Here is a 72,089-nt window from a genome sequence, read left to right as displayed (position 1 = left end):
CCCTTCTGGAAGGTGCATGCGTAACTGAAGATGGATAAAGGTTTTGTGAAATAAATACTGAGTTCCGGTGTCGTCTCTGGAGGCCTGAGGAATAAAAAGAACCATGGTGAAAATGAAAACGTAACAGATGCCAGTTGCCGTTAAACGCCAAAGAAGAAGAAGCAATCTCTGGTATCGTAGCTGTGTCCAAATTCAGGAACCGCATCCTCCTGTACCTGCATTTGTAGGCCGATTACATTACAGCGACGCAACAAAGGCTGTCCAAATTCATAGACTCCTACAAATGTGGCTGACAAATGCGTCCTTCATTTCTCCAGATTGGAAGGATGGGTCGGGTGTATCCTTCGGGCCCAGCCTATCCTAGAATTCATAGCCTGGCCCAGCCAATTTCAGTTTCCATCAATGGTGGCAGCTACTTAGTTTTAATAATACTTTTATTACTCTTTCTGGGTCACAAAATAAAGTTTTCAGATATTTTCAGGCAAGACTGTAGCTGTGTATACTTCAAATATGTGATCAATTTATCTTGACATCACATATTTGCAAAAGTGCTCCAACATTTTCAGAGACGTCTGTTACCCACCAGCTCAGGCTCACTAGAGCCTTGTGGTCTTTCACTACTCAGGTTAAAGTCACTTAGATACAATGAGCTGCATCATAATTTACATTGTAATCTTAACTTCAAACACTAATTTATGCTGCTGAATATCATCATATTTTGCTTTTTTAGATTCCAGAGAGTCTGAGGCAAGTTCTAAAATGTTGTACTTTGACATTTTACATAGGATTTCATTTATATGTAAAAGGCTAAATTGTAAACAGTTTTAACAGATTGAACTACTTAAACCTCAATGCAAAATGTGAAGCCATCACTTATGGATATAGTTGTTTTTTCTCATCACAATTCTTATCCAGTTTATCACAAGCCAGTATTCTTTGTGTTATTGTTCTTTTCAATAGATGCAGCCATCCAAAAACTTATAATCATGATAACAGGGCTGATCAGAGAAGCCAGGGACCTCCGTGAGAAGTTCAGTGCCTTCCGTTAATCCTGCAGTACCGACCCTGTTCATGCTGGGGTATTGCCTCTGGATTAGCCATTTAACAACATAGATGAGATGAACTGCAATGACCGGAGGCAAATAAAGCAATGGTAAGTTCTTAAAGGTTGTGGGACTTTAGTAGCCCTGAACTTTAGAAATTGTCAAATTTGGTTAAACTGCTTAAAAATGGCCTTCTCCTGTATGTTCTGCTTGAATAGACAACAGCAGGCTATCGTTGGCAGATCCAACACATAGGAATAGAAATGCATTTCACTGCAAATAGTTTAGTTTATTCATTTTATCTTTATAGGCTTTGAGCTTTTTAGCTGCCTCACTTTGATTCTCAAAGTGAGGCATCAGTTTGCTGATTTCTGCCTTGTGACTTTCATATTAATCAGCCTAGTAGTTCAGATGCTCCCTGCTGAAGACAATAGACAAGAGGTTATTCATATTTTAGCTCTAATTTGGCTTTTTTTTCTTCTTCTTCTTCTTTTTGTGTTTGTTTGTGTCCTAGATGGCCTGACTCATTGGGTGGAGGTAAACGCTGTTTCTGAGTTTGCCTTCGCCCAAGCAGTGCAGAAATGTCTCAGCTACCCTTCAGAAAACATGGGTGGTGCTGGATGCCCGATATCCAGCTCGATCCCCGAGTAAACTAAAAAAAATAAGTGACCTGTAACCAATACATGTAACAAAGAAACTGTTTAAAAATATAATAAATTACTTTGTAATTGATACAGAGATGCCATTTTTATTACACAATGCCAGATGCTTCATTTTACAGGGATATTATTATGGACATGACAAATTGTAAGACAATGTCCAGCATATTATTGGTTTCCTATTTGTGGATCATACACAATTGTCTTTTTTGCAGGTTTAAGTATTGCTGGTAATTTGCAGCGGTTTTTTATTAATACAAATACCTGTTAAGTACTGATTTTTAATCATGACTTTATTGTTTCTGTGACACACTGTAATGTGTAGTCACATTATGTGATTTAATTTTTGTATATTGTATAAGTTTTAGGTGTAGTTTTCTTAAGGAAGGGCCTTAATCTTGTGATTTTTATTGGAGGTCCAACATGTGGTGTGATCCCTAGTTACGCCACAAGAGGGCACTTCCGCCCTAGTGAGATGGTTTAGTGTGACGCTACTGCTTGTCTTCAGATCTGGCAGAAGCGAGAGAGGAAACACACTACCTGTCGTCCATCTCATGATTTATCTGTTCTTTTCAGGTTAGTAAGTAATAAGACCACACATGTGGTCCACATAATTTACCCGACAAATAAGGGTAAAACCCAACCAGCAGTTTGTTTTGCTGAAGATCTGTATTCGTCTGTTTTGCTCATTGAAATGTGTTACGATCGAGAGTAGGAGCTAGCTTAGCCCGCGGGAGGCTGGAGTATACGTCGGCTTTGTAGTTTTCTAAACTTAAGGCACCCTCTTGTAACAAAAGTACACCACGGCTCCTGTATATTTGAGTTAATGTGTTCACAGAGACAGTTTGATGTGTTGTCACTGTTATTGTCTAAAGTTAGTGTAATAACGTGTAATAATTCTGATCGCTCTGCAATGTTGATGTGGAGATTTCCACTATACAGATATGCCATTAGTATATGGTATAGTATTGGAATGTTTGCTTTATCAAACTATGTGTGAAAAAAGAGTGTGATTTATAGCTCTTGGTAACAAATAACAAAGATGACTGTTTAGATTTTTGTTTATACTATTTTAGTTTATTCTGATTTTGGGCTTTGGGAATGTGAGACAGAGATGTTAAGAAGTTTTTGCAACCTGTTTTGAACACATGAATGTGTATAAATAAAGATCTGGCAGAAGCGAGAGAGGAAACACACTACCTGTCGTCCATCTCATGATTTATCTGTTCTTTTCAGAACCAGACATAATCTGTCAACCGCCCTCTTGCTTGGGGTGTGTTACAGATTCTTGGGGGCTCGTCCGGGATTGGCTCTCCACATTGCCATGAGCTAATCCCACAACCTACAACACCTCGTACTGGTAAAGCTGACAGCGTTGTGCCGGCTGCCCCGAAGTGAGCTGTCAGTGTGAGACAAGCTGAGACCAAGTGAGGAAGAGGGCTGGACCCAAAAGCAACCTACTACGAGAGACTGGGGAAGACGTCGTCATGGCAGACCAGGAGAGGAAAAGCCTGGTATGGGAGATCAGGAAAAGCCTACTGTCGCTGTCATCCAACGAACTTTTCCAGATTGCTTCTACAGTCGGCCCTGTTCCAGGCAAAGATGCTGCAGAGCTTTCCAGTGGAGACGCCGAGGGATGTTTCGAGTACATCCACGCCTTTATGTACAGTAAGAACTTGCTAGATGCTGAGGATAGGGGCATGGGAGAACTACTAGCCTTAAAAGATGTTGTCGATGAGGTTGTTCAGTCTCAAAGTAATGTAATCTTACCTACTGGGTCAGTCCAACCAGCTAACACTGATGTACTATTTCCTGATGTAACAAATGTAACCACTCCTGTAGCAGCAAACGCCAAGCTAATCACTGAGACAACTAATGAACTCAGCTGTGACATTTCACCAGAGAATGTCCAAAAGATGTTGTTAGACTATGAGGAGTTGAGCCGAAAGCTTGGTAGGCTGATGTACATTCCCACACCACAAGCCACAACACAACCTACACTCTCAGTCCCACCTCACTCTGAGGCACAGATGGACCCGAACAAGTAGTGTCATTGAAGGATCTGTCCTACATTCATCGCCGTGAATTCAAAGTTCAAGGAGGCCAAATTGGAGATCACTCATCTGATATTAGCTTTAACAGTGTTTGCAGACAGATAGAGGAGGGGATAAAGGACAATTTCACTGAGTCTGAGATCGTGAGAGGTGTGCTAAGAATAGTAAAGCCAGGGGATTTCAAGGACATGCTGGTCAATAAAGAAGACATGACTGTGGCTGAGCTCAAGGGATTCCTCCAGTCGCACTTAGGCGAGAGGAATAGCACAGAACTATTCCAAGAACTAATGTGTGCCAAACAAAATGAGCATATAACCCCTCAGCAGTTCCTCTACCGTGTTATTGGACTGAAGCAAAGAATAATGTTTGGGTCAAAACAGCCAGGGACTGATATCAGGTATAGCCCAGACACAGTACAAGATGTCTTCCTACACACAGTGTATCAGGGAATAGGACACAAGTACAATGACATTCGCAGGGAGCTGAAACCTTTACTTTCCGACAACACAGTTACAGATGAGACAATCTTAAAGCATGTCATGAGGTTCACAAGTGATGAGAGTGAACGACAAAGGCGTTTGGGGTTAACACAACGCTCAAGACAAGCTGCTGCACATAGTCTGCAGGTTGAGGGAGAACAGGTTAAACAGGCAAATACAAAGAAAGAGACGACAGAACATAGAGCTAAATCAGATGAAGTACAGAAGCTCGCAGAGAAAATAGATGTGCTCACCAAATTAGTAGACACGCTAGCAGAGAAAGTGGAGAGAAGCCAGTCATACAGCTGTCTACCCCCCAAGCCACAAGCAACCAGAAGAGGAACCCGTTATGGTTGTCCAAAGTGTGTGCAGGAGGGGTTACAAGATTGTAAACACTGCTTCACTTGTGGCGAACAGGGACACAGAGCTGTGGGTTGCCTAAAAAACCCTAAGCAGCAGGGAAACGTGAACCGGTTGCTGTGGGGGGACAAACAGTAACCGGAGTTCCTCCCAAGTCCCAATTCACAGACAGAGGACCTGAAACAGACACCACCCACAATGTGACGGGGAACAGTAGGTTCAAAACAACTATTGAAACAGCTGCTGTTAACAAAAAGCATAGCCGTGAGAGAACTGCTGCTGACCCCCTAAAAGACATGATGTACATCACCTCACAGAGGAGCAGCAGGGAGTTGTAAGGAAAATGCTGTTTGAGGAGTCAGCTGCTTTCGCAAAGGATGCTAATGATATAGGCTGTATTACAAGTCTAGAGCTGTCACTAAATCTTAAAGATGACATCCCTGTGCAAAAAGCCTACAGCTCAGTTCCAAAGCCATTATTCAATGAAGTAAAGGAGTACATCCAGGACCTTTTAGCAAAGGGCTGGATAATCAAATCAAAATCTCCTTATGCTGCCCCTGTTGTATGTGTCCGCAAAAAGGATGGCACATTACGCCTGTGCATCGACTATCGGTTACTGAACCAGAAAACCATTTCTGATAGGCACCCGCTGCCCCGTATCCAAGATCTGATCGATACGCTGGGGGGGCATTGCTGGTTCAGTATTCTTGACCAAGGAAAGGCGTACCACCAGGGATTTATGGCAGAGGGCTCAAGGCATCTCACAGCCTTTGTAACTCCCTGGGGGTTGTATGAGTGGGTCAGAATACCCTTCGGCCTCTCCAATGCGCCTGCAGCCTTTCAGAGGAGTATGGAGGAGATGCTGGATGCATTTAGGGATGAATGTTGCATTCCCTACCTAGATGACATCCTCTGCTATGCCAAAACCTTTGAGGATCATGTTGAGGGCGTCCGCAAAGTTTTGAAAGCACTTCAGCATCACGGTGTGAAGCTACGGCCTGAAAAGTGCGAACTCTTTCGCAGACAAGTAAGATATTTGGGTCGCCTTGTATCAGCAGAGGGTGTGCAAATTGATCCAAAGGATCTAGAGGCTGTGCAGTCACTCAGGGCCAAAACACCGCAGACTGTCGGCGATGTGAAGCGGCTCCTGGCGTTCCTCAGCTATTACCGTAGCTATATTCAGGACTTCTCACGTATCGCAAAGCCTGTGTATGAGCTTCTCCAAGCCAAGTCTGACATGTCGCGAGCACCATCTCACCAGAGGAAACCCAAAGGCAGTCAGCTGTCTTCCAATACTCCTGTGGTGTGGACTGGGGAACACCAGGGGGCACTGGAGCGACTCATTGACATGCTCACCCACCCTCCAGTCCTGGCCTACCCAGACTTCCACTTGCCTTTCTTGCTACACACAGATGCCTCAGAGCAAGGCCTTGGTGCTCTACTCTATCAGCAGCAAGATGGTAAGCTAAGGGTTATTGGGTATGGCTCCAGAACGCTGTCTCCTGCCGAGAAAAACTATTGCCTGCATAGTGGGAAATTAGAATTTCTGGCGCTTAAATGGGCGGTGTGTGAAAAGTTTAGAGACTATCTCTATTATGCCCCACACTTCACCATCTATACTGACAACAACCCTCTGACTTACATAATGAGCACTGCTAAGCTTAATGCTGTTGGGCATCGCTGGGTTGGGGAGTTGTCAGATTTCCGGTTTGAGATAAAATACAGACCAGGACAGGTAAATATAGATGCTGACACGTTGTCCCGCATGCCCCTTGACATTGAGAAGTACGTGACAGCATGTACTGAGGGGCTCTCTCATGAAGTTGTGCAAACCACATGGGGTGGGGCCAAAGCAGCCCAGGAACAGGATGTAGCTTGGGTCGCCATCCTGGCTCTTACTGCCAACACGAACCAAGACCCCCCAACTTCACTTCCAACCATAAGCAGTGAGGAGTTGGTGAAGGCTCAAAGGGAAGACCCAGCTGTGGGAGAAATCATTCGGCTAAAAGAGACAAACGCCGTAATGACCAACGAGATACGACAAACAGTAGGTAAAGCTGCAAGGAGATTGCTTCATGAATGGAGCAAACTGTGCCTTGACAATGGACTTTTGTATCGACGTACTACCGAAAGACAGCAACTTGTCCTCCCAGCAGTTTACAAGGCCAAAGTACTAAAATACCTCCATGACGACATGGGACACATTGGTACTGACCGAGTACTGGCCCTAGCTAGAGAGAGAGTCTACTGGCCATTTATGAAACAGGAAGTTGAAAACTACGTCACAAAGAAATGTCCCTGCATAAAACAAAAAAAAAACCGGTTGGACATGTCCGTGCCCCAATGGGTACAATCACTTCAAACTCACCTTTGGATCTTGTATGCATAGATTACCTGCACCTAGAGCCCAGCCGAGGTGGGTATGAATATATCCTGGTCGTAGTAGATCATTTTACAAGGTTTGCTCAAGCATACCCAACCAAAAATAAGTCAGGCAAGACAGCAGCTGAGCGCATCTTTGGTGATTTCATCCAGCGTTTTGGATATCCCGGCAGGCTGCATCACGATCAGGGTCGTGAGTTTGAAAACGAGCTCTTTAGGACTTTAAGAGAGAAAGCTGGGATTGGACACTCAAGGACCACACCGTATCACCCCCCAATGTAATCCCGCCGAGAGATTTAATCGGACTCTCTTGCAGATGGTTAGGACACTCGGTGACAAAGAAAAGCAATGCTGGAAAGATCACCTTCAGCAAACCGTGCACGCTTACAATTGTACGCGGCATGAGTCAACAGGGTATTCCCCTTACTTTCTTTTGTATGGGCATCACCCCCGTCTCCCAATAGACTTGTTGTTTGGCCTGGTTGGGGAGAAAAAAACTGTGTCTCACAAACATTATGCCGAGAAGTGGGCAGAAAAGATGACTGAGGCGTACAAGATAGCCAGTGACAATAGTAAACTGTCCAGCGCACGGGGAAAATCCTACTATGACAAAAAACTCAGGGGTGTCGTCTTGCATCCTGGGGACAGGGTCCTCGTTAGAAATCTTGGTGAAAGAGGTGGGCCTGGAAAACTCAAGTCATACTGGGAAAAGAGTATCTACGTAGTCAAAGCACAAGTAGCCGACAACCCCGTGTATGTCGTCTACCGAGAAGCAGGAGATAAGGATAAGACCAGAGTGCTTCACCGTAACTTGTTACTACTTGTGAATGACTTGCCAGTTGAGGCTCCACAGCAGATTCCCGAACCTACACCAAAGAGACAAACAAAATCAAACAACCTGCCAGGGGACAGAGGCAGGAGAAGGCAACAGACTGAAACAAGTGACTCAGACTCTGAAGAGAGCAATGGAAAATTCTGGTTGAGGCTTCCTGTAAAAGAAAGAGAGCCCATCAAAGGAAAGACTTACCATAGGATACCTACTGCAGAACAGCCTGACCCAGCCTCCGCTGAAGGAAACAGTCATGCGAAGGTATCTGTCAGGGAGGGAAACTATATTGGCCGGCCAGTCAGCCAAGATCAAGTCAGTCTAGGAGACAACCTTCCAGAGGTGCTTTCACTACATGACCCAGTCCCATCAGAAAGTGCAGATGATGAACTGTCAATTCCAAATGAGGATGAACTGTCTGCACGCACCCCTCCATTATGTTCCACTAGCGACATGAGAAGGTCGACTAGGGAGAGGAAACCAAGGCAAATGCTGACATACCAAACACTGGGTGAACCATCGTACCAGCCTCATCCTACAGTTGCAACGCTCTCCTCACCCTACATGCCACCATGGACAGTTCCTTATCATATTCCAACACCCACAGGCTTTGCACCTCACCTTCCATATGCTTACACACCTTACATATACACACCTTTACTATATTGAATAAGTGTATGTGTCAATGTTTTTGAGAAAAATTGAGGTTTGAATGCCAGGAGCCATTCTTATTTTGTCAGGGAGCGTGTGACACACTGTAATGTGTAGTCACATTATGTGATTTAATTTTTGTATATTGTATAAGTTTTAGGTGTAGTTTTCTTAAGGAAGGGCCTTAATCTTGTGATTTTTGTTGGAGGTCCAACATGTGGTGTGATCCCTAGTTACGCCACAAGAGGGCACTTCCGCCCTAGTGAGATGGTTTAGTGTGACGCTACTGCTTGTCTTCAGATCTGGCAGAAGCGAGAGAGGAAACACACTACCTGTCGTCCATCTCATGATTTATCTGTTCTTTTCAGGTTAGTAAGTAATAAGACCACACATGTGGTCCACATAATTTACCCGACAAATAAGGGTAAAACCCAACCAGCAGTTTGTTTTGCTGAAGATCTGTATTCGTCTGTTTTGCTCATTGAAATGTGTTACGATCGAGAGTAGGAGCTAGCTTAGCCCGCGGGAGGCTGGAGTATACGTCGGCTTTGTAGTTTTCTAAACTTAAGGCACCCTCTTGTAACAAAAGTACACCACGGCTCCTGTATATTTGAGTTAATGTGTTCACAGAGACAGTTTGATGTGTTGTCACTGTTATTGTCTAAAGTTAGTGTAATAACGTGTAATAATTCTGATCGCTCTGCAATGTTGATGTGGAGATTTCCACTATACAGATATGCCATTAGTATATGGTATAGTATTGGAATGTTTGCTTTATCAAACTATGTGTGAAAAAAGAGTGTGATTTATAGCTCTTGGTAACAAATAACAAAGATGACTGTTTAGATTTTTGTTTATACTATTTTAGTTTATTCTGATTTTGGGCTTTGGGAATGTGAGACAGAGATGTTAAGAAGTTTTTGCAACCTGTTTTGAACACATGAATGTGTATAAATAAAGATCTGGCAGAAGCGAGAGAGGAAACACACTACCTGTCGTCCATCTCATGATTTATCTGTTCTTTTCAGAACCAGACATAATCTGTCAACCGCCCTCTTGCTTGGGGTGTGTTACATTTCAATAGTAACCAAGGGTGCAAAAGTGATGGAAAATCAACATCAGAGTTCAACAGTGATTCAGTATCAGAATCTGACATTGTTTCAACATTAACAGTGTTTGAAAATGTAACGTTGCATCAATGTCAGTGTTCAACATTGATTCAATATCAAAACCTGACGTTGTTTCAATATTAAAAAAGTGTGCAAAAGTGACGTTGGGTCAACGTCAGATTTCAACGTTGATTCAATAGAAGCACCTGATATTGAAACAATGTTTAGTCAATGTCTCCTTGCTATCTGGGAGTAATAGCGATTGCTATATCACCTGTTCACGGCCCGAGGGAATTTTTGTGAATGAGTGGGTGATGGGGGAAGTCGACTTTTGCTGACCGCTCAAGCTTAGAATGTTTTTTTCTATGGATTTTAAGGATTTGATAACAAATAAAGGAGTTTTTAACCTAGAACTTTGACTTACGTTTTGAACAGCGGGCGTGTCAACATTATTCCCCTATTCAGCTGCTCGGCGACTCAAAGGCTTGAGTCGCCAATATTTGTCAGCAAAAAGTGCGACGGCAATGGAGCCTCCCGTTTTCAGCGAAGAATAAACGCCGACGCGAGCCCACGTCACAGGAAACTTCCCTGGGAGGAGAAATGGAGGTGCGAGAGCACACTGGAAAAGAACCTCAATCATCTCTTAATCCCCAGAATGATGTTAATGATGACGCGTTGCCATCCGACAGTGTGTCAAATCAAGGCAGTAGGTCAAGTTCAAGAGTATCATCTACTTCATCTGCACGTCTCAGGGCAGAAGCTGAAATGGCCGCCTGTTGTGCATTATGGAAAAACAAAATGAATTAACTTGTATGTTGGTCCATCAGCAAAGTCTTTCTTCACTGCCCAAAAGGGAGATTCAAACCTTTGATGATGATCCTTTACATTTTCAGGCTTTTATGCGCTTGTTTGAACAGGTCATAGAAGCAAAGACTGGCGATGCTGGCGACTGCCTGCATTATCTTGCACAGTACACCAAGGGGCAGCCCAATGAACTTGTTAAAAGCTGTCAACATATGTCTGAGAGACATATGTTGACAGCAAAGACTCTGCTGTATGAGCAGTTTGGGAATGGACATGTGATTGTATCTGCTTATTTGAACAAAGTTCACTCATGGCCACTGATTAGATCGGAAGATGGAAAAGCTCTTCAGGCGTATTGTTTGTTTCTGCATGGATGCTGCAATGCAATGGAAGAGATTAATGATCTCTCTGAATTAAATACACCTGCCAATATGCTTGCTGTGATTAGAAGACTGCCATATAAGTTAAAAGACAAATGGCGAACAGTAGCATGTGACATCCAGGAGAGGCAACATCGCAGAGCTACATTTATTGACATTGTTTCCTTCCTTGAGCGTCAAGTTAAAATTGCTACAGATCCAGTCTTTGGAAATCTGTATGACGTTCCAGCAACACATCTAGCAGCCAAGGGCAGCAATGGAGGGAAGAGCTAAAGGAAGTAGCTCCGCCACAACAGTCTCATACATACAGATCTCATATGTAGAGGATATGCAAAGAGAGTGCCAGTCGCAGAATTAGAGCGCAGTGATGGGAAGCTTTGGTATATCCCTCACCATGGAGTTTACCATCCTACCAAGGGGAAAATGCGGGTCGTCTTTGACTGTGCAGCATCATTCCAGGGTGTCTGTCTTAATGCGCAGCTCCTGAGTGGTCCTGACTTAACAAATGGTTTGGTTGGCGTACTGACGAGGTTCAGAAAAGAGCCTATTGTTTTGAGGCTATATTTCACCAGATGCATGAGCCAGAGGAAGATGCTGACCTTTTGAGGTTTCTTTGGTGGCCCGGTTGTGACTTCAATCAGAGCATGCAGGAGTACAGGATGGGTGTTCATTTGTTTGGGGCAACGTCCTCTCCAAGCTGCGCTAACTACGCCCTCCGAAAATGCGCAGAGGACAACAAAGCATACTTCAGCCAGCAGGTGATTGACACCATTCTGTATAGTTTTTATGTTTATAACTGCCTTGCTTCATTATGCTCTGAAGAAGAAGCCATCAATCTTTACTCAGACCTCAGAGACATTTGCGCCAAAGGTGGTTTTAACAAAGTGGATCAGCAATAGCTGCAGCGTTCTGGCAGTTATACCTGAGGAGGAAAGAGCAAATGAAGTTAAGGACCTAGACCTGGATTGTGACCTTTTACCTGTTGAGCGGGCATTGGGAGTGAGGTGGTGCCTGCAGTCAGATCCATTAAAGTTCTGCATATCCATCCCAAACAGACCATTGACTCGGACAGGGATCCTATCCACAGTAAGCTCCTTCTATGACCCTCTGGGGTTCCATTTATTCTGTTATTTTCACAGCCAAGAGAATCCTTCAAGATCTGTGCCAGAGGGGTATAGGATGGAAAAAATTCCCTCGGGATGTGAACAGGTGATATAGCAATCACTATTACTCCCAGATACCAAGCCCCCCCCCCCCCCCCCCCCCCCCCCCACCGTCCTTACACACACAACACAGACATTACATGGGGATACAGGTCGGAGATCGGTAGCGTTACAGAAAAAACACTGAAATGTACACTACAATGGGAAGGTACAAGAGGAAAAAAAAGAGACCTCTTCCCATGCTGGGCTCCCGTGGGAGGACAGCATGAGAACAGGAAACAAAAAAACTCCTCTGCACTAAAAAAGCACATAAATGTCCACAGCACAACATTATGGAACACGTGACAAGCCACAGGGTTGGGTAGGGGGTGAGGAGTAATGCGAAGCAAACACAGCAGCCGCCCTGCCCAACGCTACCATTCCAGCACGGGCTCAGACCCGCCGTGTTCCCCAGCAGGAAACAAGCATCGAAGGCGTTTGGTAAGGGAGGGGGGGGGGATGAGTGTGTGCATATCAGTGTATATGTATGTGTGTGCGTGTCCAGAGTTCAGCTGAGACAGTGTCTTCGCCCTGCCAGGCTAAGTAAACAGTCTTCCAGCCAACCCAGGTGGCCTTGCATGGAATGGGAGGAACAGTCTAAACACAGTCGTTATCAGGGAGTTTTTGTTCGGCTCCGGCCTTGAGCCCACAGCTGGCGCTGAAGGGATAGCCGTGTTATGATGGTGGTTTTTCTTTTATGTGAACAGCTCATAAGAATTTCAAAGCTGTTCTCTAACACTCCGAAACCGACACTGGTCTCTCAATCTCCCGTTGGAGAGCCGCGAGCTTCTCCATGATGTTATCAAACTTGCGCTCCGTGGTCTTGTCATTCTTGTGCTCAGAGAGCAGATTCTGAGACCTCATGACTGCAGTGAGCTGCTCCAAGATGTGATCCAACTTGCGCTCAGAGGTCTTATTCTGAGTATTCACGGCAGCCGTAAGCTTCTCCAAGATCTTAACCATGCTGCACTCAGTGAGCCCATTCTGAGAAGTCGCGCCTCGTCCAATCGTTTCAATCCCAGCGGGCAGCCTTGGGGGGGTTTGAACAGCCGGTTCCACTTTCTTAATTCTCCGATAAGCCAGGGCCAAGCCAGCTCCGATCAGCAAGAACCCTGTTATCATGGTTCCGAATAGGTAGATATCTTCAGCATCTTCGGTCGACAGTCCCGGCAGGCACACGACCCTCCAGTTATGCCACCTATCCATCGTTTATCCGGCAGGGAAAGCACATCCACGGCACTCTGGCTCTCCCGAGCCAGGGCTTCTCATTGAGAAGAGCGTGTCAATGGCATTCAAAGACCAGAGATCAAATCCATAATTCTCTTTTAGGTTTTAGAAACAGACTGTGAGAGTGTTCCAGGGAAAGTAAAAAATAAAAACACGAGACAAGACAAGGACATAAGAAGCTAAACAGGGAAGATAAGGGAGAGAAGTGCAACCGCCTTTGCCGAGAGCCAAACAAGAAGTTCACCTTGTAATTGGAAGGTTGCCGGTTTGAGTCCCGGCTTGGACAGTCTCGGTTGTTGTGTCCTTGGGCAAGACACTTCACCCGTTGCCTACTGGTGGTGGTCAGAGGGACCGGTGGCGCCAGTGTCCGGCAGCCTCGCCTATGTCAGTGCGCCCCAGGGTGGCTGTGGCTACAATGTAGCTTGCCATCACCAGTGTGTGAATGTGTGGATAACTGGTTGTGTAAAGTGCTTTTGGGTCCTCAGGGACTAGTAAAGCGCTATACAAATACAGGCTAATTTACCATTAGAGTTGTAAGCTCTTCACCTGAACTCAGCTAACTCTGAAGTCGGCCTCCCCTTACAGTCCTTTTACTAACAACAGTAGTTACACAAACATCTTATTAATCATATGACAGTTAAGACACTCACATGTGAACATGTGAGCCTGTGATTTGTGTGTGTGACACTTTCTGCTACACCACATATCACTGTGACCTTTCACTGATGTTCCAAGTCACCCTCTGTATGGCGTAACCTTTTAAAGAACCAGTGTGTAGAAAACAGAGGTGAGCATTCTTACTAAAGATCTAATCTTCTTGCACAATGACAACCATGTTGATCCACAATTCTCTAACAGTGAGTGACAGGAGAATGGTGGCTAAGCTGTCATCCCTGTTGGACAGCCTCTCCCACCCCATGCAGGAGACTCTGACAGCACTGAGCAGCTCCTTCAGTGGCAGGCTGTGGCACCCACGATGTGGGATGGAGAGATTTTGCCGGTCTTTCCTTCCTACTGTTGTCAGACTCCACAACAAAGACTTCGCAGCTGACCAAACACACAAATCCACACATATGCAATAATACGAAGTACAATTCTCTTTTTCTGACTAAACTGTATTTTATTCTGTTTTATTGTGTACAGTATCTTATTCTTATTATCATATATTCCAGTATTTTTTCTTAATTTTCGCTGCTGTAACAAAACAAATTTCCCACATGTGGAATAACAGTTATCTTATCTTATATAAAAAAAAATAAAATTATAGCACACCAGAAAGATAGTCAGGAATTCTGTGTTAGCAAAGATGAAAGAAAAGGGTGACACAAAACAAAGGTGCGTGAGAAAGAATCACATACTCTGATGAGGGGACTGATTTATTTAAAATAAATGTACCACTGATGGTCTACTTGTCCTGTTTGTGTTTTGGGGTCTTTGTGTCCAGTTGTGGAGTGCTTCCTCTCAGGCTCATTGCTGAGTGCTTTCCCACATCTCCAGCCCCACACCTACTATGAGAGGAGGTTAAGCAGACGTGCTGTTCTCACAAGGCACTGCTCCACCTGCGCACGCAGTGTATTTACACCTCAGTGCCTTCAACCAACCTCAAACAAACTCTGGGCTTTATTTACTGACCTCTGGTGGCAGTAAGGTGACATTGTTTTTTTGAAATTATATTTTGCCGTTTTCCATTAGGCATCGTAAACCAAGATTTTGTGTTCTTCTCTGTTAAGCACACTGATTTGCCATGTAATGAAATGTGGTATGTATAATATTACTGTCTCAATGTTAAAATGCTGGGTTAAAGAGTGAAAACAACGACAGAGACACTACTCTTAAATTCTCTTAAACCTTTCTTATCAAGAGTTCAGCTTTCTCATTTTGAACCTCACACCTTCTGACTGAATTAGGTGGTTTGTTCAGCTTCAAACTTGAGCCAGTGAATCTGGAAAATGTGAGACACACTCAGGTTGATGGACCCTTTTCTTCTAAAGAAACTGAAGCCAAAGATCTAAATGAGCAAAAATAAAAATAAAAAAAACTATCAACACCTGTCAGGTACCTCCTGATGACCTGTCAAGTAAATTAATACATTTTTCAATAATATTTTCACATAAAAGATAAAATAATAACACAATTTTAAAATGGTGCTCTTCACCAGCTTGTACAAACAAAAACAGAAGCATTAACTGAAAGGCTGCGAGACAATTCATGAATGAAGACATATCATTTACAACAAAATGTGTCACATGGCAATTAGTTTAGTTTCTGAACTAGTAGGATGAATGACCATGGCTTGTTCTCCACAGTGATGTGTTAAAATAATCAGTAGATCAGGTCCATCAATCAGAAACGGAGCCCGGAGACGTCTGAGATGACGTTTTTGAAGCGCTTTGTCGACGTTTCTCATAATATTTCTACAAAAAAAAAAAAAAAAAAAAAACCTCAGAAACCAAACATTGTTAGGCCAAGAGTGTGATTTCGTGTACTGAATGGTGTGTGCGCATGTGTACCTGCAGGTTGTCGTAGTGTTTCTTGCTGCAGCAGTGGAGTTCCTTGGCGGTCTTCTCATTCAGGTAGAAAACAGAGCAGATGTTACAGAAAAATCCTGATTTTGGGATCACAAACTCCTGACCTGCAGAGAAACAGAAACAGGAAAATTAGACAAGTATTAACACAGCATTTGTGTGTTTGTGTTTATGTGTGTGTCTCACCGAGGGGGCTATTGGGGTTCAACTGAGGCAGTCTGAAGTCTGATACAACACATGGAGACTGAGAGCGAGATCGCTTTGCCTCAGGTCCGACAAGCTCCCTCCTGCGTTTACCCACAACTGAAAATGGAAAGAGCGACACGTTAATCATCAACAAATCTGCTGCTGAGGGAGCCACTGGGTTTATAAAATATTAAATTATAACTTAAGTAATTAAACAAATGATTTTTGATTTATTTAAAAAGGTGAAATGTTTATCAGCCACTTTATTAGGTACACTTGTTTGTCTGCTCATTAATGTACATCTCTAATCGGCCAATCACATGGCAGCAACTGAGTGATCTTTTGAGTTCAGAGGAGAATGTAATAACTCAAATAAACACTTATTACAACCAAGGTATGCAGAGGAGTATCTCTGAACACACAGCACATCCAACATTGAAGAGATGAGCTACAGCAGCAAAAGACGACACTGGGTTCGACTTCTCTAAGCTAAGAACGCAAAACTGAGGGTACAATTCACACAGGCTCAGCAATGCTGTAAAATAAAAAAAGTCTCAATTTCTGCTGTGACTACTGTAACAGTAGCAGGCTATACAATTTTTCTTTTTTTATTCAGTTTACTGTGTTTTCGCTGTTAGAGTGATGTATTTTGTTGATTTAAAGCAGCTCTTTATACCTTTAATGCCAACCGTGCTCCATCCATCCTTCTCCTCTCCCTCTGTCTCTTTATCAGGACACTTGGGCTCCGGCTGCTGTCCAGCAGGGGCAGGTGCAGCATCAGGCTGGGTCTCTGCTTCCTCCTCGGTCCTCTGGGTCTCCGCCTGGCCGTCACCTGGCGGCACAGATGAGTCTCGGTCCTGTGATGAAGTGGGATTAACAGAAGCTGGAGGCAGTGGTTCTGTTGTTTCCTCCTCTTCTGTCTCATCTTTTGTCATCTCTGGTTTCCCTCTAGCAGATTTTCTCACTGTGGGAGGAAACAACAGATTAATTAAGCTTCTCTGTCTCAGAGCTCTGACACGACATTATCCCAGATGCCAGCCATTGGAGAATATATGTACCAGTGTTATGTATTTAAAATGCAAAATATGAGTAACTGTATTCAATTATAGTTACCGCTTAAATAGGTGATAATTTATTGAAATTAATGGATTAAACGGCAGTCTTTTTCAGTTTCATATGTTAGGCCCTCTCTGCTTTTGGTACATTGCTGGAAACCCAAACAAAACACGCAATAAGAGGGTCTAATGTAAGCGTTCTGTGTCAGTTACACAACCTGGAGCCAGCACAAGAGAAGCAGCAGTGCACGGGCAGGAATACATTTCTTATTTGGAAATTCCAACACCACTTCATATTTAAAGAACAAAGGGATGGGCAAAATCTGAAAGTGCAATGCAAACTCTGCCAACAAACAAGCTGCTCTCGGTGTCTAAAGCACATGTGTCAAACTCAAGGCCCGCGGGCCACATCTGACCCAGCGTACATTTATATCCAGCCCGCGAGATCATTTTATATAGATTTATTATCATCGTTATGCAAATGAGGCGCTAATAACACACAAACTACAGATCCCAAAATGCAGTGCTGCAGGCTCCTTGCCCAACGCTAGGCTAGCTGGGAACATTCCCGCATCAATCAAGTCAAACTTCTGTAATTGTGAAGCTAGCCCCTCACAATGACGAAGAGAAAAATTGATTCTGAAAACAGAGCCTTTAAGCACTGGTCGGAGGCTGAATATATGTTTACAAACATTGCTGGTAAACCCGTGTGGTCTTATTAGTGGAGCTAATGTGGCTGTAATTAAGTAATTTAATTTAAGACGGCACGACGAGACAAAACGTCGGGATAAGCTGAAAAATCTAAATGCAGAGCAGAAAATACAGAAAGTAGAAGTCTAAAGAAGAATGTGACATTTCAGCAGACGTTTGTCACCAGAGCAAAATCACAAAGTGAAGCTGTTGTGAAAGCAAGTTTTATTGTAGAGATAGCCAAATCAGCCCGGCCATTTACCGAGGGAGAGTTTCTGAATAGCTGCATGATGATGGTGTGCGACGCCCAGAGAAAACGCAGATTTTGGCAAATGTGAGCCTGAGCAGAAACGTATGTCAAAGTGTAACCGACATGAAACTGCCCTGGGACAAACTTGTTGGACTTACAACAGATGGAGCGCCGGTGTTGTGCGGTGAAAAAAGTGGACTAGTCAGCAGGATGCGAGTAAAGATGCAGGAGGAGAACTGTACCGGTGAGTTAACAGCATATCCCTGCATCATGCACCAGGAAACGCTGTGTGGTAAAGTCCTAAAAATGGAGCATGTAATGATCCGTAAATTTTATCCAAATTAAAGGTTTAAATCACCGTCAATTTCAGTCTTTTATGTGGGAAATAGATTCAGAGTTTGCCGACATTCCTTATCATACAGAGGTCCGTTGGCTGAGCTGGGGAAAAGTTCTCAATCGAGTTTTTGAGCTCAGCAAGGAAATCTGTCAATTCATGGATATGACATGTATGATGCGCTGAAGGCATTTCAAGTGAAGCTGTCACAAATGCACCAGTGCAACCTGCCTCACTTTCCCTGTTGCCAAGTAATGTTGAACCAAGTCAGCGGACTTTGCTGATAAACTGAGCGCACTGAGCACGCATGGCGCTTTGGTGACTTTGAAGCACAAAATGAGAATTTCGAGCTGCTTCACACCCCACTTACAGTTGACGTGGAAATTGGACCTGTGCAGATTCAGATGGAGCTGCATTCACATGGGAGAGTACTCAAGGCAAAGGACGAGACTCGAAGGCCCTCGTGTTATTAGTTCCATTCCTGAAGCAATGCCCCAGCCCTGTTTACATGCGGCTATAACCTTGTATATGTTTTCATTTATTTTTTCTGGGGGTTTTGGCAGCATGTTCATATTTCTAACTTGCAGAATTTTGACAGGATATATTTTTATGGAGAGCAAAATCTTTAAAGTTAAAGTTTATTTTTTTAAGTTTAGTTATTCTGGAATTATATTCCTGTCTGTTTTTAATGCATATTTATGTTAAAAAAAACCCCATTGATTTAGTGTGTTCAATAAATGTTTATCGTGTTTGGCCCGCGACCTAAAGTGTGCCTTGACGTTTTGGCCCCTGTGCAATTGGGTTTGACATCCCTGCTCTAAAGACTCCAACCTAAAGAAACATCTTGAAGTAAGTTCTTTTTCAAAAAACTAACGTTAGCCTGCTGCAACTACCTTGCTTTAATTGTGGTAGCTACCTGGGTTATGTGCCATTTCAGTATCTACGTGACTATTACTGAAGGCTACTCGTCACCAAGCTAACATCTTATCTTATGTTAACATAAGTCTTTTCTCCCCTACAGTAAATATATTGTCTATTCAGGGAGATTTGGGCTTACAAGCCAAAACCAAACAGGAATATGCAGGATGTGATTGCTACATTCATGTAGTTGTGAAAAGCATGACAGTATATTAAGTAGTCCGAAGTATTCAGAATACGTTACTCACAATGAGTAAATTAACAGAATACATTACAAACTATATTTTGGTGCATGTATTCTGTAATCTGTAGTGGAATACATTTTAAAAGTAACCTTCCCAACACTGACCGGGGGTCTGCCTGGTTCTCTTCCTGGGTCGACCTCTTGTTCTGGTAATTACCGCCTCCTTCTCCTCAGTCTCGTCCACTGTCACAAAGTTCACGCTCTCCTCTAAAACAAGAAATCAGAGGTCACAGGCTTGTATTGGCAGTAAAAACTGTCATTTCTTGTTGAAATATACCCAAGTTAAATGCTGTCTTCTAACAGGGCGATGTGGGAAAATCTCCATTTAATTAGAACAATGTTTATGTCAAGCATAAAGTTTCCTGTTTCTCCTAAGGCATAGGGTTAGGGTTAACCTAAATATTTATTTTGTTGAAGTTGAACGAGTTGAATGAGTCAATTCTTAGCAAGGTAGATGACTATCTTAGTTAGGTGCACCTAAATTTTTCAACCGCATCACTTAACACCGCAGTTTTACATGTATACTTTTTTAAAAAAAATTTAACTGCTTATTGAAATTATGCATAAAATAAAATGTACAGTATTTAATGTCTTCCTTTGTTCTAAGACTCATATGTACAGTAGTATGGATGACCGCCATCACTTCAAGTACTTTGCCTTCATGCAGGTATGAAAAATAGAGAAATAAAAGGAAAAAACAAAACACACAAACAAAGAAACATGTGTACAGATAGATACAGTTTGTAACTATATACATCCAGAGAGACGACAATTGAAAAGCCAACACACTAAGTAGCAGTAGCAGATTAATACGTTATTATAAAAAAAAAACCAAAATAAACAAATATTTAAACAACCATTCCTTCAATGATGAATATCAATGATATCTGGCCTTATGGAACTCACACAGTGGAGCCATTTTCCCCAGTGTTTTACAAATTTCTCATACTCAAAATTCCCTAAAAAAAAAAAAAAAAGGTAATCTTTTCCATATTATGAATCTCCAAAGTTACATTAATACAGCTGTTTAATGTTGGTGGATCCTTTTGGTCAGTGCCTTTTTACTTGCAACTAGCAGCACACAAAGTAAGTATTTATCTATACCCTTTATGTCTGAGGGTATGTATTCTAAAAATATGAATTTGAAATCAAAGCGTAAATATGTACTAAATATTTTTTGCATCACTTTATGGGCTTCTATCCAGTAATTCTTAATATTCTTACAATCCCAAATTATATGGTAGTGGTGTGCTGTTTCATAGCCACAGTTCCTCCAACATTCACAACTTCCATCATCATAATGCCCCTCTAAAGCTGGGGTAATGAAAAAACGAGCAAAACATTTCTAGCAGAACTCCTTCCAAATATGTGATTTTGTTCTTCTCCAGTGAAAAGAACAAATGTTTTGCCATTACTCTTCTGTAATCACCAGACCTCCTCCTTTCTCCCATCTTTTTTTTATATACTTGGTTGAATAATTGCTGAGATCATGAACACTTTTGTATATTTGTGAGATTACACCTTTCTTAATTTCTGACTTATGAGCATTTACAAAGAGTTGGATAAATGGCCTCGCTGTACTGGGTATTTGGTTTTTAATGTTTCGAGTATAAAAGTTTCTTACCTGTAAGTATCTATAGGTCCTTCTCAAAAAATTAGCATATTGTGATAAAGTTCATTATTTCCCGTAATGTACTGATAAACATTAGAATTTCATATATTTTAGGTTCATTACACACAACTGAAGTAGTTCAAGTCTTTCATTGTTTTAATATTGATGATTTTGGCATACATAACTCATGAAAACCAAAAATTCCTATCTCAAAAAATTAGCATATCATGAAAAGGTTCTCTAAACGAGCTATTAACCTAACCATCTGAATCAACGAATTAACTCTAAACACCTGCAAAAGATTCCTGAGGCTTTTAAAAACTCCTAGCCTGGTTCATTACTCAAAACCGCAATCATGGGTAAGACTGCCGACCTGACTGCTGTCCAGAAGGCCATCATTGACACCCTCAAGCAAGAGGGTAAGACACAGAAAGAAATTTCTGAACAAATAGGCTGTTCCCAGAGTGCTGTATCAAGGCACCTCAGTGGGAAGTCTGTGGGAAGGAAAAAGTGTGACACAAAACGCTGCACAAGAAGAGGTGACCAGACCCTGAGGAAGATTGTGGAGAAGGACCGATTCCAGACTTTGGGGGACCTGCGGAAGCAGTGGACTGAGTCTGGAGTAGAAACATCCAGAGCCACCGTTTACAGGCGTGTGCAGGAAATGTGCTACAGGTGCCTCATTCCCCAGGTCAAGCCACTTTTGAACCAGAAACAGCAGCAGAAGCGCCTGACCTGGGCTACAGAGAAGCAGCACTGGACTGTTGCTCAGTGGTTCAAAGTACTTTTTTCAGATGAAAGGAACTTTTGCATGTCATTCGGAAATCAAGGTGCCAGAGTCTGGAGGAAGACTGGGGAGAGGGAAATGCCAAAATGCCTGAAGTCCAGTGTCACGTACCCACAGTCAGTGATGGTCTGGGGTGCCATGTCAGCTGCTGGTGTTGGTCCACTGTGTTTTATCAAGGGCAGGGTCAATGCAGCTAGCTAGCAGGAGATTTTGGAGCACGTCATGCTTCCATCTGCTGAAAAGCTTTATGTAGATGAAGATTTCATTTTTCAGCACGACCTGGCACCTGCTCACAGTGCCAAAACCACTGGTAAATGGTTTACTGACAATGGTATTATGTTGAAGTCATGGTACATGACTTCAACCATGTATCACTGGACAATACACTACCAACATTCAGACAATATGTAGCATACAATAGGTCTAATTCTAGACCTATTGTATGCTAATGTAAAGGATGCATATAGCTCCTCCTCCCTCCCCCCACTTGGTAGGTCAGATCATAACCTGATTCACCTCACCCCCCCGCCATGTGCCAATTGTGAGGAGGGAACCTGCGACCACGAGTAGCGTTAGGAGGTGGTCAGAGGAGGCCTTAGCGGAACTACAGGGCTGTTTCGAGGTGACCAACTGGGAGACACTCTGTGAGCCTCACGCTGAGGACATCAATGGGCTAACTGAGTGTACCACAGACTACATAACTTTCTGCACCAACTCCATTGTTCCAACTCAGACTGTTCATTGTTACCCAAATAACAAGCCGTGGGTGACTAAGGACATCAAAGCCCTCCTCAACGACAAGAAAAGGGCTTTCAGAGGGGACAATAAAGAGGAGGAGGAGGAAGGTCCAGGTGTTACTAAAGGACAAGATCAGAGAGGCTAAGGACAATTACAGGAGGAAGCTGGAGTGGAAACTCCAGCAGAACAGCATGAGAGAGGTGTGGAGGGGCATGAAGACCATCACTGGATTCAGGCCAACCAACAGCAGGGGAGCTGAGGGAGGTGAGGATAGAGCTAACGAGTTGAATCTGTTTTTCAATAGATTCGATACCACAGTGTCTGCTCACACCCCCGCAACCTCACCTGTAGTCAGCCTGGAATCCAGAGCCACACCACTGGGCCAGCCTCTCTCTTCCCATAGCACTGTTGCCTCCTGTGGGATTCCTGACACCCCTCCCCCACCCATCACCTTCACTCAATACCAGGTTGAGATGCAAATGAGGAGACTTCACTCAGGCAAGTCTGCTGGACCAGACGGAGTGAGTCCCCGCCTCCTCAAGGCCTGTGCCCCCCAGCTGTGTGGAGTCTTTTATTAAGTGTTTATGCTGAGTCTGAGTCTGCAAAGGGTCCCAGTGATGTGGAAGACATCATGCCTCGTCCCTGTACCAAAGACGCCACGTCCCAGTGGCCCCCAGGCTTACAGGCCCGTGGCACTGACCTCCCACATCATGAAGACCCTGGAAAGGCTCATCCTGGACCAGCTGCGACCCATTGTCAGACCACATCTGGATACCCTTCAATTTGCCTATCAGCCTCGTCTTTGAACAGAGGACGCCATCATCTACCTGCTCAATCGTGTCTACACCCATCTGGACCAGCCAGCGAGCACTGTGAGGGTCATGTTTTTTTTACTTTTCCAGTGCTTTCAACACCATCAGGCCGACCCTCCTGGGTGATAAGTTAACAACGATGCAGGTGGATGCTTCTCTGGTGTCCTGGATTGTTGATTACCTGACAGGAAGACCACAATATGTACGTCTCCCACAGTGTGTGTCTGACAAGGTGATCAGCAACACAGGGGCACCACAGGGGACTGTCCTCTCCCCCTTCCTCTTCACCCTCTACACCACAGACTTCAGCCACTGCACAGAGACCTGCCATCTTCAGAAGTTTTCTGATGACTCAGCGGTGGTTGGATGCATCAGCAGGGATGATGAGACAGAGTACCGGGCTGTGGTCGACTCCTTTGTCACGTGGTGTGAGCAGAATTATCTGCAGCTCAACGTGGCAAAGACCAAGGAATTAATAGTGGACTTCAGGAAGACCAGGAAACACTTGACCCCTGTTTCAATCCAGGGGGTCAGTGTTGACTAGGGCTGCACGATTTTGCATAAAATGAGAATCGCGATTTTTTTGCTTGGAATTGAGATCACGATTCTCTCACGATTTTCTCTTCCAATATAAATATTTATTGCACTTATTAACTGCACATCAACTTCGCAACAGCTGAAACTGAACATAAAAACAATAAATAAACATAAAAACAATAAATGCTCACATTTTGTGGTTGCCGCAAAATGTTGTACTGCTTGAAATTCCGTCTCCACCGTTGCTCGACACTGCGTGTATAGAGCAGGTAGTGCAACAATAGAAACATAGTTGCGGGACGGCACTGTGTAGCGTTTGTCTAGGGTGTTGATCATTTTCCTAAATCCCTAGTTTTGCACAGTGTTGATATATCTTTGGTCAGGTGATGAGTAATAGCCTCCGTAATTTCTTTGTGCCTGCGGGAGTTCGACGTGTATAGGGAAGCGCTGTATAAGGTTCCCGTTATTGATGTTTGGGTGGTTGACCGGGACGAATTTTCTCCTGTCACTTTCTCGTCATCCCTGACGTGTTCTCCGTTGTTTTTTCCTGCTAATTTGAGCACAGCTTCTGTATCACGTGGTATAAGGCTCCGCCCTTGTCATTTGTTGAGCAGGAAGAGTGAGCGCTTGTTTTCATGCAGATTACGTCCCGGATCAAAATGCGGTACAATCGTTGTCGTCTTTTTTTTTTTTTTTTTTTTTTAAATCGTCATTTGGAAATGAGATCGCACATAAGTATGAATCGAGATCGCGATTTTCTAACGATTAATCGTGCAGCCCTAGTGTTGACATTGTGGAGGACTATAAATACCTTGGAGTACATTTGACAATAAACTGGACTGGGCTAAAAACACCAAAGCACTTTACAGAAAGGGCCAGAGTCGTCTCTATTTTTTGAGGCGACTGAGGTCCTTCAACATCTGCCAGAAAATGCTCAGGATTTTCTACGAGTCTGTTGTGGCCAGTGCAATCCTCTATGCTGTTGCATGCTGGGGGAGCAGGCTGAGGGTAGCAGATGCCAACGGACTCGATAAACTGATCCATGATTTGGTTTGGTTTCTTATTTTGGAAATGTAGTCCTGTAGATTTTTATAGATTTTCATCTGCTACAACTGCCTGTATGTGGATATTGGTTATTGTTTTGCATTCAATTTCCTTCCATCACTGCTCTGATCATTACTGAAGTATAGTTTTGGGGGGGGAATTGATGTCCATACAGACAATATTGATTTGTAAATGATTAACTAACAATGTTTTGCTTGTGCTTAAAGTGATTTGGCACTCTTTGGCAATATTGTAAACAATGTTAAACATAATCATCACATCGGCCTCCTCTAACGACCTGTTTGCTGTTGCCTGCCACTGAAAGGCAGTGGGGAGAGGGGACACTTGGGCAGTGCATTCATCACGACATATAATGTGTTTTCTGGATACACTGTGCTTTTTCAACGTTCAGAGGTTGATGCCTCTGTGTCAGAGCACTGGCTATGAATTTCAGATGAATCAGGCCTTAACTTAACAAAAACGTTATCAATCGTTCTTTTCATCTTTTCTTTTTACCCACAGCTACATCCACTTCTGTCGGGCCTAGGCTACTCACTAGGGCTGGGTATCATCACTGATTTCTATGATCCAATCGATTCCGTTTCACAAATATTCTAATTATATTACATAAGTCAGAAATATTACAATTCTGATCATTTATCAGTACTGATACATGTGAGACTTTATGCGAGATTTGAACATCACAGCAGATGCCTTTTTGTCAAAGTAACTGAGAATAAAACACAGAAAAACATGAAGGAGATTTTCTTGGCCTGGCTTTTTATAGCAGATAACCTTAAAAATATTCTGCAATTTTGTATAATTTTAAAAAGTTTGCATTTCTTCAGTACTGAACAGCAGCAATTAGGCTTTGTTGTCTGAGGTCATTTAAGTAAAATAAAAAGAACAAAATATAGACAGCGGCCGACAGCGTTGTAAACAACGGTACACTGGTGGGTAATAAGTGAATGAATAATGCAGAAAACAGAGATTTGAGACGGGAAACAGAGAGAGAGAGAGAGAGAGAGAGAGAGAGGTGCATGAAGTTTGATTTTTATCGTTTTTTCATGATGTTTATCAAATGTGAAGCGCAGTTTGCTGCTGGTTCAGTGAATTTTGGTGTAAAAGAGAAAAAACCCACTACTCAGAATCAAGGAAGAAAGACACAAAGCGCTGACCCGCCAACGCACCAGAATCAGTGAGTTGTCGGCTCTCAGCCCCGACGGCGTGTCCGTGTATGGGCCATTGTGTGAGAAAGCCGAGAAAGAGAAAGCTGATTCTGATGTGTCGGGTCCGCTCCGTGTTTACGTCTTCGTGTGGAATCCGTTTTCCTGCTCTCATTTACTGTTTGGTGGTTGTTGAAAATAGTTTTGTGAGCTTTAACCTGAGATTCTGGTGTTTCTGGCAAAATACATTTATATTTAAAAGTCGATTCAGGATTTAATGAATCGATATCGCTTTATCCAAGCTACTCAACTCTCTCTATCCACCTGCACTTTAAAACGTGCACGAAGGACTACAGGAATATCTGGACCGTGACCAATCAGAGATGCCCCGCCCCTGAGTATCTCCGATTGGGTTAGACCATAATGTGGGCATAATGTGTCCGTTGTTGACCACACAGACGTTTAGAGTTGCAGAGACTTTTTTTTAATGTTACTCGAACAGCTGGCTGCACCGGTGCGACTTAAGGTTTGTTTTAGTCACACCATTGAAAGATTTGGTCACATTTGAGACCAAATTGGTCGCACTCTAGAGCCCTGCCAACAAAAATTATGCTGTACACATTCGCTTCTCCTCCACAAAGCCAGGGGATGTCCTATTGGGAGGAGGCCCCGGGGCAGATCCCGCAATGAGGCCAAAAGGGACGTCTGAACTTCCGACTGCCCCCACGACCCGAACCCGAATAAGCAGTTAAAAAAAATGGATGGATGGAGAATGAAACTGACCTGTTTTATCATATTTGCGTTTAGCAGATCCTGATGTCTTCTCTGCTTCCTCTTCTACCTCAGCTGCTGTCGCCAAAGTCTAAAAACAAAGACACAAAATCACAACCATCGAGTTTTCTGTTTTTACTAAAGAGGAAACAAAGATCCACAAACGAATCTCAACATTACCTCTATGTTTGAGGCCTCCACTAATTGGCTCTCCTGTATTGGTGGGCGTGGCTCCACTGTGTTTTCCTCTGCCTTTTCCCCCTCCTCCTCATCTTCTTCAACAATCCCATCCAGAGTGACGAGCTCTGCAGGTTCTCCCTCCGTGATCTCCCTGCTCCAGTGCTGACCCTCCACTGCTCTTTCCTCCCCATCATCATCTGCTCCCACCTCATCCAGAGTGACCAGCTCCTGGGTGTCTTCCTCCAGATTTGTCTTTTCTTCTGGTGCAGCAGCAGCGTCACTTTGAGACCCAGTGGCCTCTTTAGTATCTGTTTTTGGTTTCTCTTCCTTCGTTTCTGTACCAGACCCTTCTTCAGCACTAACCTCAGCAGTGTGATCCAAACACTCCTCTTTATCGGCCACCTCCGCAGCCATAGCGCCGCATGTGAGAGCGTCTGCTTTTTTACCGAGTGCCTCTCGCTGCTTTGTCTCTCTGTCTGATGATTGTGCATTTGTTGGGTCTTCTCGGACTTGATCGTCTTCTAGAGAATCTACAATCTGATACAACGGCTCTTCCTCCGCCTCATCTGCATTTTTTGGCAATGCTGAGTCTTTATCGTCTTTAGGCACTGTTGGCTCTTCTGTACTTTGGTCTTTGGGGGGCTCATTGTCATCCTCAACCGAGTCAACAATCTGATAAATGGCCTCCTCTTCATCAGCCACTTTACTAGATGCAGCATTCTTCATGGCAGCTTGTTTTTTAGTTACTTTACTGTCCTTCTTTGGTCTTCCCCTTCTTCTTTTTTCCGGAGTTTTGGCCCGTTCATCCCCTATAACTTCATCCTGCACTGGGTCTACTACTGTAAAGGTAGCATTCTCCTCACTCTTCTTTGTTGGTGTGCTCTCTTTCGTGGGGCCTGTCTCTTCAGTCTGCAGAGGTTCCTCCTTGTTTGGTTCCTGAGAATCTCTGGCAGGTGTCGGCCTCCTTCTCGTTGGTGTCTTTTCTTTTTTTGAGACGTCTTCTTTAGGTTCCCTTCTTCCTCTGGTTGATCTTGTTGTGATGGTCGGTTTGTTCATGGCAGTCTTACCCTCCACTGAGTCTAGGATCTCGGACGTAGATTCCTCTTCCCTGACGGGTTTTATACATGCAACTGTGGAAGTGGGTGTCTTTTTATCTTCTTTGTTTCCTCTGGCCGACCTCCTTCTACCAGGCCTCTCTGTGGTGGAGACATCTTCAACAGATTCATCTTCAACAGAATCCACTACCTCAAAGATCATCTCCTCCTGTGTCTCTTTCTCCTCTCTTTTAGATGTTCTGGTTCTCGGTCCACCCCTCCTTGTTGGTCTTTCAGCTCGTTTAGCCGCTTCAACATCTTTCTTCGTTTTTTCCTCCTTGTTCTCAGCCTCTGCCTCAGTCTCTGTGGTCGCTGGCTCTTCTTCCACAGAATCAATTACCCGGTAAGCTTCTTCCTCTTCTTCAGTTCCCTCAGTGACTGCTTTAGATACCTGCTGGCTCTGAGTATTACGTTTCTTTCCGTCATCTTCTCCTCCAGTGTGATCATTGACTGAATCTAACTTCTCAGCAACATCTGCTGAACTCCCTTTGTTTTCTTGTTCTTCATCATTTGGAGTTTGACAAAATGATTTAAAAGCTTTGTTTGATTTTTCTGAGAGCATCTCCTCATTCATTTCTTTTCCATCTGCACTGGACCTTGGAGTTTGGTTCATGCTTTTCTTTGACTCTTTGTGTGCGTCATCCTTACATTCAATGTCCAGAGTCTGTGTTTGGCTCTTCATCCCTAATCCCTCTCCCTCTGCAGGTGGCTGTGTCCCTGATGATGTTTCCATTTTAGTTTGATTTTCCTTTGCTGACACTTTGAGGTCAGCCTTTGTTGCTGTACTTTCCTCCGTTAGCTCTGCAGCAGCGATTGAAGCCATCTTTGATGAACGGGTCCTATAACCCGAGGAGAAAGGATGTGACGATTTGTCTGGAGATTTGCTTGGCTGTGTTTTCTCACCAGAAAAGGAGACGGGCTTACTGACACTCGCAGAGGATTCGGGTTTGGTGGATTCAGATGGGTCTTTACTTTTTTGTAGTGAGGAGGTTGAACTGTTTTTCTCAGAAAATTTCGTGGGCTTGGATGAGGAAGAGACTGAGCTGCTGGAGTCTTTGGAGGACCTCGCTGAGGTTCGTTTGGAAGCAGGAGATGCAGCTAAGCTTTGACTTTCTTTATTCTTTGTGGACTTGGTTGAAGAGGTGCTTTCATCATTAGGGTCTGCGATTGCCGCGTCATCGTTAATTTCATCAACAGTGACAAAGTCCTCCACATTTAAATCCGGCTCACCAAAAGGGCGGCTCTCTGAAGAAACTTTCTTCTCTAAATTATCAACTTGAACCTAGATGGAAAAACCAAAAACAGTCTGTGGAGCCATGAAACAGCTTACACTATAATCAGAGTGTAACTATCAATGAATGTCCCTCTGTCCACAAAAACCTCACATGATCAGTAACCACATGACCAATTTTCTCATTGTGATGAAGTGTTTGAGTTAGCCCAGCCCCCCACCACCAACAAGAGAAATCCTTGTGGGTCTGACGAACGTTTACCTTTTCATTTGGTGCGTCTTCATCCTGTGCCCTACTAGGGCTGCTGCTTTTGCTCTGGAAATGAAGATAAGGTAAGATAGAAATAATGCAAATCTAAAAATGGTATCTTCCTCATTAGTATAGTGGACAGTATCTCTGCCTGTCATGATGGGGAGTGAGCAGTCTCCTTCTCTGCTCTGCCTTCGGCTGATCAGGTGTCGCAGACGTAAACTGCCAGTCTACTACCACATGTGAAATACAGACTTCGAAACCACTTGCCCCGTGATCGGAAGGTCGGGGGTTCAAATCCACTGAACGGCTACCCTGAGGTAACCCTGAGCAAGGTACCATCCCTACACACGGTACACCTGCTTAGTGGCTGCCCACTGCTTCACTGAGTGAACGGGTCAAATGTAAAGAGAGTAATTTCCCCAGGGGGGATCAATAAAGTATACATTATTATTATTATCATCAGCATTATTTATTCATACAGCCTGCAGCTTTACCGCAACAATCAACAGTGTACAACTATACAATGCTCATATGTGATCTCCAACAGAAGGCTTTTAGTGTCTTAAGATATTTTGGGACAACACAGTGAAATTTAAAGTGTTACCTCTCTTTCCTTGCTCTGTGCCCTGCTTCCTAGACCCTGCCTATGCTCACGAAGCGCCATGAAAATGTCCTCGTTCATGCGAGGAAGTTTTGAGTCTTTTGCCTCAGACTTGACTGGGCCTGTTGGAGCATCGCTAGAAGCGGTGGGGGCGGCGTTTGCATCAGGAGCAGTGACCGAAGCTTGTGTTGGCCCGTCTTCCTTCACTGCTGCTTTCTCGCCTTCCTCACTTGGCTGAGGGGCAACGGTCGATTCTGCAGCCTTCCCGCTTTCCAGTTTGAGGTCAACTGTGTTCTCACCTGAGTCTTGCAGACGCTGTTTCAGGCTCTTCAAACTGAATTTAAAAGCAAAGATGCCAGTAGGTTACCATGAAAAGAGGTTTGTTGTCACAAAATGTTAATTAAGAAATTCCATTTCAAATTTATAATCTAGAGTTGCTTATGTCTAAATCACACTCTTCTCTTTTTGCATTATTGGGAACTGTTTACTATAGACGACCTTGAGGAGTGTAGCAGTCATCATGACTGTTTTGCCACTAAACCTGAAATAGAAAGATACTCACGACTCAATACGTCCGACTTTACTCCTATGAAGAGGAGAGAAAAAAAGCACAAGGTCAGACAAACATGAAGACACTAAAAAACACACACAAACACATCTAAAATCAGTTTCCTCTTTCTCTCACTTCTGATTGTGGGACACACTTACCAAGAAGAAAAATAGTCCTTGGCGACATTGCTCTCCATCACCTGTGTTAATCCATCAGGTTCAGCCATCTCAATGCATATCTGAGAAAACAGAAACATATTACATCAGTAAAAGTAAAAATGTTTTCTTCCTGAGGATATTTGAGCAACACAGTGGTACTCAAAGGGTGCGCTACAGGCCCAATTTGTGAAAGTAACAGGGCAGAGGTCCTGGCAAGTTTCTTTACTGCCCTGTATGATAGCACAACTTTTTGGTAAAAGAACCAAAAAATCTTGGTGTTTCAAACTTGCAAATGGAAAATAAGCACAAACATATTTCTTTACTTTTGAAAAGTAAAAAATAAAAAAAAAATACAATTAATTTAATTAATCATTAATATTAATGATTAATTAATTAATAATTAAAATTAAATTAAAATATGAAAACAAAAAGAAGATGCATATTCTCTGTCATATGGGCCTGCATGAATAAACTTTCTGAATCCTTTATCATCTGCAACTGAAAATAGTTGTGGATGATTACTATATCTTTCTAATGTGACGTTGTTGTTCCTGGCTCTCTTTCTCTCTCTCTCCCTCCCGCTCTTTTTCTTTGCTACTGCCAGTGTAACTACCGCCCCTCCCCCCTCTTCCCAGCGCAAAGCACAAGGATCGCATGCAGAGTGAAGCGTAAAAAAGTGCGAGAGAGAGAGGGTGAGAGAAAGAAAAAAACAAAACAAAACACGCTCCCAATAAGGAGCCGGCTCGTGTCGTTCACTTCAAAGAGTCAGCTCTAAGAGCCGTTTCGTTCGCGGCCGACACATCACTAATGGTTTGTTCATTTGCTATATAACTGGAGCTGTTTCTCATTTGGGCAGGTCAGTTTGTTGAGTTATGTTGTTGTGCACATGAGTAGAACTCTGTTAAGTAAACCTCTTTTATGGGCCCACTTGGTTCTTAAAAAAAATTTAATTTTTGTAATCATCTTGTCCTTTTGGGGTATAATAAAGCCCATTTTTTTAAAGATTATATTTCTGCCTGTGTGTTCCTGGCTGCTTGGTTCATGACAGGGCCATAGAAGAGAAATGACCATTCAGCAGGTATCCTCTACTTTGTACAAGGAGAAGGACTGCTAAAGCCAAACTGAAGTTCTCTGAATTCTAACTGAGTGTTATTCTGCAATGATCAAGTGCAATGTTCCCTCTAATTTTTCATGTGTCTGAGCCAACACACAAACTCCCTGAGCGATCCCTTGGACCACTGTGAGCGACATCAGACGTGTGCACTGTGGTCACGCCATCATCTAATCCATCCAAGCTACATGGTTTATTAAAATAATCAAATTACAGCATTTACATTTATGTTAGACTACTTTTAATTAACTGCTTTAGCCCACTTAAAAATGAAAATTTAAAAAAAATCTTGTTCATGACCTGTGTAGTATGTTAACACTATTGGAAGTAAAAATAACCTGAACTCCAATTTTGAAAACACAAACTTTCTTTCTTTTTAAAAAAAGCTCTGACTTGTATTATGAGTCTGTGGTCTGGGAGAGAGTCCTGTAACTCTGTCTGCAAATACAGTATATAATCACCAATGTTGGGCAATTAATTATATAGTTACTTCTTCAAAAAAAGTTACTGAGTTATGCAAACAAAGGTTTTTTGCAGCTGTTTACCTAAAAATGCAGCCAAGGCGTTTTTTAAACAAACATTTCAAGCTATTTACAGAACAATCAGCTGTTCTGCATCAAATTTGATGCCACACAAATTATTTATGCCACTTCAAAATGTCCCCCTTCCTAAACAACTAAATGCCATGTTGCCATATCATTTTTTGATTGGTCGACATGGTATATTTTTCGACCAATAGGAAAGTGTGGGGGTTTTTTGGTTTTGTTTTTGCTCACATGCGGAGAGTGCTTTCCTTATTAAACACCGTTTTTACCATTTCTTCCCGCAGTAAAAATAAACAACGATAGTATTCAGGAAGAAAACCAAACATTGCATTTTTTTTTTAATCACAACTCTGGTTTTACGTGGCCTATCAACACAATTTAAAAACTGGTATAAAGTCCACACTTTTTCCGTCTGTCCTGCTCACATCTCCAATGGTTGTACACGTTCTCATTAACGTGGCTTCACTCGACATCAGCCACGCCGCTTTGTTAGCTAAAACACCGGTGTTGGACGCTGTCATAGTTAAGTTTTAATTTAATTTCAATTCAGGTTAGATTTTTTTTTTTTTGCGCAACACAGATGTTCTGTGCGCAGAGATCGTGGCAGCAGTGCGCAATTGCGCACGAGTGCAGCTTAGAGGGAACATTGATCAAGTGTTCCCTTAATTTTATTAAGCAGTGTAAACTGAACTAAACTGTACCAGCTTTGCGGGTGAAATTTAAGACTTAATACCTTCTGAAGTCTTTTCAGAAAAAGCTGCATTTTAAGAGCGGCAGACACCATGACAAGCCTTGCAGATGTAAAACGTGAAAAATTTGCAGGTGTTTATGAAATCGTACCCTGTTGCCAAGCGGCAAAAATCTGACAAAAGCAGTAATGGAAGCCACCACTTTCACGATCTTCACGAAAAGGTCCACATTCACCTGGGAGACCTCCACAATCAGCAGCCGGTCCTCCAGAGACTCAGACTCTGGAACATGCTGAAAAACAACCAGCGTTAAGATGGGAGACCCGAGCCTGCTGCTTTTACGGGACAGATTTATGTGACTGCTGACTTACAGTGCTGCTCCATTTCATCATGCTTCTGTACATGCTCTCCTGTGAAAAGGGTAGAAGATGAAAGCAGATCACATCTATTACTGATCCTCTATTTGTAAAGTAACTACTGAATAACCCGCCTCCTGGTTAGTCTTTTTTAATGTTCTATTGACCACATTTAATAAGATAAATATTGGACTCCAGTGAGAAGTAACTCGATCCCTCCGAGATGTGCTACAACTCCTGGTTTGCATCTTTGTGGCAAAGGATTCATACTTCAGGACAGTAACGACATAACATATAACCAACGTTTTGCAGGAACTATTTGACGCTATTTGAGTCTCAGTGACTTTCCACAAAAGTCGTCAAACCTCAATTCCTCTTAACATGTAGCTGTGGAGAGAGTTCTCAGAAAGGGCCTGAATAGCTAGCCCACAAGGAAACTTGAGATGGGAAACACTGAAGCTAAAAGGTTAGCAGTGACTGAAGTTTCAAAATAAGTAAGGGCATTATTTAATAGTCAGTGAAACACTCCATAACCTATGTCTGGGTCTTTAAAGTTTATACAGGGCTGACTTCACAAGAAGCTCTGTGGAAACTTTAAAGTGGTGGCAGATTGACGTGGGTTATCGCCTATGGACAGACAAGTGGATAAAGTTCATGCAGCTTTTGTGCTGCTGTCGCAAAAAAGAAGGAACAAATACAGACAAATTGTGTAATTCCCTAGAGAAGGATGATGCTGTCCTCACTCCTTAGAGGAGAAATCTTTTTTGATTAGCATCTGAATAGTTTGAGTGAAACAGGAGCATGCCCCTGACTTAACAGCACCCGATTGCTCCATTTACATACCTCACTTGAACCAGGAAGCATGTCTTGTAAAACAATGTGGATTCCGAGTCTCCACTCTCCAACTGTAACTTGATCTTTGAGGTAATCTCTGGCGAAATCGCAGCACGCATCCCAGCTGTTAAAAAACACAAAGGCCTGGAGGGGTGGAAAATGATGCAGAGGAAACATTCAATATTAATCATTAAATTGAATTAAATTTGCAAATGCAAATTTCTCTGTATCAGCCTGCTGGGTCTACTCCTCACCCTCCTCTGCAGTGATAAAACGATTATGTTGTAGTACAGAGTCTGAAGAGTCTGATCAGGGAAGTAACGCCACACCAGCTTAGCGACATCCTCCTGTCTGTAGTTTCCTTCTGGCAAACCGGTCAACATGATCGTGGAGAACGTAGGACCTTGAGATTGGGCCTTCTACAAGACACAAGGTTCAAGAACCAAAGTTTATGTGAAGAGAAACTATATATATATTACTATAACTGACCACATAAAGAAGACAAAATGAAACCAAGTTTAGCTAAAGAAAAAAAAGAGGTCGGTATTTGGAAAAATAGACACCTCTTGGTATTTACTCAAGGATTCCTGTTTAACACATGAAACCTGGGTTTATAAAATGCACTCACCTCAATGTCATCAGGTTCCCTGACAGTTAAATACTCTAGAAGGGTAAAATAAACACAGTTAGTAACAGTCAACACTTTATATCTGGAGGTTAATTTTAGTTTTCAGCTGTTTCTCTCACCTGGGATTGTGAACCAAGGAGAGACAGTGGGGAACACAAAGGGACTAGTTGTCATTGTGATCCAATATGGTGAAGTGCTGCATTGTGGGATGGTAATATCTTCTGTTGGGACAGCTGCCCCGTCAACAGCAACCTCGCTGTCTGGCAAAGCTTTGTGTGGCAATCTTGGTGCTGCACAAGCAAAAATAAGTTTTGTTTAATTTTGTGTGTGTCAGGTTTTTAACTGACTTTCAGTTTAACTTTAAGCACCTTTACAGATACCGAAGGTATCATAGGCATCAGAAAAAATGATTAGAGAGTTAGATCAAATGCCAGTCTGAAAAAGTGGAGTTGAAGTAATGACTCTGGTTCATGTGTCTAGGGCAGAGACAATAAAAGAAGGAAATAACCGGGGTTACTGGCAGTGTTAGCTATTTCGGACCTGACTTCTTGTATTTCAGAATTGATAAAACTGAACTCCGAAAATATCTCTAAGTTCCTCTTTTATGACTTTAGACAGTTCTCCTCGCAGGGAGTTTAGTGTTGGCTTTCAGTTCTTCAGCAGTCATGCCTGCCGTTTCAGTTAGGCTGGATGAGACTTCAGTTCGATTCATCTGTATCACGTTGGCGCGTGGTTCTTGCAGGCCGCGAGGTGTCTTCTCCGTATTTTTTAAGTCTTTCCGCCAGAAAGTCCCACAGTAGTCTGTGGTTCGGCCCAATAAGTCCTTATTTTATTCTCTAAGCAAATTTTAGAATTTCAGAAAGTGGAATGTGAGATTTATAAGAGAATTTTTCAGAATTCTGCAGCAGTTGTGTGTTACACCATGTCCTGCTCTATAGCGCCCCGTTTACTGGAATTTAATCTGTCTCTAGTATCAGTATGCTTTTGCCACTCCTTGTAATCTTCAATTCACTTGTTTTCTTGTGCATCACCCACTAAGACGATAATATTTGCTGTATTGTCCAAAGACAAGAGTTTCTTTGGACAATACAACCAATGTGTAAAAAGTGTAACTCTTAAGCTTGCCTTGTAGAAGACCATGTAGATCTTTAAAGCGAGCAAATGTACCTCACCCAAAGCAATCCCACAGTACAGGAAGGCCAGCAGGACAAAGCAGCTACCCTTACCAGACAGGTTTTACAGCCAAAAAACAACCCACCATATTCAGGGTATTACCAGATGACCTTCCATCAACTTCACCTATCTTTTTTTCGTTTAAATCACATTTATTTAAAATCCCATTTAAAACACACTTACGCAGTGACGTAAATCCACTGTGTGGTATTTCCACCCTTGACAATTTGTGGCCGGTGGCCCGTTTTAGAAGGCTGTACCAAACACCGAGGCGATCAGCATCACACGGAGAGTCAAATTCAATTAACACCTGAAACACAAGAAAGATAAAATTTACTCTAAAGATTTTAATTTCACATTCTAAATGGTAGAAAATGGAACACATGGAAACAGTGAACTAAGTACAGATTTATTGTGGAGTTCACTGGATTGAAAAGTCAGAAATCCTGGCTCAATGATGTACTGGAGCCATGCTCAATGTGCCCCCTGCACTAATGCTCTAACGTAATGAACACTAGCACGCATGAGCATATGAAGAATCATCTGCTATAGCGAACAGATTACCTGCAGTCTCTCTTTACTATCTTAATAGTTTTGCAGTTGTGCTTTCATCAAGATAAGTAGCATCCAAATCCAGTCACATTATCTACAGGAAGAAGATGGAAGAGCAGCTGCAACAGGACAACATCAGAGGAGTTTGGAACAGCCTGAAGACAATCTCAGGACAAAATCCAACCCCCCAGGCTGCAGGAGACTTGGGGTGGGTGAATGACCTAAATAAATATTTTAATAGGTTTGATCAACCACCCACCCCTCCCACAGCATCGTCCCCCCTGCTGCAATCTCCTTCATCTCCAGGGACTGCCTGTCCTTCATCTCAGGACTTCACACCTCTCAGCTCCCAGACATTACACCCACCCCCGGCTTCTGTGGACTCCAACATACACACCCCTCCCCCAAAACCCACTCTTTCTATCTCAGCACTTCAAGTGAGGAACGAGCTTCGCAAGATCAAGGTGCGTAAGGCTGCAGGTCCAGATGGCGTCAGCTCCAGGCTCCTGACATGCTGCGCAGATGAACTGTGTGGCATCCTAGGTTATCTGTTCAACCTGAGCCTGTCACTGGGAAAGTACCACAGCTGTGGAAGACCTCCTGTGTGGTACCGGTACCAAAGACCTCCCATCCCAAGGACCTCAGCAGCTACAGGCCGGTAGCCCTTACTTCGCATCTGATGAAGACCCTGGAGAGGTTGGTTCTAAACCAGCTGCGCCCCCTGGTGAGGTCTTCATTGGATCTGCTGCAGTTTGCTTACCAGCCTGGCATTGAGGTGGAGGACGCCATCATATACCTCCTGCACCGAGCTCTGACTCACCTGGAGAAGCCTGGAAGCACTGTGAGGATCATGTTCTTTGATTTCTCCAGTGCTTTCAACACCATCCAGCCACGACTTCTGAGAGACAAGCTGGAGCTATCGGGAGTGGACCACCACGTGTCCCAATGGATACTGGACTACCTCACAGAACGCCCACAGTATGTGAGGTCACAGGGCTGTGTCTCTGGTACACTGGTCTGCAGTACGGGGGCCCCACAGGGAACTGTGCTGGCACCGTTCCTCTTCACCCTCTACACTGCAGACTTCTCCATCGACTCCCCACGCTGGCACCTACAGAAGTTCTCTGACGACTCTGCCATAGTCGGCCTCATCACAGGTGAGGACGACTCAGAGTACAGACAGTGGACTCTGGACTTTGTGGACTGGTGTCAGCAGAACCACCTGCTGATCAACGCCGGGAAAACCAAGGAATTGGTGGTGGACTTCCGTAGACGCAGACCCACCACACTGACACCGGTGAACATCCAGGGAGTGGACATTGAGATAGTGGACTCTTATAGGTACCTGGGTGTTCACCTGAATAATAAACTGGACTGGAGCCACAACACTGATGCTCTTTCACAGGAAGGGTCAGAGCAGACTCTACCTGCTGAGGCGGCTGAGGTCATTTGGAGTACAGGGAGCGCTTTTAAAGACCTTCTATGACTCTGTGGTGGCATCTGTCATTTTTTACAGTGTTGTATGTTGGAGCAGCAGTTTATCTGTTTGCACACTATGTGTACGCTAATTTAAACAACTGTACTGTACTCTGCTCTGATAACTATTGTCCATGATGTAAATATGTAAAAATTGTGCTTCGGTTCTGTGTGTCCTGTTCTGTTTGTATATGTGTGTTTTTTTGCTGCTGATACAACCAAATTTCCCCTTGTGGGACAATTAAAGGATTATTCTATCTTGTTTTTATGTGTTGGTCAATTATTGGGAGATAGTTAATAATACACTTACATAAACACATATCTCATACAGCCTTTCGCAGACTTTTAAAACATGCACTTGTTGCTGCTTATAAGTGTGTTTATACCTTGTTGAGAAGAGGCAGGTAGTTTCTTACAATACCGATTTTTCCCAAAGCTTCTCGGAGATCCCGGGACTCGCCTGGTGAGATGTTCCTGATGTAGATTGTCCGTGCTCCAATATCTGTCTCTTCCTGTTTCGAGAAACCCGGGTGAACATTAAAACAAAGCAGAAACAGTATGACATTCCAAACATTCTTAAACTACAGTTCCAAGATTAAGGTCATAAGTTTGCACATATAGTCACACAGCATGTATGCACCCTGGCAGCTATCTTCATTATCCAAACAATTTATAACTGCAGCTCTTGCTTTTGTTGATAATATTGTTTGAGAAAATATTTAAACTTAGCTGTGTACACAGAAAACTGCTTTTGGCCCTTTCCTGGGTTCTTAGTATTTTGCACGTTTCAAATTTTAAAAAAAATACAAAACATTTTTTTTAATACAAAATGCAGTTTTGAAAGAGGATTTAACTTATTCCAAGAAAAAAGTTATCCAAACCTTTCCTAGCTTTGTGTTAATATGCTCATATTGTTCAAGGTGTTTTGACTTGGATGTGAGTGCTTCCAGTTATAACTTTATACTCTATACTTTATAAGGTATTCTAGTGTAGTCTTTGTTTCTGAGATATGTGTGCGAGTTACCTTCATAACATAACACAGCCGATTCATCAGATACTTATAAAAATCAAGCTGAAAGAAAAAGAAATAGTTCAAAGTCATTACATCAAATAAATGTTGGATTCTGTTAAATTGATTTCAGTTCAAAGAGTATTTTTTTATTACTTATAGCCTCTACAAAATGATACATTAATTTTTTTATTTGCAAGCACATTTTAACCTCCTAGGACCTGCCATTCACATATGTGGACATCACATTTTTGGTTATTTTGACCAAAATACTCAATTTTGATCTACAAGGGCCTGATATCCACTTACGAGGACATTAGACTGCTACTGTTCTATCAAAATTTTAAATGCCTCATTTGTGGCTCTCATTTTTCTTAAAAACAAAAATAAGGAAAAAAAAAAATCTGGAAATTCTTTGTTTTTACATTCATGGGGCCCCAATATGCCCAAATATCAAAGAGAAATTAAAAATGCATGCCGTGGAAGAGTTCGGGTCTTAGGAGGTTAAATAGATTGAACATTTAAAAACATCCGCTTGCTTTTAAGGATACTGTTTCCATCAACAAGCAGAAACAGATATTTTCAATTATTTTTAATAACATGTCACAACAGTAAAGTGTATTATCTAAACAGTGCTCACCGGGGTCTTGATATTCCTGCTCTTCACAACCTGCAGTCGAAGTTTGGACCCATTGAGAATAAATTTAAGTCTTTCTGATACTAGCATGATGTTTTTGGCTGCCTCTACTGTTGGCATGAGGGCAAAAGCCTGACGGGAAAACAAACAAACACTGACACACTGACAGGCGCTCACAAAATACGTATTTACTTAATGTTAGTTAGGTCATCTTAGAAAATATGCATTGGGCTGGGTAATAACCCAGCCCAATGCAAATTCATGACTTGGCGCTTACCATGCGTGCCTGTGGTATAACGTAGATCGTGTCGTGATAATATTCAAATCTGTGTGGAGTGAGCAGACTGGCGATGTCCTCCTCTGCATAACAGCCATCACGATACTTAGGCAGGTTGCTTATTAACAGCATCTTGTAATTAAGAGAAACAAGCTGTGCAAAAGAAAAGAATAAAGTCAGAGTTAAAGTTTTAGATTAGTTTACAATTGAAGAAATTCCAGACAGAAATCTGAAAAATGCAAACATTCAGTTATAAACTCTGCCTCACTTTGAGCACTGTCTACAACTATGAACACAATGAGCATCTTGCAATGCTGTGATTGCAGCCATTCCCCAACTCTCTGTGAATGGTACTCATGGCCATTGATCAGTGGGTTTTGATCAGTGGTCATGAGAATTTGCATAATTAAAATTAAGGAACTGACCTCACAGCCCATTGTTCCTTCAGTGGGCTGGTATCAGTCATTATGCAAATGCACTGTTTATAAGATTTGGGGAAACCTGCAGTCAGCTGGGACTGAAGAAATCACTTGGATGAGCGACAAACCGTTTCTCCCACAAAACGCTACGTCCAGATCAACAGAATCAACTTTTGGAGATACACAACAATTATTTTGTTTTGGTACTAAATTGGTAACCACGCTTTGTGTAATTCTATTAGTGTATGTAAATTTCTGCTATTGCAACATCCCTACTGAATTTTTAACGTTTTTCTACATTTACACCTACTTGAGTGTCACCTGACAATGAGATATAAGCCAACTAAAAACCTTTAAAACAAATTTAACTAGTTCAGATCAAAACTTCACCACTTTGATAAAGCATGTTTTTCTTACAGGTATAATGTAAGTGTTTTTTTAATGTTACCTTTGAATTGGGAAGTCTGACTGTCTTGAGACAACCTGTAAAGTGCAGAGCAAAAGAAAAACAGAAAATAATTAGAAAATAAAAATTATGTTCACACTGGGAAATCTTTCATACAAGATCTTTGGGGATTTCTTACGGATTTTTTCTGGACACAGTTGCTTTTCTATCCGCTCCCCAAATGTTGGGTGGGTAGGAGCGTCCGGATACTTTGAGATCTTCTTTGCAGTCACAGAGACTTAGAATAAAGGAAATGTAGTTAAGTTAAATAGTGGTAGTTTAGATAGGATGCAAGTTACCTAGCTGATCTGAATAAAAATCTGAAAACTGTTCTTGTCAAGAAGCACAGTCTTTAGCTTATGATTGTATCCAACATCCTGCTGTCAACGATACTCCACACATGACGGTGTTTTCTGTCCACTTACCTTTGTCCTTTGTAACCGTTTCTACACTTTCAACTGTCTGCTTTGCCTCCACAGAAATCTCAGGTGATTTTCCTGCAGTCTGCTGTTGTGTTTCTTCTTGTACAGCAGAATCTGAACTCTGCTCGGTCTGTTCTGAAGCTTTGAGTGAATCTTCTGGACTTTTGATGGCAGTTTGTGGTTTCTGAGGTGGATCAGTAGGTTTTGGTGGTGATATATTTGGCTTGGTCTCAGCTGCATTAGTTGGTAGTTGATTCTCACTAGATATAGCTGGTAACACCTGATTATCTTTGCGTTCAGCAGAAGCTTCAACTTCCATAGGCTCTGTGTGGTCCTCCCTTCCAGAAGCTGATGCTTTTCGTGCTTCACCTTTAGAGCTCATCGCAGATTCATGAATCTCTGTTTCAGGTTTCTTGTGTTTTGTCTCTACATCAGGCTTATTCTCTGACGTTGTTGATTTAGATGGATCCACTTTTTCTTTTTTCACGGTTCCTGCTGTTTTAGATTTCTGCGTGGTTGAGGCCATTTCTGCTTTGGAAGTCAAGACTTTTGGCTCACCGTCAACTGCAGCACCTTTAATGGGTTCAACAGCCTTCATAGCATTGGCTGTATTTTTAGGTGCCATCACAGCTTCTTTAGCACCGGTTTGAGACCCTTTGGGTTTAGGTTTCCGTTTCAAATCACTGGTGTTAGGCTGCTTTTCGGGACTCTTTGTAGATTTACTCTTAGATTTTTCGAGGCTTGAAGCTGCTTCTTCAGCCTTATCGCCAGTTTTTACAGTTTTAGCTTTCTGCTCAGCTGAGATGTTTTTCGCTTTGGAAACCGACACTTTTCCTGTAGTTTCCAGTTTGCTTTTTGTGGTTTCCTTGGCTGCAATTTCCTGTAAACAAAGATTAATTTTGGATTAATCAGATTACTGATAATTTTGCCACAGAAGAGCAGTGATGTTAATATGTGTATTTCTCAAGGGAAAACAAAGTTACCTTTTCATTAACAACACTGACGGTTACTTCTTTTATGTCAAAGTTCTTTAAGCTCTTCAGTTTCTCAGCATCTTCCTGTTTCTCGAAACACACAACTGCCTGGGTGTGCAAAAACACACACACACACAAACAGACATTAGTTTGGATTACTACCAAAACTATTAAGTTACTACATTCACACTAAAAATCAAACATGAGCACTTGTCATGAGCTTACAAGTATTTGATGGCAAGTTTGAGTTTTCCATGCAAACTACAAGCAACTATGGCAACTTGCAAGCAACCAGTGCGATTCCAATGATTTTGTTCAGTGCAATATGTATATATAGATTAAAAATGCATAATGCAACAAAGAAAAATAAAAACAAAATAGAGTGTCTATTAGGGATGCACCGATACCGGTATCGGGCCGATACTGTAAAATGTGTGCGTACTCGTACTCGTAAAAGTTAACCGATACCATGAACCGATACTAATGTAGCCCGGATGGGAATTTGGGAGTAGATACTCATAATTCCCATGGACTTAAACGCCATGGTAACATAAGGTGTTCACAGTTGATGTTATGTGATGTAACTCTACCCTGAATGTAATTTGCCCTGTAATATGTCACAAGCTAAATACAGGTAATTAGAGCAATCAAACTGTTATGTTAATCATAAAGTATTATTGTATGGTATGTAACTCTGAAGGGAGTTAAAATATTGTTCAGAGCTCTAATTTTCTGGAGGCCCGTGAAGGTAGCATAAAACGGGACCTGTGTACCTGTTGCAATGGAGGAGGAGAAGAGAACGGCATGGAGAGATGCACGAGGTTAGCTGAGCCAAAGTGAGAGACTCGGCTAGTTTTACTGAGGTTAACTAGCACAAAAGAGTTTGTGACTACAAAGCTAACCGTGTGAGAGCTTCACAACAGAGTGTGGGTGAAGTGACTTTTTGTTTCAATGGTCGCACTACCGTGCTGTGTTTCCAGCTACGACCGCCGAGGCTAAAGGCTAGCCCGGACTGCTTGGCTGCGCCTCGGAGGCAGCCGCTATGGACTGTCGGAGAGCTGGACAGTGACTGGCTAACGCGCTGTAACAGAGACAGCATCGGGTCCGCAGGGAGTGGATTTAGTGTGGGACTGGTGAACGGCGACCTACCGAGCAACGGAACTGTAAGTCAGACTTTTGTGCTCTTACTGGGGAGAAGAGGATTTTTCTCCATGTCCGGCGTGAGCAGCAAACAGGCCTGCAACAAGTGTGAATGCGAGTGTGTGTGGAGCCCATGTGTGAATATTGTGTGTTTAGTGGATTTATATAACGTGTTTTGGAGTGTATATTAGTGAGTCACTTACCAAAAGGTGATAACATAAGTTGGGTTGTTTAATATAATTTGAAAGGGAATTATTTCATTTATACAGTGTATTTCATTTGGTTAAGGAATTGGAATATCATTTGAGTTTAAAAAAGGGATGTGTTGTACAGTATTTGTCTCTGCCCTTACGTTCAGTAAACGTTTCGTTTGGGTTAAAGAGTTGTCTGGGGTCGTTTCTTTACTACTGGTTAAGTTTAACTTGTGTGTGATAGAAGTATCGGTTTTCGTACTCGGTATCGGCAAGTACTCAGATCCAAGTATCGGTATCGGATCGGTTTGAAAAAAATGGTATCGTTGCATCCCTAGTGTCTATGCTTTCATAGGATTAGACTTAGCAGAAGCTTTCTGACATGAGGATGTCTATATAAAAGCTCAGTATGTAAGGATAACCAACAGACTTTAAACCGCATAATGAATGCAGGACTACAACCATGAACGGACAGTATATCTATAGAGAATTGTAGCTACGGTGCATAAATTTCTATGTTAGATTGCAGAAGCAAACCAGGAGACAAAATTTCTCTAGATTCACAAGTAGGTCAGTGAACTCATCCATCTATAATAGTGAACAAATTTCAGTGTACATACCTGTAATTTTGACCTAAACAAATCAACTGACTTGGTTTTTCCAAATTTCTCCACAGCAGACATCACTTCACTGTGAGAGAGACTACTGACAATCCCTTGTAGCTTCACCATGGTCGGAGGGGAAGATTTAGCAGCCTGTGGAAACACAGAGAAGAAAAATATGAACAAATCAAATGCAGATTTCATCATGACAACTTGACTCAAAGTTTCTGCTTGTATAAATTTGTGTTGAAGGATTTAATCTTGGTTTTGTGGCATCAACAATCGCGTCATCTGTCACTATTTATTATATTATAAATCATCCAAAACATTAAATTAATGAAAAAAGGAATAACATGAAGTCACCTTTGTCTTCTCTGTGCTAGGCCTCCCTTTAGTTGTTTCTGGAGATGCAGAACGTGAGGACGATGATGATGTTGATGGGGACGACTTCCTCTTGGCTAGCTCAGCCAGCACGGTTTTGACGACAGTCTCCTTGTCAGACTGTTTTGATAAGGACTGGAGAGCTAAAAGACCGCAAATGCAAAAGAGATTCACACTTTGGTGGGTGCCAAGTCTCAAAAATCATCTACTGTTTCTAAAAGTTTTATAATAGTAGAAAAAACTATACTGACATTTCTGGTGGTGCTGCTCTTTATTTATCCTTTGCATTAGTAAAGTTAATGTTATGAGGGGGGTTGACAAGTGAACATAACTTTGATTTTAGAAAAACCAATGAGTACATACCAACCCCACCCACCCCCCCAAAAAAACCATGAAGCAATTTTCAAACCTGATGTTTCCAGCAGTTTCTTTGCGATCTTCTCCCAGCTTCTCCTCGGTGGTGAACGTTTCTCATCTCTTCTTCTCGGCGAGGATCGTCTCTCACGGCTCCTTGACCGTGATCGATATCGGGAAGAGGAAGGACGGTCATACCATGAGGAGTCAGAATGAGACCGGGACCTGAAAAAAGTATGGATCAAAGAACTTAATGACTCGAAAATAAAAATAACACATCTCAAAGCACACACCCAGCATGGATACAAAAGGTAAATACTGTCCTCCAATTAAGTGTGTTTAAGTTTATTCTATTCTATTCATTAAAGGGCGAAATAACGATCCACTTCAATCAAGAAGCTAAATCTTCTTGATTGATCCTAGTTGTCAAAATGTATGTTGGACAGACCTGCGTTTACGTCTGGAGCTGTAGGGAGATCGTGATCGGCTTCTGTGTCTCTCCCTTCGGGGGCTGCGTGATCGAGAACGGGAATGACTACTTCGTCTGTCCCTCCTACGCTCCAAGTCACGGCGGCGATGTGGGCTGCCAGAGCGGGAACGGCTGCTTCGTCTATTTCTTCTTCGCTCCGAGTCACGTTGAGTGCGGGGGCTGCGAGAGCGGGAGCGGCTACTTGGTCTATTTCTTCTTCGCTTTGAGTCACGATGAGTGCGGGGGCTGCGGGAGCGGGAACGGCTACTTGGTCTATTTCTTCTTCGCTTTGAGTCACGATGAGTGCGGGGGCTGCGGGGGCTGCGGGGGCTGCGGGAGCGGGAACGGCTACTTGGTCTATTTCTTCTTCGCTCCGAGTCACGACGAGTGCGGGGGCTGCGAGAGCGGGAATGGCTACTTCGCCTGTCCCTGCTACGCTCTGAGTCACGATGGCTCCGGGGGCTGCAGGAACGGGAACGACTCTCATGTCTGGTTTTCTTCTGGGAAGTCTCATCAGAAGTTGAGGGAGAGGGCTTGGCACCTGATGCACTAACAATTGCATATAAAAAGAAAGGCACATGTTAAATCAAAGAAAAGAAAAGCCTCCAATGCTGCAGGCTTCGCCAGATGACTTCAAATGAAGATATTTACCCTAGCAGTGATGCTATTTCACCGTTCCACTCTGGGTATCTGTGGAAAAACACAGGTACATTTTTGTCAGATGTTGCCAGGCAGAATGTCCTTAAAAATATATTGTTGTTCATTAATTAAGAAATTTATTCAGCTTCATAATAATTTACGTTAGGGGAAATGCCTCATGGTAAATGCTGCAAATCATTAAGGTGCTTTACAGGAATACAGCAAATAAAAACGATAATGAAAAAATACAAATGAACAGTTCTTAGGAAGATATCCTAGCATTACAACCCCGACATCATTTTGGCACACCCATGGTTGTGCTGCCCCAAAGATATCAGTTCATAACCACGAAGTACAGAGAAGAAAGATTGACCGCTTTTGCAGAAGTTTGCAGTTCTCGATGTGAAGGCTGGTTTTCTGGTGGGACACCCAATCCTAGTGGTCACAACAAAAAACAAACATTTAGACAAGGTTCATTTTTATCAGGAGCAACGTTTTTCATTGACATCACTTGCTGATAAAAGGTCACTAAACTTTGCAGTGGCCTTAAAAGAATTCTTAAAATATTAACAGTTAGTCCTTCACTGAACGGAGAAGCATTATAACATTAGCCAGGAGCCTGGATTGTACTTAGAAACATTCATAGACCAAAAAAAACAAGGAACAAATCAGCATGACACATTATACCTTTCCTGGGATAAAATTTTAAAAATGAAATTATTTAGTATATATAGAAAACACAAGTCAAACATCTGATTACAAACAACCAAAACAAAAGGATCATCTTAGGCTCTGGATTCTGGACTCTCAGGCTCTTCTTATGGCATCAAAATTTCCCAAGGTTCCAAGAAGGTCGTCTCAGGAGAGGCCTATGACGATCACAGTTGGAGTAGCGACAGGAAGATGACGTTGAAATAGGCCAGAGGAGGAAGGCGCTGTCACTTTGACGAGGAGCCCAAATGTGACATTTGGTGCAGCAAACGAAGGCAGATCCATAAAGAGAGATTCAACAATCAAATTAAAGCTGGTGCTTGGGTAGCTCATGACTGGGCGCAGCGGGTGCTTATGTTTGTGGTAGTAAATGTCTTGTGACACAGAAACACTAACTTAAAGTATGAGTAAAGAAAATCAGTATTACAAAAAAAACAAGGTGCCTACTGATATGAAATAAAGGACAAAACACACTATTCTTAACTCTAATGACAAAAGACAAAAAGGGGAACTTTCACATTCAGCAACAGTTCCAGAAAAAGCAAAGCTGAATGTGCACTGTGGAACAGTAGCCCAAGGACAGAGACAAATGAAAAAACAGCCATTTTCCAACATTTTCTGATGTACAGGCTCTTCATGCTTGAAGATTCCTCCTCATCACGGCATGTGAGGCCTTGGTTCCATTGTCAGCAAATCCCTTGAATGTCTTCGCATCAGTTTATGTCAAGTTAAAAGACAAATCTATCAATTGCAAGTACAGACTGCTGAAGATTCTGAAGGTCTCTTTGAAGTAGTGTTTTTCAAATACAATAACTGATAGACATAGAGTTAAGTTTAGTCTGCCCTGTAATCCTTCAAAAATTCTGGTACAGAATACTGAATTGCAGAAATATGTGAAAATTTGTCCAAATGTTTGCAATCCAAGTTGGTAGTCTTCCTACAGTCATCATTATGCAGTAATAGTGAATAAAACAAACCAAATAAACTTTAAAGTAGCATCCATGAAGCTTTTCCCAAACCAAAATGCTATAATGGGATTAAAAAAAACCCCAACACATAACAAAACACATTGCATGTCAAATAAATAAAAACTGACTGAAAGCAAAAACATCAAACAATCTTCCACTTACCTTCGTCTGATTACATTCCTTGTTACATAAAGAGCAGGTATGAGGAAAGACCCTAGGTGAAGCGTCAGTGTAGTCTTGCATCTGGGCCAACACTGGGATGTTCGTTGTCACTTCTACCTTTGCTGGAAGCTGCTTGGTGGAAGCAGGCTGCGGTATATGAATGAAATTCATGAGGTTCTGCATTAGCGGAGAGTAACCCAGAGCAACAGGCATCATGAGCCCTGGCATGTGGGACGGCTGTGGAACTGGCTTTGCACCCGAAAAAACTTGAGACTGCAAAGCTTGTCCCATATGCACAGCTGGCTGAGTCTGCATCTGCTGCAACCCGATCGGCAGGTGAGGTACCTGGGCCGTCTGCTGCTGCTTCAGTTGCTGCTGTTGTATCTGCTGCTGCTGCTTCAGTAGTTGTTGTTGCGTCTGCTGCTGCTGCTGCTGTTGTTGCGTCTGCTGCTGCTGCTGCTGTTGCGTCTGCTGCTGCTGCTGCTGTTGCGTCTGCTGCTGCTGCTGCTGTTGCGTCTGCTGCTGCTGCTGTTGTGTCTGCTGCTGCTTCAGTTGCTGCTGCTGCGTCAGTTGTTGCTGCTGCTTTGACTGTTGCGTCTGCTGCTGCGTCAGTTGCTGCTGCTGCTTCAGTTGCTGCTGCTTTGACTGTTGCGTCTGCTGCTGCTTCAGTTGTTGCTGTTGCATCTGCTGCTGCGTCAGTTGTTGCTGTTGCGTCTGCTGCTGCTTCAGTTGTTGCTGTTGCGTCTGCTGCTGCTTCAGTTGTTGCTGTTGCGTCTGCTGCTGCTTCAGTTGTTGCTGTTGCGTCTGCTGCTGCTTCAGTTGTTGCTGTTGCGTCTGCTGCTGCTTCAGTTGTTGCTGTTGCGTCTGCTGCTGCTTCAGTTGTTGCTGTTGCGTCTGCTGCTGCTTCAGTTGTTGCTGTTGCATCTGTTGCATCTGCTGCTGCTTTGACTGCTGCGTCTGCTGTTGCTTCAACTGTTGCTGCATCTGCTGCATCTGCTGCTTTGGTGGTGGTTGTTGCATTGTCTGTTTCACCTGTTGCTGTTGTACCTGCTTCTGCTGCATTTGCTGTTTGTTCATCTGCTCAGAAACATTTGGTACTTGCCCGTGAGTCTTACTCTTTTCTTTGATGTGAATGTCCTTGCTGCTGCTGCCAATGAGTACAAGGCCAGGTCGGCTGGGATGCACACTACGAACTATATTGGGAGTTAGTTGGCTTTTTGATGCTGACTGGCGATCTTGCTCTTTCAAAGAAAGGGCTTTAGTGACTTCTGCTTTAGGAGGTCTTATGTCTGTGTCTGTCTTTGGCAGAGAGAAACCTTTGAAGATTTCTTGAGATGACTGGTTTGGTTGGGTGTGCAGTTGTTGAGCTGGACCACTGCTTTGCATTGAGCCATGACTGGTAAAAGAGCTGCCTTGATCACAGGAAGAAACCAAGGTGCTGTTTTTCACCTCTGTCATACTTTTTTGTAGTGGTTCTCGACTGAGACCACTGCTATCATAAGAGCCCATCAGCAGCGTACTTCCACCACTACTGGCTCTACTGCTGCTCCTTCCAATCTCATCCCCAAAGCTTCCAGTATATTTGCCAGTATGTCCATAATCAATCACTTTACTCAGTTGGACAATAGGTGACGATTCATCCTGACACATCCCTTCGCCTCTTGAAGTACTCAACCTTTCCCTTCCACTCATACTTGTGGTGGAATGAGGATCAAAGTAGGATTTTGACGGACCTGCCGTTGCAGATCTCTTTGCCTTTTCCATGCGGATTTGTCGTAACATAAAAGGCAGGTTGTCAGGAGTGATCTGATCCTCGGGGTATGAGATCAGATGTTCCAGGTCCTCTTTTTCAAGTCCAAAGTCCTTAAGGATGTTCACAGCTGTTTCTGAAGTGTACTTGGGACGAGTAGAATCTGCAGAGCCCACAGGTTTGTCTGGCACTGGATAGTCATAATCACCTAAGCCTGGAATGGATTGCACATTGCGCTCTCTTTCATTCGAGGCATTAAACCTACCGTCACCAGTGCTTTGATAGCTCAATGAAGCAGATGATGAACAGTATTTAGCCGAATCATCCTCAGTTTCCCGTTTGTAGCTTGGCAACCAGTCCATGGAGCTAGTGCTACTTGCAACAGGGGGTTTTTGAGAGGTTGAGGACAACACGTAGGAAGTCACATCTTTGCTTGAAGAATGATACTCATCTCTTTGAGTGCTGGTAAGATGACTGCTCTTGTTTACAGGCTGATTCCTCACCTCCTCTCTGGCTCTGCTTATATGCATGTTTGCAGGAGTCGCAGATGAAACTCCAGAAGAGCTAAAGCTGGACCCAGGCCCAAGATGAGATGTCGTCTTATGAGAGTCTCCCTCTGCCTGCATACTGGACTGTCCATAGCGCCCCTGGGCTGAACTTTGATTCCCAGAGGCATAGGGGTTATATAAGGGATGGGACATAGTGTTAGCAACCTTCAGAAGGTTTAGTAGACTAATGGCTGCAGCAGTCGGGCAAGGGGGTGTTGTGGGTATAAATGGGACAGGTGTGTTGGTTCGGCCACCAACAGCAACAGCATTATTTATCTGTGTCAACGCAAGGTGGGCTTTCAGCTGAGCTAGCCGCAACCATGCAGCTTGCTGTCCGATCAGTAAAGAGCTCCCTGGGAGCCCACCAAGTAGAGGGCTCTGTTGGGGCCCTGGTGCAAGAAAAGGGGTGTAACGCTTCGATGGCAATGGAAAGCTGGAAAGTTAAAAATGAAGAAAACAAAGAAAAAAGGTTAATGAGTCGTACTGGGTCTCAGAATCTTGGAAAGATGAAATCCATTGTCCGGAAGGCCTGTTCTTAATTTGCAGACTCTGGTTCCCGAGGATTCATTCATTCATACGGACTCATTCTGTTAGTATCATCTTCAGGTCTTCACTAGTAAGAAGGAAACAAAAGCATCAAAAACAGAAAAACAGGGAAACAAGGGATTTAAACAATAGAGACACAGGAGACAACAACAACAAAATAGAAAGGAGGTGTTAATATTAGAAGAATAAGGTTAATAGATCTTCCAAAGCAGCTTATCTTATCTTCTTCTCCTCTATCCTTCTCATGTCCATGATCTGTGGATAGAGACACGGAACATGCACTCTAGTCGTCCAACATCTAGATGTTTCTAACAAGACCCAAGATTAGTACCCAATAAGGTTGAACTAAAGTCTATTTGTCACACGAATCTTCTCCTGAAAGATTCTGTTATAAAACAAAGACTGAAACGCCAATACAAGCATACACAATATCAGATTGTAACCCAAAAACTGATGCGTTTTCATGCCTTTGCCCGTTTTGCCACAGGCTTCAGTTCCATAATTCACAATAAAACGTATGCACACAACTATGAAAATTTTGCTACACAGGTGTGGTATTTTTATTACGACTATCTCCAAGTCCAGTCCACAAGTTGCAGTGCTGTGCTGGTAAGACAACATTCAGAAGAGAGACGACGTATGGCTTGGAAAGTTGGTGAAGGAAGCTGGATCTGCCGTTGACTTTCTAGTAATGACAGCACACAGATGGACCTCGACCGGTGCAAACTGCCATAAGTCATGAACACATCCTCCTACCCCCTAAACATGATCGCAATAAACCAAAGGAGCATGCTCAGTGGCAGGTTGGTGGCATAGAGCAGCTTATGATGATCTTCTGTCTCTTCATGGGACAAGATTCAACTTCACCGCTCATCTTGAATTGCAGCAGATAAGGGACAAAAGTTGAGTACCATAATTGATGCTCTGTTGTCTGCTTGCGCTTAATTTAACTGGTTACATTAGCCCTCTGCACTTTAAGTGACTTTAGTGTCACTGTAAAATCTTTTTGCACCGTGGAATAATTTAATCAATCTGCACACTGTACAGACCTTGTACCTGATCATTATGCAAGTACTTTTGACAAACTAAGTATTCACATATGCAACAGGTTATGTTCCGAGAAGTGCAGTAAAAGCGTCCCAACAATTATTACATCAAACACAGCAACAGTGAGAGAAAGCATCATTATTGCTTTTCATTCCTGACAATTTTTGTAGTTGAGTCAAAAACCTTTGCAAAGCTCCAAAGAAAAGTAGTTGGTAAAACTCCAGCTACAAACTACTGAACATTTGCTGTTTGCTCAATTTGGCTACGATGGCTCTCTAATTTTAGGGACAAACTGATATCCAGTACAAAACTGGATTGGTGCATGTCTTCTATATAGAGCCTTGCTACCAAAGTCATCAATGATGACACCAATGCCAAAATCAGAGGCAATCAATATTTGGAGGCCACAAGTAAACACAACAGATTTCCCTCAATGTGACTGTTTTTTCTTTTTTTTTTCCGCATTACTTGTGTTAGCTATGTTATGCTTAAAAGTATTTTAAGAGAAAGTGAATTGCACAGATACACATCCCTACCAGATGTAAAGAAGAATAACGCAATAGGAGAAAAGAAGGAAATAAATAAACGTTTAAAAAATATAGACCCTTAAGTGGTAATATAGAACAACACAACTACCCAACATCTCAGCTGCAGACAACGTGATTAGTTGTTAATGATATCTGTAGTTTTAGTCAAGGATTTAGTCAGTCTACATTAAAGCAGACTTTACACTGCCTTTAGGTAAGTACCTCCAGCAGTGGATAGGTGATTTTTGCTCACTCAATATCAATGGGTGTGGGAGCAGGCGATCATTTCCATAGTTTCATCTTAATGTCTAATGCCAGGCCACTGATAACCAATACCATCACATCTGGGATGAGTCTTAGGGGGGGGGGGGGGGGGGTAACGTGCATCACTAAAGGAGAGAAAACTTTAATACAAGCCAGGTCTGTGGAGCGGAGTGGAGTGGAGTGGGGCCTTATCATAAGTGAAGGACAAGTGGTTGTTTTTCTCAACCAGTAGAATTCATCTTGTCAATATTTGTTGTAAATGTTGCCTTTCATGAATGCATTTGAAATGTGTAGTGTGGCTGTTCCCTTCAGTTTTCACATCAAACTAACTTCCAATGAAAATAAAGGAAAACGGTGATTGTGGGGTGTAGAATGAAAGAAATTATTTTACTGCTACTGTACATAACCATCATCTTTATCATTGCATTAATTATCATTTCATCCAAGCATTTATTGAAGTTGCTGGCATTATGTTATAATTATTATTATAATTGCTCTATTATTAATTAATTATTATTATTATTATCATATTAGTAATATGTGATTATTATCATAATCACATATTAACATGTTTAGTCTGAGCAAAGGCCTGAATATATTCAGCTTCTTGTTGCATTTGAGTTTGCCTAGTAACAGGTGACAGAAGGAGGACCAGTCCATGGTGACCTCAACGGCCTGAGATCATCACCATATTCGGAAGAGGATGCCAGAAAGGGGAACTTCTGTGTCTGCATTTATCTCTTAGAATTGATCATTATCTGTAGAGGAGGCAAATAATGTTCTTAAGATGCAAATTATGTGACTGTAAACGCAAGAGGGGGCGTTACAATACCCTGATGTTACAAAAGCAATCTGAAGTGTATTTTTGGACGGAGATGTACAACTTATGTTTTGCAGTTTACATCTCTCCACGCGGCGTGTATTCATTAAAATCAATTGTTTGACTGACCTCTTCTGGACCATCATTGTTTTACTCTCATCCTCAATTTCGAACCCGTAACAGGGGTTACATGGGACAACGACAGTCATGCCACTAAGTTAAGTCCGGTGTTGTGCCCAAAACTGATTTCTTGTATTTAAACTGCTATAAATAACTTGTTGGTGTATAATATGTGAAACATATGTTAAATGTATCCCACATGAACGGTATCACGTCATCTTGAGCAACAAACAACATTCCTGTAACAAGGTAGAAGCCACAATCAGTTTTTGGCAGTGAGTTTTATGTATCCTTTATGTATGCAGTTAAAAAAATTATTGTTGACTTTAAAAATGTCTCTTTTAAGAGTAATCTGGCCAAGAGGACAGCTGAAATTGCAACAAATGCGAAAATAGTTCTGTAAAAATGTTTTACGTGGACAAAAGGGAGCTGATTGATTACAATGTAAGTGCAATAACACAGTCACAAAGATACTTGAGAAACAGGTAATTTTTTAATTTTATATATAACCCCTTTGTAATACCTATTCACCAAAGTCTATTTAGCGGCATATGTAACGATATTACACATAAAAAAACCGCACGCAAACATTGGAAATCAGTTTTTGGCAGACAATCACTTTTTGGCACAACACCGGCAGATTGAACAAAATATGAGGCGAGACCATAATCCACCAGTCCAGCCACAAGGAGGCAAAAAAAGCAAGGCAATGTATGCAGCTACCGAGGAGTACTTCAACCTCCTGCAAGCCCGTTTACAAACTACCACCACAGGTCGACAAACAGCGGCTATAAGAAAAAGCTGATCGCCTGCGGGTTTGTTTGTTTGTTCTTTTTACAACGACTCGGTGTACATACCGTGCTTTATATGTGTGTAATCCCTTTGTTCTGATGTGCTCAAATGTATCCTCGCGACGAACTTCTTGCAATCTACAGCTTTGCTAACGGAAAGGAAACGCTAAACGCAGGCCACGTGACCCAGCGCAACGATTTCCATTTCAATGGTCTGCTTTCAAAATAAAAGCACGAACGGAAACGGTAACTTTCAAGAAACTGTAGTAATTCCACTAACGCATTCCGTGCATTTTATTATTATTATTATTATTATTAGTAGTAGTAGTAGTAGTAGTATTATCAGGGATACGCACTTTTTTTTACTTTTTTTTTTACTTTTTAGAAAAATACAACTGCAAGTTTTAAATATATTATTGAGTTTGTTATTTATTTATTTTTTGTTTCAACCATATCATTAACCATGTATACCTAGTTTAAGTGAGACAAAATTGGAAAAGTTTCTTTCTCTGTGATGGCTTATGGTGACTGCAGGATGTGTACTATAGTTAATTTTCACACGGTGGTGCTATTTCCATAGGGAAAAAATTCATACATAAATGTCCTTGATGATGATCAATTGTATCTTTTTTTACCACTATAACACACGCTGAATTTTAATACACATGTTTATGTGAAATGAGTTTTCCACCCCATCACCAATCCTGCACAGATTAATTTTACATTATAAAATATTATTTATGTTGTGACTGTGACAAAAGGAAGCATGGGAAAAGGGGTAAATAAGGTATGATTGACGTTTTTCCCTAAAAGAAGCTTTCTGCCAAATAATTATTATACTAAGTCACAAGTAATAATATCACAAGTGCCCTTTTTATTCTGAAAATTAAAATATATTAAACCTTTATCTCTCAAGAAGGATTTTTACTGTTATTGTTTTTATGTATATATACAGTTAACTCTTGTGTAATGTTTTGTGGACTCGATATGGATGAAAGGGATATCCTGACCTGTACGGTTATGTCAGGTACACAAATCTTTTGTTTGTGACCAGCAGCCAATCAGAAGAAAGGTCACTTTAAATTCAAAAGGATTTAACAATGATTGTTTCAGACATTAGATGAACTGAGAAACTTCACCATGGACTGTTAAAACTTTGTTAAGGATTATTTCGAACTGTTAATCATGCAAAGATACTCTAGAATAAAAACATCAAACTGGAAACAGAGTTATTCACATGTCATTGTTTTTATAAAAATGTAAATTATAGCCATTTTAAAGGTCATCCAATTTGATTACAGCTTGGTGGAAACCCAGTTACTCTATCTTTAGAACGGCATGCACTTTTTTTTTCTTGAGGAATACCTGTACACACATCAGATGCTAAACTGTGGTGGTATATTAGGGGACAGTAATGATATTTTTAGTTAAGTTATGTCCTCCAGGCAGTGGTAACCATCAGTTTGCACCTGAATTTATATCATATAATTTTACATAAGCCCTAAAAAAGAAGGTGACAAACTCTCTTTCTGCAAATAAATACATGAACGCTGGAGCTTTAGAGCTGGACACCCTCCAACGTGTGACTGGATTTAGCAATACATAACAAGACTTTCTCTGTCCAGTGTGTGAGCTAGCTTGGAGGGTTTGATAATAAATGCTTATTGACTTTACAAATCAACAGTTTATCAAAAGGCGACGATGAATATTTTCATTAAAGGATCATTCTCTGGTGGGTATTGCAACAAATTACTAATGTATCCCCTTTATCCCCTCCCCCGGACCACAGGACTTAACACCTGACCGTGACACAACAGCTGACTGGCAGCACTCCGGCTCCGTGTGTGTGTCTATGGGGGGAAATCCAGCCAAAACCATGTTGGTTTTATTTTCAGCTGTCATCGCTACCTTGACTGAGGTCCATGGGGGTGACCTCACCATGGAGAACACACAGGAACGTGTGGAGACATATGGACGGACGGAAACATGTGTTTTGTGTGTAGAGCACACATTCATGCAACAAAAACCTCTTCAGAACGTTTCATCTTTATTTATTTCAGATCTACCTTGTACAGTGGTCCCTCGCTATCTGGTCTTTAAGTCTGACGTCATTAGCTGTGTCTGGGCCCAAACTCTGCTGCAGGTCTCAAAGTCAAACGATCACTTCGGTATCACTGAGAGTTGAAAAACTGTCTAAATTCTTTCATCTGTAATAAAATGATCACTGTGACTGCTCTACCAGGTGTAAAAATTAAGTTTAACATCCAGGCATCCATGAAAATGGAAATCTGATTCTTGTAGAGAATCAGATTTAGTAAACTAAAGAGTAAACGGACTTTTGCAAGACTTCTTTTCATTGACTTTTCTTCGGCTTTTAAGACAATACAGCCCCATATTTTAATTAAAAGACTTTTAGAACAGTTTGAAATCAAGAAAAACCTGGTGGGCTGGATTTTAGATTTTTAACTGATAGGTCAGAAATAGTGAGAATAAATGGGGTTCTGTCTGACCCAGTGTTCTCCTCCACAGGTTCTCCTCAAGGGTGCGTCTTATCACCCTTATTATTCATTCTCTATACAAACATGTGTCAGAGCAGATATGAAAACAGGGCCATTATTAAATATGCAGATGACTCATTGTCAGCTTACTGAAAGAGGGTGAAACTAGCCACGGTCAAGTCATTGATGACTTTGTTCAGTGGTGTGAGGAATCTTATCTCCAGCTGAACATATCTAAAACAAAAGATATGGTTGTTGATTTTAGGAAACAACAAAATGGGCACGGAGTCACTTTAATTAAGGGTCAGAAAATAGAGCAAGTGCAATCATATAAATATCTTGGGACCATAATCAATGAAAAACTGAACTTTGCTCAGAATTGCAAATCAGTTTGTAAAAGGGGTCACCAGCACCTTTACTGCCTAAGGAAACAAGATAAGATAAGATAAAACTTTATTAATCCCACGGGTGGGTTCCTCTGGGAAATTCGGTTTCCAAAAGCACAGCACCAACAGAAGTTACAGAGCGTGAGGAGAATATTATATATATACACATATAAGTACAGAGACATATATAGATAAAATATACAAAGGGGATAAATAGAATAAATAGGAATAAAAAATAAAAATATAAATACAAGTGAATTGCACATTTCAAGTACTGAAGTCTATTGCACCGTTGACTATTAACAAAAGTATTGCACAGAAGGTATTGCACAGTGAAGTGAAGAGGCACTACAGCTTAGTTGTTCCCCCCTCCTTTGTCCTCCTGTTTCCCCTCCCTCTCCCCTCCAGAGAGGAGTTAAACAGTCTGATGGCATGTGGGACAAAGGAGTTTTTAAGTCTGTTGGTTCTTGTCTTTGGGAGAAGAAACCTGTCACTGAACAGACTCTTCTGGTTGTTTATGGCCATGTGCAGAGGATGCCCAGCATTGTCCATAATGTCCAGCAGTTTTTTTTAGTGTCCTTTTCTCTGCCACTGACACCAGAGTGTCCAGCTTCATGCCGACCACAGAGCTAGCCTTCCACAGACCACAGAAACTTGCTCTTTTCCACATTGACCAAAAAATGTTAACTTTGTTTTATCGTTCTTTTATTGAGTCTGTTTTATCCTTTTGTTTGGTGGCATGGTTTGGTCAGACCTCTGTCACAGAGAAAAACTCACTGAATCAGATAGTGAGATGGTCCAGTCGTCTGATAGGTGAGCCATAGTCTTGTTTAGCCTCCCTGTACTCTAAGCAGGTACAGAGGATGGCTTTATCAATCCTTAAAAATGGTTCCCATCCTCTAAGGGGTGAATTTCAGCTTCTTTCCTCAGGACGGAGGTTTTTGTTTCCAAGGACAAAGCGTTATAAAAACAGCTTTGTCACTGTTGCTGTTACTGAATTAAATAAGAACTGTTTTTGATTTGAAACGTGAAATTACTATATATGTACAACAGTGAGGTTTATATTTATTAGGTATGTGTGTTGTTGAAGGGATGCCAAATGCTATCATTTTTCTGTAAACCAAATTTACCTTACCTATGGGTTTGAATAAAGTTACCTTACCTTACTTCTGGGGGTGTCGTGTCCTTAAGCATCAGCATGTTGGTAGTGGAGTTTGCAGGGTGGACCTGCATGCTTGTTCATGTGCATTTCATGGATGCAGGATTAGACTGGTATTTGGGGAGTTTAACATTTTGTGTTTCTCAAGCAGCTTCTGAGTAGTGTTTGGTGGTAACAACTGGTTAGGAAGGCTGCCGTCACTGGGTTGTATCCAGGACACCAGTGATGTACAGTGTTGGGGAGTAACGGAATACATGTACCGCCATTACGAATTTAAAATACTAAACATGAGTAACTGTATTCCGTTACAGTTACCGTTTAAAAAGGTGATATTCAGAATACAGTTACTTTGTGGAAATAAATGGATTACACGGTGGTCTTTTCCTGTTTCATATGTTAGGCTATGCTCTCTTTATTTTTGGTAATTCCACGCCGGTGGAAACCCAAACAAAATGCACATTAAAAGGCTCTAATGCCTGTGTCTCAACCTCTACTTGCTGCCCACATAATGACATGAAGAAATTTGTTTTTTTAAATTATTCACAAAAATGATTTAATAAGAAGGCAGAGTGTTACAGGCATAGCCCTAAAGAATGTAGCCTCATGGGCAGTGTAGTCCGTGGTGCAGGAAGAATGGACTGCCATACCCGTTATGTGTTTGTGAGCGCATGGAGGGAGAAAAAGAGTCGAAAAGTACGAGTTGTCACCGACCAGAAACGGGAGATGGAAACATTTAAATATAATAATAATCACTGCAGCCAAAAAGAGTGCCTGACGAGCCCACTTGTAAGTAAGCTATTAAGATTCGACTGTACACTGTGTTCATGTTTTCCTCCTGTGATGGCTGCACTTACAGCCACACAGTGGTAATATCCGCCATGTTAGTGTAGAGGCTTATAAATAACATTGCATTCACATTTGTCTTTCTTTAAATATAGGAATTAATTTACAGGACCAATAAATAACTGGTTTTGGTTTCGAATTAATTTACATTCTCGCATAACAATGCATTCTAAAATAGGTGCGCACATTTTAGTTTACACTGTTATGTATGCTTTAATCTTTGTTTTCTGAGTTACCTTGCAGCTGCTCCAGTCCCTTGATTGAGGAGCCAAGAGGTGGAAAAGGGGCGGAGCGAGCTTTAAAGGAAGACTGCAAATTGGTTCACTCCATAACTCGGGACCATGGGGGGAATTGGAGTTTATTATGTTAAGTTTAGTTAGGTTTTGTGTGTTTTACCCCTTCTCGTGTGTTTGTGGGCTGATCAGCCACTATTTAAGTTTCCCCTGTCTCGTTAAGTGAGGTCAGTTTGTTTGAGTTACCAGTATTGTTGTCAACTTTGAGTAGAGTTCTGTTATTTTGACATCTTTTATGGGCCCAAGATTTTGATTCTTTTTGCATGATTTAACCAATTGTGCTTTTGGGTTAAATAAAAAAAATCCTTTTTTTGCACTTTAACCTGTGCCTAAGTTTCCTTCGCTGCTCGGTCCATCACACCTCTGAAACAATAAGTTCCGTTGCAGAAGCCTTTCAACGCCTCTCTCTGTCTCTTGCTAGCAAAGTTGACCCAGACAACAAAGTAAAGCTAGTTTTCAGCTACGAGCCCGACACGGAACCCAACGTATTAGCAGGAGGTCCCTTTACTACGGCTCGCAGCCGCGGACCTGTTTTATATATGCGTGGAATAGTTTTCTATATGAGATCACTGAAAAAAGTGCAACCTTATCTAATGTCCACCCTACTGTTACTCATTTTATATTAAGATTTAAAAATCTAGTTGGTATTGGTATGGCGAGTAACCTTCAGTAATAGTAATAAATCACACAACAATAGTACATTCATGTAGTTGTATAAAGCATGATAATATATTAAGTAATCCAAAGTATTCAGAATACGTTACTCTCATTGAGTAACGTAACGGAATACGTTACGAAATAGATTTTGGGGCATGTATTCTGTAATCCGTAGTGGAATACATTTTAAAAGTAACCTTCCCAACACTGGTGATGTAGTAGCTTGTCCATTCACAATCCATTACGATTCATCAGTTATTTCTAATAAAACAAACATGACCTTGACAAAGAACTATTAGGTTATCACTGCACATAAGGTTCACTAAAATCTGAGCAACTCCTGCTTTAGGAGGAGTAGCCATTCTTGTGAAATGTGAGCACAAGGTGGCACAAGGTTTCCCCCCGAAAAACTCGGGGGGGAAACCTTGATATTTCAGTGATTTTGATGTTGTGGCTGACAGGTGCCGGTATTTTTTACTTCTCTGATTGCCAAATATAGAAAATGGCATTTTCAAAGCCTGTGAGTGATTTTTGTGGTGACATGGCAGTACTAACATTTCAAATGAGGTCAAGTTAACCTAAAAATGAAAGCATGGAGTCCTGTTACACTGCTACAAAATATATGAACACATTCCATTTATATTTTAACACTGCTTTTTAGAACATTTCATAAAGTAATGTGTTAAATGTTTCCACTGTGTCACCAGCTGCTAGTGCTGAGTTTTTCAAAATATGACCAACTGCATTTGCAACATGTAATCTGTTTGTATGGGCAAGATAAAAAACAGTAACCAAAAAAACACAGGATATAAAGTTTTACTTGTTTAATAGTGCAGAAGTGTGGATTGATAGTCTATTTTGCTAAAAACATACAGATTATGTGTTAAGTTTAATGAAACAAATTGGATGTTATGACCCAGGTCATTGTTGCCGTGTGGTGCTGTTACTCGCCACACCATGCGGGGGCAATGTTTGTACTCTGTGATGTCTGTGTTATGTAAGTTTCCAGGTGGAGGCTGACCATTGGTGGAAGAGGGAATGAGGCCAGCTACAAATTGGGACCTGACTGGGCCGGCAGCCCCTCCTCCTACTTCCTGTTTCCAGTGAGCTGCGCGTTTGGGGCCCTTCGTGCCGTGTGACAGAGCTAGGCTGCAGTAAAAACAGTGGAGGTGGATTCGTTCTTTGCTGCTTTTGAGCGTGTTGCTACTGCGTTGAAATGGCCGGAGGAGGTGTGGGCCTTACTGCTGCAATGTCGGCTGGTGGGTAGGGCTCAGGAGGTGTGTGCTAGTCTCTCGGCAGCTGAAAGTTTGGATTATGATGTTGTTAAGGCTACTGTGTTGCGTGCGTTTGAGTTGGTGCCGGAAGCGTACCGTCAGAAATTTCGGCAGTGTGAGAGAGGGGCTAACCACACTTATGTGGAGTTCGCGCATAAATGGACAGGTTGGTGCTTCGATCCCTGGGTACTCCACCCTGCATGCCATATTCTTGGGAAACCTATGAAGCCCAAGTTGCTCTCCGATGCATCCACTGGAGTGTGAATGCTACATAAAAAAAGTTTGTGAAGGCAGCAGGCACTTTGAGTGCTCAGAGAAGGAACCAGTCCATTTACTTTCCAAACTTAAATGTTCAGACTGACTGAAAACCCTCCTTTAGTCAGTCTTTTTATGTCAAAGGGCTTCATTTGGGCTTCCATAAAAGGTGACATGCCTCACATTACTCATTTCTTTTCCAGTGTTGAATGTCTGACAACACCACACTTTTGTTTACAGACCAAAAAAAAAACCAGACTGTAAATATAATGCACAGTGTAAAGAGGGAAGTGAGTTCAGTTTAACTATAATCACCACTCGAGTACAGAGAAGCACTGGAACAGTGTAAAACTGTTTGAGGTTTCTCTTAAACTTTAAAGCCTCTCATTATGTCACACATTACAACTTTTTATATCTGCTTGCCTACACTATCCATGTCCCCACATGAATCTGCACCATCTGCCTCTCCTGCCCAATCGGACCAGAGGTTTTTTCTAATGATAAGCAATTCTGGCTGGAGGTAACCAGACAACAGACGGTGGCCGCTGCCAACATGGACGAGGAATGTGAAATCCCAAATTAGTATCTGTGTTCAACCCTGAGTATCTTTCCAGGTTCCTATTTCCTCAGTGTGATGAAACTGGAAATTCAGCCAGGGAGATGTTACAAAGGAATATTTAACTGTCCCAGTGTGGAGGATGAGAAGATGTTAGCAAAATGGCTGCAACAAATAACCCATTTACATGGCAGTTTAACACAAAGTATGAAAAGCTAATGTGCTGGCACTGGTTTATGTTATGACTGTTCACTGGAATTTTCATCGAGAGACAATAAATAAAATAGAAATAACTCACAGCTACATGCTAACATCCTGTTAATGCTTTCCGGGTTTGGAGTGTTGAATTTACATCTACACGTGACTGCTGTGAACATCTGAACATTCAAAGAACATAATGTCAGCACTGGCCATATAATTGCAGCAACCTAAAGACTTCTAGAAAGATAAAACACCAAGCTTTGTGAACAAATGGCGAGTTTGGGGATTTGAATAAGTAAAAATCATCTAAACTAAAAAGTTCTTGATATTAAACTGCTGCAAGGATGAAAGCAAAGACAGATACATGGAGTCACCAGCTATTTCAGTAGATACACCTGTTCAGCTAATTGTTAATGCAATGTGGTGTATTTATTCATGTAGATATCATCAAGATGACCTGCTGAAGTTTGAACTAACCATCGAAATGGGGAAGAGAGGTGATGTAAGATACTTTGAACATGGCATGGACGGTCTGAGTATTTCAGAACAGAAACTGAAATAGACACTAGTTACAACCAAGGTATGTAGAAGAGCATCTCTGTATGGGGTACAGCAGCAGAAGACCACATTAGGTGGCAGAGGAAACTGAGCCTCCTATTCACACCAGCTCACCAAAACTCTACACATAAGATTATGGGGTTTGAATTTGTTACCAGATGAGCTTTTTAAAAACATGTTTTATATTTAAAACCAGTCTGTTTGTTTGGAGTAGACATTGTATAGGTGAACCAGTTTCAAATATGAAAGAATGTTCACTGAGCTCTACTACTTGGCTCTTTTTTTCTAATTTGTTTACTGACCAAACTTTCTTCCTCTTTGGAGACTGTTAAAGTTGTCTTTCAGCCAGCTTCTATTTTAGACTTTATTATTGCCACCGTGTGCAGTGAGTCCATGAGAATCCTAATCATCACCCCTTTTGGACGCCAGCCATCACCCAACATACCCGGTCATGACTGACAAGTCATGTGACATGGGTGTGTGGTTACCTCAGCAGTTAGTGGGAGTCCCTACACCCTCTTTCACATGCCCAGCAACAGACAGATGGAGTTTAAATCATCAGGCAGCGAGGACACAAAGTGCTCGCAGTAACCCACACCGGGCAAACCCTGCTGCTACACGTGTCGGGGTCATAAATCTCTCCACAGCACCGCCACTTTAATAAGCTTTGATATTTTTGACAAATGACTCAGAGATAAGGGCGTCTATCTGCTTAAGCTCAAATGCTTATGTTTTAATTTGTATTCTTATATAAAAAATTTCATCGGCTGTTTTTGAATTATTCTACATTGATGTTAATATGTGGTCTTGTGTGCAGTAAATTTTTAAAAAACAATATTGATCTGTAACAGCTGTGTACACCAGCACTCTGAGAGCTGATGTCATCTCTGAGGTCCAGTTAGCCAGAGAGTTTAATAAGTGCTGATGAAAATAAATCACTACTGGCCCAACCAGAAAGCTGCAGTCACTCAGCACCTCGTGGTCCGGACATGCGAGTCTTAGCTGAGGTGATGTGTGCAAAGATGTAAAGCAATTTATTGTACCAGCACAATAAATATTTAAGTCTGAATTTGCAATTAGTTTTAAACTTATTCATTCCTGTGAAGGCACGTTCTGAATCAAAACTCTTTTTTTTTTATTCTTTTTTAAATGTGGTTTCATGTCTTTGTTTTGACTCGGGTATGACTCAAGTCCAGGTCTCCGGTCACAAGGCTGCAGCAGCAGCACAAGAGCCGACGGCAGCAGCTGTTCGAAGGGTCAAACTTGGCCAAGTTATAACCTGAGTGTTTAGTAGGTGGAAATTTCTGTAACACTAAATAAAACCTAGTGAGACCACACAAGATAGTCCTTACATATACATAAGCTCTTGCTAAATATCTACAACTATTAATAACAATTATCAGTTATGCACACTGGGAAAATTCTAAATTACATTTCTCAAAATAGCATAGTGTATAAAAAGCCCATTTTCCCTTAGTAGCTACTTGAATCAACTCAACTCAGATTTACTGGTTTTCCACTTCCAATTTAAATTGATTTTAGCTTGAATAATGCGGTGTCGATTCTTTAAATCCTGAACTGATTATTAAATATAAATGTATTTTGCCAGAAATGCCAGAATCTCAGGTTAAGCCTCACTAAACTATTTCAACAACCACCAAACAGAAAATGAGAGCATGTAAACAAATTCCGCACAAAGTTGTAAACACAAAGTACAGATCGTTCACCCAACATGGTGAACAATTCGTATATGGACATCTCCCAAAGCTGGCATCTCACAGATTCTGATGCTGCAGGTTTCGACACTCCGACTAAAATTCACTGAACCAGCAGCAAAAGAAGATCAAAAGTACACTTCACGTTTGATAAACATCATCATTAATTCCCTCTTACTTTTGCTGTTTTGCTTCCATCACCATAAAATCACATTTCCTGCACAACTCTTTCTCTCTCTCAGTGTACTTTAAGAACAGTTTCCTATCTCAAATCTCTGTTTTCTGCATTATTCGCTTGCTTATTACGCACCAGTCTACTGTTGTGTGCAGTGCTGTCAGATGCAGCCTCATTTGTTCTGTTCACCGAAAAAAATTTAACTTTTTTAAATTATGGCAAATTGCAAAACGATATGTCTCTAATAAAACTTTTGTAACTTTGCTCTACTTCATTTCAACAGCATTGAATCCAATGAGGCTTCATGTGTCTGAAAACTGAGTTTTATTTGTGTGACGCAGAAACAGATATTGGAAGCTAGAAAGGTTTTTAAGTCATGTGTCATTCAGCTAATTCACTTTTAATACATCCATAATCTTACAGAAGTCGCTGGACTCCGCTGTCACTTCTGTGAAATCAAGCTGTGTGCAGATGCCATCCTCAACAGGCCTTCAGTGGGTGATTATTTGATACTTAAAGAGTAGATTTTTGCTAGAGTGTTTTATATAAATGCCTCCTGGAAATTAATGGAAGCACTTGAGGTTAACGAGTAGGTACTTGACCACCTGCCAAAACCATGACAAAACCATTAAGACAAAACAACTTTTCATGTAAAATCTTAGGAATCTCTCCCATCTGGCATTATGGCGAGCTCAAAGGAGTTGGATAGTGGAAAATGAGAGTGATACCACATCATGTCGCAGCGTGTGAATATGTGTATGCGCCTAGTTCGAGTTACATCATGACACAGTGGCTTCAATTACAGTTGAGACTTTTCATCACCATCAAGGTATGTGTCAATCCCATCTCAGACACACTCACACATTCGACGCTGTATCAACTGATATAGTGAGCTAGCTATAAGACGCTGACTATTTTAAGACACAAAAACAGGTGAATGTGGAGGCTTTATCGAATGTTTATTTCCAGTGCCTTTCATCATTTTTAATTGCTGCAGTTGATGTGCTTTTGACTGCAAAGCCAAAGGAAAGTTTATAGCCTTAGCTTTTCTTATCCACACACTATTTAAAAATCATGTCACCAAATCATGGTTTTGTACTATGACATCCTGTCCACAGTTATTACACTTTAAAAGCCTAACTCTGAGGCGGGACGGGTTGGTGACCCAGAAATCCTTTTCACAACTGGATGAACTAATGGAGTCCAACACAAAGTGACCAGGATGTGAGGAGAATACTCTGCCCAAATATAAAGGCTAACCACGCCAAACTGATAACTTTATATAGATTTAAAAACAATATAGATGTATATTTAATGGAATTAGTTTCATAACATATTGTAAAGATAACATAATAATTGCAATTTAAGCACATTTTAATCAAACTAAATCCATTCATTTATCATCATCAGAGAGCTCAACAGCCCTCTCTGATGATGGGGGAGTCCCCTCTGTGGGACCCTAAAGCGTGTGGTGCAGGATTGTCCAATATTATGAAAGCCATATTTCCTATGATTGTCATATTTTTGTGAACTGCATCATCAAGAACAATTTAACTGAAAATTTGCCAATAATCAATAGAAACATTTGGATTATTATCATAAATGGGCGATCTACGGGGCGATTGTGGCTCAAGAGTTGGCAGTTCGTCTTGTAATTAGAAGGTTGCCGGTTCGAGCCCCGGCTCGGACAGTCTCGGTCGTTGTGTCCTTGGGCAAGACACTTCACCTACCGCCTACTGGTGATGGCCAGAGGGGCCGGCAGCCTCGCCTCTGTCAGTTCGCCCCAGGGCAGCTGTGGCTACAATGTAGCTTGCCATCACCAGTGTGAGAATGACTAAATGTAGTGTAAAGTGCCTTGGGGTCCTTAGGGACTAAGTAAAGCTCTATACAAATACAGGCCATTTACCATTTCAAAAAGTCAATGTTATTGTGGTTTTGCAGACATGTGATCACTAACCATGTGACATTAGTGTGTTCCCCATTTTGGATGACTGGATTCTATTACTTGAATGATAGACTTTTATACATTTTTCCTGTTGTATCTAAATTAGTATATTTTAAAACATGTTGGCTGCAGTGCTGAGGCACAACCTTCCACCCAAATTCTGGTTTGTGTTGCATTTTATCAAGTTGTACGACTGCCTGGCTAGTAGTTAGTGAGTATTTGCACATAATCATGACAAATGGCAACCATGGGAATCTGCTAGCAACCAAAACAATCACTGGGAGTATTTTGGTGCGACACTATCTCTGAATTTCACCTAGAATGAGCTAATAACCTCCAGGAACCAATGCAAATAGTCAAGGAATACATATTTCCCTAGAAAGGATGGACAACTTTCAAGCAATACGCACCAAATCTCAGTAGTGAAAATTGTTTTTTATCAACCTCAAGTGTCCAAAAATAAAGCAACTGCAGGTTTTAAGCCACAACAATTATGCCCAGATATTTCTCTACAACTAGAAGAAGAAGATCTTTTCTTGGACTTGAGGTTTCAAGATTTCATGAAGTAGCATATACATAATGTATTGGGGGTTGCCTTGACTCAAATTTTAAATGTTAAATGACATGACACAGACTTGGACTTAGGTTTGAGGAACACAGTAAAATCAGACAAACTGGATCAAGATCGTCTGGGAAACTACTTTAAAGCATCCTGGCCAACAGGCGTGGAAGGGCAAAGCAACAGGAGACAATGAATATCAATGGTGTGAACTCCAGGAAGAATGTTTGCACATTAAAGAGGAAAAGTAAAGAAGAAATGATGGTTAAAAAAAAAAATAGCAAAAATGACAAAGTGGAGAAAAGGGAACAGCTGCTCTTTTAAATCCACCAGTTTGGATGACAACCAGCATCACATTCCACAAACCAAAACTCTCTCAAACATTTACGAGGTGTTTGGTCATATGGTGAGTATGTAGGCTAAATGCGTATGTGACTCAGACAATGTTGCTATAAGGTCAGTGTGTCTTTGAACTGAAGGAGCGCTTAGATTTCAGTATCCTTCATTAGAAAGGTCTTGCATAATAATATAATCTAAACATATAAAAATATTGACTAATTTCCTATCAGTGGGTTAATATGTGATGGAAAGATAAGGTAAGGTAAAGGTAAGGAGTGTAGCTCAGCTCTGGCGCTTTAGCCTCCTATAGATAATTGGTTTTAATTTTATAGCATACTGACCGCTTTAATTTGGGCACACATAGGCAGAGAAGCTCTGAGAAACCCACCGTACACCACCTGTCCATCACCTGAGCAACAGCTGACAGAAAACAGCAGAAACAGATGGTGCAGCTTTTAGCAATTAGAGAGGTTTTAGTAGAGATCAAAACAGATCTATAGCACAATAAATACTGAAATCTAGTCAATACACAACCTCTAAAGAAGTTAAATTTTGTGTCATTGATGTCTACCACCTGGTGGCTAAAAAATATAATAATCGCAATTTAATCATCATTGATGTATCCAAATCTGTCCCACCACAGTTAGCCTCACCAGTATCAAGCCATGTAAAAGTAAAAGATGACCACAGTCACCACTTTTCCTATTTCTTGACACTTCCCAGATTCACATATCTTTATCTGAGGCACTCTCTCAACGGGATCTCTTTGCCATCCCTTTCTCATTTTATGCTGTCATATATTTAGATGAAATTAGCATAGACCTTCTTAACTTGTCTCCAGAACTGTGCTTTATGTGGTTGTGTTGAACTTTATTTAAAAAAAAAAATCATAAGTTGATGCTTAAATCGAAGTAAAGATTTGTGCTAAATATAATGGAGAGGTTGTAGCACAGGAGGTACAGCAGATCATTTACTAATCGGAAGCTTTGTGGTTTGATCCCTGGTTGGTCAAGTCTGCATGCCATGCATCCTTGGGCAAGATGGTAACCCCAAGTTGCTCTCTGATGCATCCATCAGCATGTGTAAGATAAAAAGCACTTCAGTATGAATGGGTGAATGAGAGAAGCTGTGTAAAGTGCTTTAAGTACTCAGCTACAGTAGAAAAAAATGCTATATAAGAACCAGTCCAATTACTCTTTTAAAAAATTCCCTTCAAGGTTTTCTAATATATCCCATTCAAAAGAATATGGGGGATTTAGGGTAACAATGAACATCAAACATTTGTGCCATATTTGAAGAAATTGATGTTCAAAAATAAAGACATCCAGAAAAGAAAAATCATTTGGTCATGGCTATCCCAAGCAAGCACCAAGCAGTTTTTGTGTTTTTATAGAGACTCAAAGTCAACAGACAAAGAAGACCATCGAGGTCTGCTTAGTAATGATGGATGTGCCCATCAAAGTCATACAGATGACCATTTCTCACTTACAAGTGGTTTGTGCAAGATTTCCTAGACCTAAGAAATAGTGGTGTCAGATCAGAAAACACTTTAATATGTGTTTTTATTCTTTAATTAGAGCACCTGCAGTCTTCTTAGCTGTCCCTTAAAACAATTAGAATGTTTTGATGGCATAGTTTTAAGTCAAGAATTAGAGAATACTTCCCAATGGGTATCTGACTTGATGCCTTGTGGTGCCTCATAGGTGAGGTAAGGAGACCCTAGGTAAGGACATGCCAAAGAGATTATGTATCTGGGCTGGCTGTCGATATCCCCTTGAAAGAGCTGAAGGCGGCAATCTGGGAGACAGACTGAAGCTCTATTTAGACTGTCCAGGACTCAAATAAATGGAAGAAGATGGATGGATGGATGGATGGATGGATGGATGACTCTATTCTTTAAAAGTCTAGATAAGACAGTACAATAATTCAAGCTTGAATATTTTATAGATCATACATAAAAGTAAAACTTGGATTATACAGGAGTGGGTGAATAAGTGAATACATGAATTAACAGACGAATGACCAAATGAGTGGGTTTCATTGATGGAAATAAAAGGCTGCAAACTGCAGTGAATGAGTGAATGGGTGAAAAATGAATGAAACGCTGAGAAAACGGATGGTGATACAAATGAAAGGTAAAGACATTGTGATCTGACCATTAATGGATCCAGTCAAACTGTCAAACAGCTGCTGTGGTTACAATGAAGATACAATAGATACAATTAACAACCTCTATCCAAGCATCTTGAGTTGCTCATAGTTTCTTCGCACCAAGCAAAGGAACACCTTCACCCAGTTGGCTATTCTGAGCCAGATTTTGGAGCAAAGTCAATGTCTTGTTCTAATATAGCAAACAAATCTGGAATCGTACAACTGCAGTTAATCTTAAGACTCACATAAACATCTCTTAGACATGCTTGTAGCAGCAAGTAGGTACTAGCATGTACAGCCTCAACCTTTTATGTTAGGCCACCACTGAATACCTACAGAGCTATATTCTCTTTGTCCTCTTTAGTTTGCAGTGATATCAGCTGGGTATTAGATGTTTACATTCACCTCCTCCTACCTGGATTTGATTGAAATGGGAATCGAAATCGAGGGAATTCATTATTGTCATCAACTAAAGAACATATGTTTGGTGGTACCATGCATGTACACACATGAATAAAACTTTTAAATACTTGGATCTAGACAGATGGGACACCCGCATATACATGCATAGCCCTGTCACATGCAGTTGTTGTCTTCCTTCAGCTGTAAGAGCTGTCTGGGCCGGGGTTAATACCAAAGGACTATTTCCCACTTGCTAATTGTTCCATATGCACACGTGGCATACAAGAATATAGTCGCCTTAGACTGTGGATAAAGGTCTTCACTAACATTTAGCAGGATTTTAAGGTTGACTGTTTCTCAGCATTCATCATTTGTACTGTTATTCTCTGTATTTGTACCCCCTGAGTAAAGTCACACAATAAAAAATGTTTTAAAAAAGACAAAGGTAGGTTTTTTTTTTTATCTTGATTTTACATTATTTTTGCTAGAAATGCTATGTCTAACAAAAGAAATAAGATTTTTTTTTAGCAAAATGTTTTTTAACATCCATCCAGGTTGTGATTGTGTGACTTTTTTTTTTTTAAACAAACTTTTTTCATTTGTTGCATTTTCACATTTTCTCACCACACATGAAAGGTAAAGGCATTATTAATACAAAACACACACATGCATTGCATTTGTCTCTTGCAGACAGAAAAAAAAGAAACACAAAGATTTTCCTCTCTCACCTGTGTGCAGGTTTGAAGGTGTTGCTGCTGTTAGAGATATGCTTGGTTTTACCCAATGTGGGGTTCCAGGTGTTGCCGCTGTTGATCTTTGATGGTTTGTTCTGTTTTGGAGAACCTTGGTCCTTCTTTTCCTCCAACATGGCTATAAACATCCATACACATTTATGCACACAAACAGAAGCACAAACAGCTCACACTTCCTTACTTAATCCTGTGTTTAACCACATTCATACACACCTGCGCGATTTTTATTTAAGGTAGAAAGTTTTGAGTCCTTAAGACTTGATCCATCCAACAATCCCAAAATTAAGAGAGAAAAAGAGGAATTTTTCTAATTCCAGGTTTACAAATAAAAATGTAATGTTTTCCTAATAAATCCAGTGCTCGTATTTCTTTTGTGATGAAATCCTGAAGAAGCAGATCCACATTTACAAGTATTTTATGTTACAGGAGATCATCACCAGCCCAATCTGCTACATGATAAATACTTAAAAACAAAATAAATACTTTAAAACACACACACACACACACACACACACACACACACACACACACACACACACACACACACACACACACACACACACACACACACACACAAAAGCCAGTAAATCTTCCCAGCTTTGTATAAAGTATATTTTCCAGTTGTCCTTGATTTCAGATTTCCAGCTATCCCAGGGGTAGGGTGATCCAGGACTCAAGCATTTCAGATTTCGTGAGGCTTAAGCCATTAGTGGCCTCAGCGGGATTTGAGCCACGAGAGACTGAAAGACAAATCGGGAAGAACACGGCACTAAACTACACCCATCCCACTGAGGCAGCAGCTGGAGAGGGGGAGAAGGGGAGAAGGGATAGAGACTGAAGAGGAAGGAGAGAGATTGTTTGGAGAGAGTGATGTAAGCAAAG

The 72,089-nt window shown here is 41.7% G+C and overlaps 1 protein-coding gene across 1 annotated transcript; it reads right to left on the bottom strand.

The window, feature by feature from the left end:
• Window positions 1–14,283: 14,283 nt before the first annotated feature.
• On the bottom strand, window positions 14,284–54,654 carry LOC134624524 (uncharacterized). Its single transcript, XM_063469521.1, has 34 exons — window positions 54,556–54,654; window positions 48,077–50,807; window positions 46,609–46,670; window positions 46,248–46,286; window positions 45,576–46,145; window positions 45,183–45,352; window positions 44,756–44,916; window positions 44,411–44,545; window positions 42,469–42,567; window positions 41,489–42,365; window positions 41,203–41,301; window positions 41,067–41,101; window positions 40,200–40,352; window positions 39,926–40,054; window positions 39,301–39,348; window positions 38,663–38,788; window positions 36,432–36,558; window positions 35,195–35,365; window positions 35,076–35,110; window positions 34,702–34,866; window positions 34,457–34,591; window positions 33,629–33,667; window positions 33,409–33,549; window positions 30,913–30,992; window positions 30,767–30,790; window positions 30,208–30,538; window positions 29,613–29,666; window positions 27,026–29,401; window positions 26,858–26,936; window positions 19,484–19,585; window positions 16,564–16,851; window positions 15,888–16,004; window positions 15,687–15,808; window positions 14,284–15,590 (listed from the first exon to the last, which is right to left on the bottom strand). Exons 2-34 carry the CDS (start codon window positions 50,525–50,527, stop codon window positions 15,516–15,518), a joined length of 9,615 nt encoding a protein of 3,204 aa, XP_063325591.1. The 5' UTR covers window positions 50,528–50,807; window positions 54,556–54,654; the 3' UTR covers window positions 14,284–15,515.
• Window positions 54,655–72,089: the final 17,435 nt, after the last annotated feature.

Source organism: Pelmatolapia mariae, linkage group LG3_W (genome assembly GCF_036321145.2).
Source record: "Pelmatolapia mariae isolate MD_Pm_ZW linkage group LG3_W, Pm_UMD_F_2, whole genome shotgun sequence".
NCBI lineage: Eukaryota > Metazoa > Chordata > Actinopteri > Cichliformes > Cichlidae > Pelmatolapia > Pelmatolapia mariae.
This window is presented reverse-complemented; position numbering and strand designations above follow the sequence as displayed.

Coding starts and splice junctions, on each gene's coding strand:
- LOC134624524 (XM_063469521.1), bottom strand. CDS start 50,527: ATGTCCCATCCCTTATATAACCCCTATGCCTCTGGGAATCAAAGTTCA. Junction 34,867..35,075: donor GGGAACCTGATGACATTGAG/GTGAGTGCATTT, acceptor TGTGTCTTGTAG/AAGGCCCAATCTCAAGGTCC. Junction 33,668..34,456: donor TGCTTCCTGGTTCAAGTGAG/GTATGTAAATGG, acceptor CCCTTTTCACAG/GAGAGCATGTACAGAAGCAT.